The 72089-nt window shown below is 43.1% G+C and overlaps 2 long non-coding RNA genes across 2 annotated transcripts; one reads left to right on the forward strand and one right to left on the reverse strand.

Moving 5' to 3' along the window:
• Positions 1–22143: 22143 nt before the first annotated feature.
• On the reverse strand, positions 22144–32123 carry LOC120993504. Its single transcript, XR_005777283.1, has 3 exons — positions 31996–32123; positions 24683–24690; positions 22144–22155 (listed from the first exon to the last, which is right to left on the reverse strand). It is a non-coding gene; the product is annotated as an uncharacterized LOC120993504 (long non-coding RNA).
• On the forward strand, positions 32064–41799 carry LOC120993505. The gene is made up of 3 exons (XR_005777284.1): positions 32064–32184; positions 36835–36840; positions 41789–41799. It is a non-coding gene; the product is annotated as an uncharacterized LOC120993505 (long non-coding RNA).
• Positions 41800–72089: the final 30290 nt, after the last annotated feature.

Below are 72089 nucleotides of genomic sequence, written 5' to 3' on the forward strand. Positions count from 1 at the left end.
GTTCTACACTGTGTGCAGGCATCAAAATAAATCATATATATGGTATTTTTACATGCCAAACATTCTTTCATTACATCTTTTTTTATTTCTCACGATATATAATAATGACATAGTATAGACCATATAAATATGCATCTTTTTAAATGAATATAGGCTGAGTAGTGCTGAAGTTTTTTTTTTTTTGCCGATTACTATGGTAATATTAATGAGTTGGATTATATTATACCTGAATTAGGTATAAAGGGTTGTCAATTCTTTTTTCTTAGCACAGTTTCCTGGCCATAAGCTGGGATGCCACCAATCACCTATAGTCTGTTGTGGAAAACTAATAGTTCAGTTCCCCACAGCGCCAACACTAAGGAAATTAAGTATTACTGCATTCCAATTGAAAAAAAAGAGGGAGAGAGACCATTGTAGCTTTTCTCCACCCTGTCTAGTTTATGGGGGTCCTGAATGAGGATTTCCCCTTTGTTAACTCGGTATGCAAGATAATTTAAATGGGATTTCAACACCAAACAAATCCTATAACTGGACGAAAAGCTCTCAGGAATCCCTTTGCACATGTTACTGTTTAGCTTTGTATATTTAACTAATATATGTAATAAAATAAAGTTTAGTTTGCGTCAAATGAAACAAATGAAACAAAAACCTGCTGCAGTCACCTTCTTGATCCTGTGCTGTTCAAATAGTCTTGTTCTTTATTGCTTAAAAAATGACATATTGAAATACCATCACGTTAAATAACCACAGTGAATTCTGAAAGCTGTATACTGTGAAGTCAATATGGGATAGACCTCTGTGATGTGGAGGTCAGGTCGTTTCACACACTTTGTAAACTAGAGAGTTTTTTTTCTTAGATTTTTGGCATTACAAATTCAGTGCAAATTCTCTGGTTACTGACTGGTAAAAACAACGGACCAGATTTATCATGACTCTGACAGCTCACTCCACTTTCACATATGGCTAAAGTCAGTTTTAGCCAAGTCAGATGTATGATCGGCCCTTTAAGACTGTAATAAATGTGGTTTGACGGTAGCAGTTTATCCGTCAGTAAGCAGCTTTACAAAAGTCGCACATCTTTAAGAAAAAGTCGCACGTTTTTATAAAAAAGTCGCAGGTTCTATTAAAAAGTCTCATAAGATAAGCATGGTCCTCACTGGAGTGAAATTGCGACTTTTTTGCGACTTTTTAAATAGTCCCAATAGTAAATCTGTCTAGAGATTAATTTACATAAGAAAACACGCCCACTTTCAGAAAACTGGCGAGCATAGTGCAGAGCAGAAAAAAGTCGCAAATTTGTGCGCAGTTTTAGCGTTTGGGACTTTTTTTGGGACTTTTTCACTCCATTATTCTGACCTGAGCTAATGATAAATCTGGCCCATAACCTATAGATCTAGCCAGTGGAGAAAATGTGGACCTTTTTATCACTTATGTGTTGAAAATATTGGGCTTATCCTTAGAGAAATATTGACCTTACCCTTTAGGTAACACACAGAAAATGGTATACATAAATTAACTAGTACTTTTCTAAATGTGTATATGACATCTATATAGCAATACACAAACACAGAAATATAGTGGCAATTCTGGGGGTGCTGCTCAATCCCTAACACTGTAGCGTGTTTTTCATTGGGGGAGCAGCCCCACCGCAGGTGGACCGCAGCAAACGACCATCCCCAGCAAAAAAAAATGCATACAATGGAGGATGTCGGCGCGGTCCACATGCACCACAAAGGCATCCTACACAAAACGGAGCATTGTGAGGATGAAAATATAATCATATAAATCACAGAAAAAATGCACCAAACGGATATGCCACTGACTATACTGGGAAGTCATAAATGCAGATATTAAAAGCTGAGACTTTTGCCAATATATTCCTGTCAGGAAAATATCGGAGCCCATCATGCACCACGTCACGGTCACTCAGCATGGCAAAGGGTCCTACCACTACGCTAACTATGGTGTGAACAAGGTCTGAAGGTGATGAAATCCAGCTCACAGCCAAGCTTCCACACAACCGCCTAGCAGGACAACTAGTGCAATGTGAACAAAGCCAGACTGTAAGCCACACCCATATCAGACCATGTGATGGAGGTTGCCTATATAGCAATGACATTAAATGCATATATAGATTTTCTCAAATATTTATTTAACATATGAAAAGCACAACTAACATCTGAAAGATACAGTGCTTAGGATGAACACAAAACCTATCTTATAATGTAAATCATAAGTGGAAAGATTAGATGGTTTTATTATTACTTTTTGTTGTTGTTGCTAATACTTTATGGGGTAGATATACTAATCCTGTCAAATAATTAGATGTACTAAACAACTAAACAGCCTGAAACCATGCTTAAACGGACACTAAAGCCTGAAAAAAAGCATAACCTGCTCAGGCAAGTTTTTCCTTAGTTCTTTCTGCCTGGACAGCTACAAACTGCTACAAAAAGCAGGTTTAGGAGATTTCCTGCAGTTAGACAAGTACCTTATTGCTTCCTGCCTTTCTAGCTGCGGCTGGGAACATGCTGTTATCAGTTTATGTGCACTAACGTCAAGCTTGGACTGTCCCACAGGGGAACAGGTGAATCCCCCAGTGGGCCCTGAACCAAGGTGGGCCCCTAGTCCCCCACTCCCTGCACAACTGACACATGTTTCAACTAGCCCATGTCCATATGTAAAACAGTTTTTTTAGTTTATTTTTATAGATACATCAGGTGGCTGAGATGACTTCAAGTAGTTCAAGACAGAAGCCAATCAGTAGGAAGCTGACTGGCTTTCCAGGAAATGAACAGTCTGAGGCACCAGCAGGCTACTATACTGAAAATATGTTGATACAGTTTATGAGGGGAAGGGGGTCAGGTAATACTTGTATGTAGTTGTACAGTCGGCCCTCAGAATGAATTTTACTGGTAGGCCCTAGGCACCCCAGTCCGACACTGACTAACGTGACCTTACAGTCACAGAGGAAGTGCAGGGAAGGGACAGGGCTTAATTCCAGTCCAATTCAAAAAACAGAGCACTGTGAAAGCAATGGAAACTTAGCAGCTACTTACAAAGCGTTCTCCTGTGTGTTTGCAGGGATACTACACAGTACCAGTGCACTGATACTACAGAAAATGCTACATAGCTTTCCCATATGCCTAAATGTTGTTTCCCTATATATGCAGGAAGGATATTCTCACTGTCTGTCTAGTCAAATGTGACATCCATTAGTGTGGGAAAGTTGGATTACAAGTCTTGTGGATCTGTATACACTATTGACATAATGTACATGCAAATAATCCAGCTTTTCCGGGACCCTGAAAGGCAAATCTACCTAGCAATGGCACTGTTTAGGAGTGAGGACGGTGGTTTGTCTTGGCAGATTTAATATTCTGCAGTCTATTATAGTTCCACATCGGGGTAACCCAGCTTGGTAATGTAGTATTTAGCAGTCCCTATTACAGCTCCACATAATGTATCTGTTTAGTTATGCTACAGTATACAGGATTTGTCACTTACTAAGCTTTCTAGGCCCCTGGCTAGCAAATCCTGCTAGGTATTCTATAATACTGGGGATTTATCAATTCACATCTAAGCTGATCTGGGATTCTGCAGTCTTGGAAATTTGGCTAACAATGTATATGAGGAGAAAGAAGGGGACAACTTGGTTTTATAAAATACATACAATGCTGCCCTGATACATTACATGAATCTGTCATATAGTACCAAGAAAGCATAACCTGTTGTCACCAATGCCGCTTTACAGTAATGTTACCCATTTCTTCCAGAGCCTGAACTGCAAATTTGTCTTGCTATACTGTATGAATAAATGTATCACTATTTAAGTAGGTAAATTTGGAAATCAGCAATCTCATAAAGCTGGGTATCAACCCCTGCAGATATGTAATGAAGGCTAGGCTGGCTTGGTACATACATTCCGTATACACTGACTATATCCATAAATATATCAGAACAACTGTGAGTATATGTTATATATGTAGTTTGGTCTCCACATACCTCCACATAGTACCCATCTTTTCAAAACTCCTGAAATGCAAATCTGATCAATTATGCAGTGAAGTGTAGAAATATCATGTGTACTGGGCAGATTAGGTATTTAACTGTCTGAATTATGGGTGGTACTATGTATTATACAGTTGGTACTATGGCTGATTCTGTTGCTAAATCTATTTTGTACTATTAGTAACTAGGAAATTCCTTCCAACAAAATGGCTATGCTCACTGTGTAGACAAAAATCATCTAAACTAAACCTAGTCCCTTTCTTCTAAACTTTCTGGCTCATATGCATTAGCATCAGAGGGGGAAGTAAGAGGGACAGAAGAAGTGGCTTCAGCCTGAGAAAAATGCATTGCTTTTTTACAAACCGGATTCCAAAAAAGTTGGGACACTAAACAAATTGTGAATAAAAACTGAATGCAATGATGTGGAGATGGCAAATGTCAATATTTTATTTGTAATAGAACGTAGATGACAGATCAAACGTTTAATCCGAGTAAATGTATCATTTTAAAGGAAAAATATGTTGATTCCAATTTTCACGGTGTCAGCAAATCCCCAAAAAGTTGGGACAAGTAGCAATAAGAGGCTGGAAAAAGTAAATTTGAGCATAACGAAGAGCTGGAAGACCAATTAACACTAATTAGGTCAATTGGCAACATGATTGGGTATAAAAAGAGCTTCTCAGAGTGGCAGTGTCTCTCAGAAGCCAAGATGGGTAGAGGATCACCAATTCCCACAATGTTGCACAGAAAGATAGTGGAGCAATATCAGAAAGGTGTTACCCAGCGAAAAATTGCAAAGACTTTGCATCTATCATCATCAACTGTGCATAACATCATCCGAAGATTCAGAGAATCTGGAACAATCTCTGTGCGTAAGGGTCAAGGCCGTAAAACTATACTGGATGCCCGTGATCTCCGGGCCCTTAAACGACACTGCACCACAAACAGGAATGCTACTGTAAAGGAAATCACAGAATGGGCTCAGGAATACTTCCAGAAACCATTGTCAGTGAACACAATCCACCGTGCCATCCGCCGTTGACAGCTGAAACTCTACAGTGCAAAGAAGAAGCCATTTCTAAGCAAGATCCACAAGCTCAGGCGTTTTCACTGGGCCAGGGATCATTTAAAATGGAGTGTGGCAAAATGGAAGACTGTTCTGTGGTCAGACGAGTCACGATTCGAAGTTCTTTTTGGAAATCTGGGACGCCATGTCATCCGGACCAAAGAGGACAAGGACAACCCAAGTTGTTATCAACACTCAGTTCAGAAGCCTGCATCTCTGATGGTATGGGGTTGCATGAGTGCGTGTGGCATGGGCAGCTTGCATGTCTGGAAAGGCACCATCAATGCAGAAAAATATATTCAGGTTCTAGAACAACATATGCTCCCATCCAGACGTCATCTCTTTCAGGGAAGACCCTGCATTTTTCAACAAGATAATGCCAGACCACATTCTGCATCAATCACAACATCATGGCTGCGTAGGAGAAGGATCCAGGTACTGAAATGGCCAGTCTGCAGTCCAGAACTTTCACCTATAGAGAACATTTGGCGCATCATAAAGAGGAAGGTGCAACAAAGAAGGCCTAAGACGATTGAACAGTTAGAGGCCTGTATTAGACAAGAATGGGAGAGCATTCCTATTTCTAAACTTGAGAAACTGGTCTCCTCGGTCCCCAGACGTCTGTTGAGTGTTGTAAGAAGAAGGGGAGATGTCACACAGTGGTGAAAATGGCCTTGTCCCAACTTTTTGGGGATTTGTTGACACCATGAAATTCTGATTCAACATATTTTTCCCTTAAAATGGTACATTTTCTCAGTTTAAACTTTTGTTCCGTGATTTATGTTCTATTCTGAATAAAATATTAGAAGTTGGCACCTCCACATCATTGCATTCAGTTTTTATTCACGATTTGTATAGTGTCCCAACTTTTTTGGAATCCGGTTTGTAGTTTATTTTTTATTGTCTCCAATGATATCTGATAAAAGAAGGGCAAATAGACACAAAATAAAATTTTGCTACTTTTAATGGTTGTTTTTTTTTCTTTTATAGAATCTGGCATAAGTAATTTTATACTGTACCTCCTATTGGCCTAAATGTTGGCGACATTTTGGTCATATTGTCACATTTAAAAGTACCCTCCTTTTACTGCTAAACCATGACATGTTGGACAAAAAGTGTCTAAAACACATAATAAATGTGGCACACAGCATGTACTCATACTGCCCCTGTGTTTCTAAATTCAGATAAATGCTAATATATTTTGTGATCCCTTACTTGCACAGTAACTCTAAATATGGTCTCTGCATATACCGTATTTTTCGCTTTATAAGACGCACCTGATGATAAGACGCACCTAGATTTTTGAGGAGGAAAATAAGAAAAAATAAATTTGAACGAAAAGGTGTGCTTTTGGTGGGTTTTGAACTAATGGTGGTCTGTGGATGACGCACTGTTATGGGGGGACCTGTGGATGACGCACTATTATGGGGGGACCTGTGGATGATGCACTGTTATGGGGGACCTGTGGATGACGCACTGTTTTGGGGGGACCTGGGGATGATACTGTTATGGGGGGACCTGTGGATGACACACTGTTATGGGGGATCTGTGGATGACGCACTGTTATGGGGGATCTGTGGATGACGCACTGTTGTGAGGGGGATCTGTGGATGATACACTACTATGGGGGATGTAGCATCAAATATAGCATCTTATGTAATGGGGGTCACTATTCACCTAGGGACAATATACTGTGACACATATGATACTGTGACCAGCATAAGATGATCTTATGCTGGTCACAGTATCATATGTGTCACAGTATATTGTCCCTGTGCGAATAGTGACCCCCATTACACCACAGGGCACACAGTAGACTTTATATGTAAAATCTTTTAATGGCTCTGCTTTCTTCTATACCAGTACTCACTATAAAAGCAGCAGTCTGGCCAGCACGTGACGTCACTCACTCAGTCAGTCACGCTCCTGCCAGCTTCATTAATGAAGTGGGAGGAGCATGACCGAGTGAGTGACGTCACGCGCCGGCTGGACCGCTGCTTTCATAGTGAGTACTGTCATAGAAGAAAGCAGATTGTAATGAAACAGTTTTCATATGTAAAGTCTATCTCTTCAAGCAGTATCTCTGATTTAAACTAGGGCAATTCTCTGTAGTAGTACAACTCACTATGAAAGCGGCAGGCAGGGCGGCAGCGTAACCTCGCGATGCTCACTCATTCACGCTCCTGCTCCTCCTTCATGAATAAAGTTGGAGGAGCGTGAATGAGTGAGAATCGCGAGGTTACGCTGCCGCCCTGCCTGCCGCTTTCATAGTGAGTTGTACTACTACAGAGAATTTCCCTAGTTTAAAGCAGAGACACTGCTTGAAGATTATAGACTGTACTTGTGAAAATTGCCGTGAGAGGGGCCCGATGTATTACAGTACAGTGACTGCATCGGGCCCCGCCGCGAGTGTTTCCAGCCTCCATCCCCTCCTCCCACCCCTTTGATACATTGCGGCTTGCGATGTATCAGCGTCACCAAAGTAAACATGGCAGTGTTCGCTTTATAAGGCTACTTTCACACTAGCGTTCGGGTGTCCGCTCGTGCGCACCGTTTGAAGGGGCTCACGAGCGGCCCCGAACGCATCCGTCTGGCCCCAATGCATTCTCAGTGGAGGCGGATCCACTGAGAATGCATCCGCCTGCCAGCGTTCAGCCTCCGCTCCGCTCAGTGAGCGGACACCTGAACGCTGCTTGCAGCGTTCGGGTGTCCGCCTGGCCGTGCGGAGGCGAGCGGATCCGTCCAGACTTACAATGTAAGTCAATGGGGACGGATCCGCTTGAAGATGACACAATATGGCTCAGACAACTTTCACACTTAGAAAATTTTCTAAGTTTTAATGCAGACGCATCCGTTCTGAACGGATGCGAACGTCTGCATTATCGGAGTGGATCCGTCTGATGAAACATCAGACGGATCCGCTCCGAACGCTAGTGTGAAAGTAGCCTTAGACGCACTGCCATTTTCCCCCCACTTTTGGGGGGGGGGGAGTGCGTTGTATAAAGTGAAAAATACGGTACTTTTGTTTTTTACAAAGCAATTCAAAGAATTCTATAGTTAAAAAAATGAACCAAAATGTATTATTGCCCAGTTTTATAAAAAGCTGAAAATGTTTTGATACAAAATTGAGGCAGTTTTAAAAGATAATATAGAAAAACAGGTCGACTGATGATAGGGCTTTGCAAAGAAAATGTCTCTTTTTTAGTAAACTAGAAGATGGACAATGGACAAAAAACTCAACAGGAATTACAGTTGCAAGAAAAAGTATGTAAACCCTTTGGAATGATATGGAATTCTGCATAAATTGGCCATAAAATGTGATCTGATCTTCATCTAAGTCACAACAATAGACAATCACAGTCTGCTTAAACTAATAACACACAAATAATTAAATGTCACCATGTTTTTATTGAACACACCATATAAACATTCACAGTGCAGCTGGAAAAAGTATGTGAACCCCTAGACTAATGACATCTCCAAGAGCTAATTGGAGTGAGGTGTTAGCCAACTGGAGTCCAATCAATGAGATGAGATTGGAGGTGTTGGTTACAGCTGCCCTGCCCTATAAAAAAAAACACACACCAGTTCTGGGTTTGCTTTTCACAAGAAGCATTGCCTGGTGTGACTATCATTCCAAAGGGTTCACATACTTTTTCTTGCAACTGTAATTCCTGTTGAGATTTTGAATATGCAGTACGCCAGTCCTGCAGGGTGAGCGAACGTGAGGTCACGGGGGTCAGTTAGCAGACCGAGGGTTACTCTTGGTACTCTCAATTTGTAGAAGATCCTGGGCAGGCGTACAGCAGTGATGGAGAGGCTGGCACATGGATCCTCTGGGGCACTCTCTGTATATAGGGACCAGGCCGGGTGATAGGTGAGGTGCCCTGGGTGTTGGAAGTTTAGTGTGCCGTGGCAAGATCCCTTATAGTTCGTGACGCCAGTGCCAATAACGGTGGCACACCGATTTGTTGTAGGAATTATTGAGGTACACACAGTTGTAGTGAACCAGAACTCCTTTTTACTGAACAGTTCAACTATTTACAAGCTTCAGATAAAGTTCCATATGCAGGATAATGGTATCAGGCAGGCTTGACATAAATGGCAGGTAAAATCCTAGCAAGATAACTCAGAGGGAATAGACTCACAGATCAGGCTGTACTTTCTGCAGAATCCTGTCTGACTTTCTCCAAGGCCCGGATGCCTAATAGCTGGCTTTATCCTTGGGAGGGAACCTTCCTCTGGTGTGAATCCACTTGCGGCAAATAACCTTCTGCCTTTCAGCTTTCTACTTTGCTGGTTAAAATTAGCACTGCTCTGTACTTTGTAAGATGCAGGATAACTTCAGGAGGGAACCTCTTCTCCTGGGGGCAAGCTAGGAGCCTGGGCTATCTAGCTGCATGTTAGAAGCTAAAGTCAATCCTGGCTTCTGACCACACTCCTCTCTTCTCCTAAACTTGACCTGACTATATATACTAGGGGGTTCCCTAGCTCCCTCTACAGCTTAGGAGGAGAAACTACACCTCTAGCAGGCCTGGTACACAGGAAATAACATGAAATTATACATTACAATGCAATATAAAATACCATAACCATATTCCACAGGAGGTGGAGAACAACGTGACCCAATTGACCCTTGAGTAGTGCACACCCTTACGTAGTGAGACACTACATACCCCGCTACTTTAGGCTTTATGCGACGGACCCGACTCCTGGTATAACAAAGTTTCTCGGGCACAGTGATGGTGGTCGCCGAGCTGGTGGTGACGGGGTCTTTCACTGCAGGCCCCGGGACATCAGAGTTCTTGGACGAATCGCTATTGTCCGGTGGTATTGGTGCCACTCTGGATGCAGCAATTTGACGCAGGCCATTAAGATGGATTTCTAGCCTGGCGATCTGGTCCTCCAGATTCTCATGTGATGCTCTGCTGCAGGGATTCGGTACTGTCGCAGCAGGTTCAGGTGCTGAGTCACAACTCTTCCCTCGTTGCAGGACATCAAGGGTCTCATGGAATTTCTGCATGTTTTCTATCTCCACTTGTGTCTTCTCCCTGCGGGGCAATTCAGGTGAGGGATAAGGACTCACCCGTTTCTCTAGCACTGTAGGTTGCCAGAAGATGTTGGGGCCGGTGAAGGAACCCCTCTCCTGGTAAGTATTGCGAGCAGGTTCCGCCGGACTCTCTGGCTCGCATTCTGGACTGGTGGGCTCCTCAGGCTCTTACAAATGACCCGGTTCCAGCTTGGGACGGGTCACTGCCGTCACATAAGGACCCCTCAGGCCCTCAGCGGGGGTAAATTCGACTTCTTCTTCTCAGAGGTTATGCAGGTATTCTGGCAAGTAGCTGCGCTTCACGGACCTCCGATTTACATAAAGGTCTCGGCCGGTAGAGAAGTTCTTTATAAACCCGAAACCTCTGCCTTTATCAAAAGTCACAACCACTCCTATCCTTCTCTCCAGACAGGGCTGGGTATTTGCACGGTGCTCGAATACAGTCTTTGCGAGCTCCTCAAAGTATATCTTTTTGGCAGTAGTCTTGCGTATCGCGGCGGCGCGTATCTCGGCCATCAGCAGGGGCCATTGCGCCGAAGGCTTAAAAAATCCTCCGCACGAGCCAGGGTACGGCTCGGGCTGTGACCGCGGTGGGGAGCAAGGTGGCCTCGCCGGTCCCGGAGTATAGGCGGGTGGTGCTTCTCCCTCTCCAATCATTTCAGGCTCTGGGGTCTTGTTCGCAGGTGAGGCCATTCCGGCAGGAGGCTCTCCTCTCTGCGACATGCCCGATCCTTCTATTGCACACAGCAGGGCAGCACGCAGGACTTCGCACATGACCTCCCACTGCTTCGGGAGGCCGCCCCCTAGATACTCCAACATGGGGGGAGGCGGAGTCCATATTGGTATATATGCAGATCAAATTCAGAGGCGGTGGCGTGAAGATACAGTCCTTCCCGCTCTCAGTAGAAGGCGCCAAATTCTTCCCGCCAACAAAACACAATGATGGCGCATCAATAATTCAGTCAGCTTAGGCGGCCATCTTGCAGCATAAGGCTGTCAATTCACTGACAGCAAGCGGTGACTCAAAAAGCAGCAAACAGTCCACAATATACAGTTTTTCACACCGCGATTGTCCACAGTTCTTTGGCCCAACAATTTTCAAATAAACAGATAGGGCATATATCACTTAATAGGCGATTATGGCACACAGTTCAGATTCCACTATGGCGTAGGAATATTCGTATCCTGTTCGTGATGCCAAAATATGCAGTACGCCAGTCCTGCAGGGTGAGCGAACGTGAGGTCACGGGGGTCAGTTAGCAGACCGAGGGTTACTCTTGGTACTCTCAATTTGTAGAACATCCTGAGCAGGCGTACAGCAGTGATGGAGAGGCTGGCACATGGATCCTCTGGGGCACTCTCTGTATATAGGGACCAGGCCGGGTGGTAGGTGAGGTGCCCTGGGTGTTGGAAGTTTAGTGTGCCGGTGGCAAGATCCCTTATAGTTCGTGATGCCAGTGCCGATAACAGTGGCACAGCGATTTGTTGTAGGAATAATTGAGGTACACACAGTTGTAGTGAACCAGAACTTCTTTTTTATTGAACAGTTCAACTATTTACAAGCTTCAGATAAAGTTCCATATGCAGGATAATGGTATCAGGCAGGCTTGACATAAATGGCAGGTAAAATCCTAGCAAGATAACTCAGAGGGAATAAACTCAGAGATCAGGCTGTACTTTCTGCAGAATCCTGTATGACTTTCTCCAAGGCCCGGATGCCTAATAGCTGGCTTTATCCTTGGGAGGCAACCTTCCTCTGGTGTGAATCCACTTGCTGCAATTAACCTTCTGCCTTTCAGCTTTCTACTTTGCTGGTTAAAATTAGCACTGCTCTGTACTTTGCAAGATGCAGGATAACTTCAGGAGGGAACCTCTTCTCCTGGGGGCAAGCTAGGAGCCTGGGCTATCTAGCTGCATGTTAGAAGCTGCACTTCAGCTAACATTTGGCTAAAGTCAATCCTGGCTTCTGACCACACTCCTCTCTTCTCCTGAACTGGACCTGACTATATATACTAGGGGCTGACTATATATACTAGGGGTTCCCTAGCTCCCTCTACAGCTTAGGAGGAGAAACTGCACCCCTAGCAGGCCTGGTACACAGGAAATAACATGAAATTATACATTACAATGCAATATAAAATACCATAACCATATTCCACAGGAGGTGGAGAACAACGTGACCCAATTGACCCTTGAGTAGTGCCCACCCTTACGTAGTGGGACACTACATATGTATGAATAATGCTATGATATTATGAAGACACATCTATTATGGTTTTGTTCTGAGACAGACAAACTTCAAATGAAAGACATTTCTGAAATCTGTCACAAAGAATGTGATCGCCGTACAGTGTGCTGTCTTCCTGGCGCTAGAGTTCGACACATCGTGAATCGGGTTGACAGATTACTGGGAGTCATTGGAGAAGATACAGCGGTCATGGTCCATATCAGAACCAATGACAAAGTTAGAGGTAGGTGGAGAGTCCTTTAAAATGATTTCAGGGATTTAGGTCAAAAGCTTAGGGCAAGGACCTCAAAGGTAGTATTTTCCGAAATACTGAATGTACCATGGGCCACACAAGAAAGGCAGCGGGAGATTAGGGAGATTAACAAGTGGCTCACGAACTGGTGTAGGAAGGAGGGGTTTGGGTTCCTGGAGAACTGGGACGACTTTTCTATCGGCTACAGGCTCTATCGTAGGGACGGGCTGCACCTCAATGGGGAAGGGGCAGATGTGCTGGGAAGAAAGATGGCTAGAAGGTTGGAGGAGTGTTTAAACCAGGGACTGGGGGAAGGTAAATTACATTATAGGAGGGGATGATAGGGCAGATAGAGACCGGGGGCAAGGTAGTGGGACTGGGGGAGTAATGGAAGGAGGGATTAGAACAGTTCAGAAGGAAAGGTGTAGGGTAAAAAATATACATAAACCTCTCAAATGTATGTATACTAATGCCAGAAGCCTGACTAATAAAACTGGGGAGCTGGAATTAGTGATGTGTGAGGAGAACTATGACATAGTGGGAATAACTGAGACATGGCTGAATGATAGCTATGACTGGGCAGTTAATGAAGATATAAGGGAGGGACATGAACATGTGGAGTCACTGTGGGTAGAGATACATGGAGCTAAAAACAACAATAAATTACTAATAGGAGTTTACTATAAACCACCTAATATACCAGAGTCCACAGAAAATCTATTACTAAACGAGATAGACGAGGCGGCAAATCATAATGAGGTGGTTATTATGGGGGACTTCAACTACCCAGATATAGACTGGGAAACTAAAACTTGTATATCTCATAAAGGAAACAGGTTCTTGGCAATAACCAAAGACAATTACCTCTCCCAACTGGTTCAGGACCCGACTAGAGAGACGGCCATACTGGACTTAGTATTAACCAATAGGCCTGACAGAACAACAGAGGTGCAGGTTGGGGACACCTGGGAAATAGTGACGATAAAGTAATAACCTTCCAATTATCATTCAAAAGAGCGTTCCTACATGGAGGAACAAAAATACCAAACTTCAAAAAAGCTAAATTTAGCCAACTAAGAGAGGCCTAACTAACTGGGACAAAGTCCTTAAAAATAAAAATACAGACACAAAATGGGATATCTTTAAAAGCATCCTAAAATCTCATTGTGAGAGGTACATACCATATGGGAATAAAAGGTTAAGGAACAAAAAGAAACCAATGTGGATAAATAGAACTGTAAAGAAAGCAATAAATGACAAAAAGAAAGCATACAAATCACTAAAACAGGAGGGTAGCATGGAAGCACTGAAAAACTACAAGGAAAAAAATAGAACATGTAAAAAACAAATAAAAGCAGAGAGATTAATTGCCAAAGAGAGTAAAACAAACCCTAAAATGTTCTTCAATTATATAATGTTAAAAAGTATAAATCTGAAGGTGTCGGTCCTTTAAAGAGTAATGAGGGGGGAGTCACAGAGAGCGACGATGAGAAAGCAAAGCTGTTAAATATTTTTTTTCTCCAATGTATTCACTGAGGAAAATAAACTGTCAGATGAAATGCTGAATGTAAAAATAAATTACCCATTAAAAGTGTCCTGTCTGACCCAGGAAGAAGTACATCAGCGACTTAAAAAGATTAAAATAGACAAATCGCCAGGACCGGATGGCATACACCCCCGTATCCTAAGGGAATTAAGTAATGTCATAGCCAGACCCGTATTTCTGATATTTGTGGACTCTATACTGACAGGAAATGTCCCACAGGATTGGCGCATGGCAAATGTGGTGCCAATATTTAAAAAGGGTCCAAAAACAGAGCCTGGAAACTATAGGCCGGTAAGTTTAACATCTGTTGTGGGTAAATTGTTGTCACGGCCTATGGTCGTGACTCTTTGTGTCACATGCAGTTGTCAGCGGTCTGCTTGTTGTCTACCGCAGGTTAGGACAGTTTGTATGTTTGTCTCACGTGTGGTTGCCGCCGGCAACATAATTATATTTGGCAGTGTAGCAGCCTGAGTTGGTTGCTAGGCGGATCGCTGTCAAGGCATGCAGATGCTTCTAGCAACATTTGTATGTATGTGTTCACTGTCTATGTTTGGTGAGCACGGGATTCATTTATGTGTACATTTCCCCTTTAAGTGACACTTACCTTGTCTGGTGTTGGAAGGGTTAACTCCTTTCTTAGTTTGTGTGTGTGGGTGTGGCTACTTGGGCTATTTAGCCTCTGCTGGATCCCTGTAGCTGAGGGGTACTCCAGCCATGCCTTATGCTGGAGTCATCCTCCTGGTCTTATACCATCTGTCCAGTGAGGGTCACCCTTGTGGTCATAAAACATGTACTGTTGTTAAGCTTATGTTTGTGTGGTGTTTTTCCTTATTGAAGCTATGGATATGGTTCCTGTGTGTTTAATGTTTGTGTGCTGTCTCCCTTTGTGTTTGGTGTGGAATTCAGCATTTGAGCACGGGTTCCAGTCTGTGTGTCTGTGGCAGGTAGGTGGGGAAGTGGTTTCACTCACCTGCCATATCCATATGTTGTATATGTTTCCCTTTCCTTGCAGCTTGCCAGTTTAGACTCCTGTTCGTCCGAGTCTAGGAGGAACAGGTCGTCTTACCCTGCTCCTAGTCCAGGGATTTCCTGAGGGCTAGTAGGGACCCGAGGTTCCTGAGTATGAGCCCTCCTACCATCTGGGTTGGCTCATACGGTTAGGAGTCAGGGTCAGAGTTAGGGATGCTTTAGGAGGTGACCTGCTCCCTGATTCTGTTGTCCTGGCTTAGCAGCTTCCTTATTCATATAACATCGCACAGTTGAGGGTTTCCCCCACTCCTCAGCCGTGACAATTGTTTGAAGGTTTTCTGAGAGATGCTATCTTAGAGCATCTCAACGGAAATAAGCAAATAATGCCATATCAGCATGGCTTCATGAGGGATCGGTCATGCCAAACTAATTTAATCAGTTTCTATGAGGAGGTAAATTCTAGACTTGACAGCGGCGAATCAATAGATGTTGTATATCTGGACTTCTCCAAAGCATTTGACACTGTACCACATAGTTAGTTAGTATATAAAATGAGAATGCTCGGACTGGGAGAAAACGTCTGTATGTGGGTAAGTAACTGGCTCAATGATAGAAAACAGAGGGTGGTTATTAACGGTGCACACTCAGATTGGGTCACTGTCACTAGTGGGGTACATCAGGGGTCAGTATTGGGCCCTATTCTCTTCAATATATTTATTAATGATCTTGTAGAAGGCTTGCATAGTAAAGTATCAATTTTTGCAGATGACACTAAACTGTGTAAAGTAATTAACACGGAAGAGGACAGTATACTACTACAGAGGGATCTGAATAGATTGGAGGCTTGGGCAGATAAGTGGCAGATGAGGTTTAACACTGACAAATGTAAAGTTATGCACATGGGAAGGAATAATGCAAGTCACCCGTACATACTAAATGGTAAAACACTCGGTAACACTGACATGGAAAAGGATCTAGGAATTTTAATAAACAGCTAACTAAGCTGCAAAAACCAGTGTCATGCAGCTGCTGCGAAGGCCAATAAGATAATGGGTTGCATCAAAAGGGGCATAGATGCCCGTGATAAGAACATAGTCCTACAACTTTACAAATCGCTAGTCAGGCCACACATGGAGTACTGTGTACAGTTCTGGGCTCCTGTAAACAAGGCAGACATAGCAGAGTTGGAGAGGGTCCAGAGGAGGGCAAATAAAGTACCCTGAAAAAAGACGACTGAGGGGAGATCTAATTAATATGTATAAATATATCAGGGGTCAGTACAGAGATCTATCCCATCATCTATTTATCCTCAGGACTGTGACTGTGACGAGGGGACATCCTCTGCGTCTGGAGGAAAGAAAGTTTGTACACAAACATAGAAAAGGATTCTTTACGGTAAGAGCAGTGAGACTATGGAACTCTCTGCCTGAGGAGGTGGTGATGGTGAGTACAATAAAGGAATTCAAGAGGGGCCTGGATGTACAGGGAGTGCAGAATTATTAGGCAAGTTGTATTTTTGAGGATTAATTTTATTATTGAACAACAACCATGTTCTTAATGAACCCAAAAAACTCATTAATATCAAAGCTGAATATTTTTAGAAGTAGTTTTTAGTTTGTTTTTAGTTTTAGCTATTTTAGGGGGATATCTGTGTGTGCAGGTGACTATTACTGTGCATAATTATTAGGCAACTTAACAAAAAACAAATATATACCCATTTCAATTATTTATTTTTACCAGTGAAACCAATATAACATCTCAACATTCACAAATATACATTTCTGACATTCAAAAACAAAACAAAAGCAAATCAGTGACCAATATAGCCACCTTTCTTTGCAAGGACACTCGAAAGCCTGCCATCCATGGATTCTGTCAGTGTTTTGATCTGTTCACCATCAACATTGCGTGCAGCAGCAACCACAGCCTCCCAGACACTGTTCAGAGAGGTGTACTGTTTTCCCTCCTTGTAAATCTCACATTTGATGATGGACCACAGGTTCTCAATGGGGTTCAGATCAGGTGAACAAGGAGGCGATGTCATTAGATTTTCTTCTTTTATACCCTTTCTTGCCAGCCACGCTGTGGAGTACTTGGACGCGTGTGATGGAGCATTGTCCTGCATGAAAATCATGTTTTTCTTGAAGGATGCAGACTTCTTCCTGTACCACTGCTTGAAGAAGGTGTCTTCCAGAAACTGGCAGTAGGACTGGGAGTTGAGCTTGACTCCATCCTCAACCCGAAAAGGCCCCACAAGCTCATCTTTGATGATACCAGCCCAAACCAGTACTCCACCTCCACCTTGCTGGCGTCTGAGTCGGACTGGAGCTCTCTGCCCTTTACCAATCCAGCCACGGGCCCATCCATCTGGCCCATCAAGACTCACTCTCATTTCATCAGTCCATAAAACCTTAGAAAAATCAGTCTTGAGATATTTCTTGGCCCAGTCTTGACGTTTCAGCTTGTGTGTCTTGTTCAGTGGTGGTCGTCTTTCAGCCTTTCTTACCTTGGCCATGTCTCTGAGTATTGCACACCTTGTGCTTTTGGGCACTCCAGTGATGTTGCAGCTCTGAAATATGGCCAAACTGGTGGCAAGTGGCATCTTGGCAGCTGCACGCTTGACTTTTCTCAGTTCATGGGCAGTTATTTTGCGCCTTGGTTTTTCTACACGCTTCTTGCGACCCTGTTGACTATTTTGAATGAAACGCTTGATTGTTCGATGATCACGCTTCAGAAGCTTTGCAATTTTAAGAGTGCTGCATCCCTCTGCAAGATATCTCACTATTTTTGACTTTTCTGAGCCTGTCAAGTCCTTCTTTTGACCCATTTTGCCAAAGGAAAGGAAGTTGCCTAATAATTATGCACACCTAATATAGGGTGTTGATGTCATTAGACCACACCCCTTCTCATTACAGAGATGCACATCACCTAATATGCTTAATTGGTAGTAGGCTTTCGAGCCTATACAGCTTGGAGTAAGACAACATGCATAAAGAGGATGATGTGGTCAAAATACTCATTTGCCTAATAATTCTGCACGCAGTGTATTTCTAGAATGTAATATTATTACAGGCTGTAGCTACTAGAGAGGGGTCGTTGATCCAGAGGGTTATTCTGATTGGAGTCGGGAAGGAATTTTTTATTCCCCTAAAGTGGGGAAAATTGGCTTCTACCTCACAGTTTTTTTTGCCTTCCTCTGGATCAACTTGCAGGATAACAGGCCGAACTGGATGGACAAATGTCTTTTTTTTGGCCTTATGTACTATGTTACTAAGATGTAAATAAATTCCATCTTGGAACACCATGTTAATTTGAAGTCTATAAACAAAGCTTCATCCATATATCTGTACAATGGTTCATACCCTGTTTATCTGTTGCAGAGATCCAAATGTAACTATTAATCAACTAATAGAGGGATCTTACAACTAATTGCATGCTGTTACTGAAAGCCACATGCATTAGATTTCTAAGACTAATTAAACATCTGTGTTCCCAATTCTGGTACTCTGTTCTGGCATATGAACAGAATGCAGTCATGGTTGTATCTGGCGAATGACGAATAGCACTGGTGACAGAGAGATCCCATTCACCATAATAAAGCATATAGTGGCAATTTGTCAGGCATAATTCCAACATATATTTCAGAAAACCTGTAGACCGGGTTATAGTGAATGGGGTCTGTCTGGCGCCGGTGGTTTTGTTTAATCTGCTGGAACAGAAAACCTGAATTAGGAATGCTGAAATTGATCTAGCCTAAGATATACCTAAAGCAGACTGTCAGTTGGTCAAGCTACAGTTTTTGTGAAGAAAGGTAGGGGATTTTGAATCCTAAAACAAGAGTACTAAAATATATGAAATTAACTTAACAGGATAGAATTTTGACAATATAAAAATATATAAAGTATAGACTTTTTAAATGGTGACATTCACTTTGAATTGACATTCACATATAGAACTTTGCTGAGCTTTTAAAAAGCTTTTAAAATCACATAACATAAAAAGAAAAGCATACACATTAACAAGCTGTTGTATCCTTAGTCAGTGTAAATCTTTGGGTATTTGGCATATCTGAATAGAATCTGTTGTCAGATTTGTGACTATTAAGCAAAACATCCTTATTATTTCCCTTTAATTTCAAATGAATTATAGTTTCAAGATATCACAAAATATTGTACATGGACTTTTGATGTTTTAACAATGTTCTTTTTGAAGGTAGTTACTCACATGAGGTATAGCATCGTCAGCAGATAATTTTCTTGACTTATAGGTATAACGTAAGGCTATCCTAGTAACCAATATGCTCAACTAAGTCAAACAAGCCTGTTAATTCAGTGTTGTGAGAACCAAACAACAGATATACACCAATTGTCGTTGCTTTTCTCTGGCATGACCCGTAAAAAAAAAAAAAAAGAAAGAAAGATATCATTGGAGACAATAAAAAATAAACTACAAACCGGATTCCAAAAAAGTTGGGACACTAAACAAATTGTGAATAAAAACTGAATGCAATGATGTGGAGATGGCAAATGTCAATATTTTATTTGTAATAGAACGTAGATGACAGATCAAACGTTTAATCCGAGTAAATGTATCATTTTAAAGGAAAAATACGTTGATTCAAAATTTCACGGTGTCAACAAATCCCCAAAAAGTTGGGACAAGTAGCAATAAGAGGTGGGAAAAAGTAAATTTGAGCATAACGAAGAGCTGGAAGACCAATTAACACTAATTAGGTCAATTGGCAACATGATTGGGTATAAAAAGAGCTTCTCAGAGTGGCAGTGTCTCTCAGAAGCCAAGATGGGTAGAGGATCACCAATTCCCACAATGTTGCGCAGAAAGATAGTGGAGCAATATCAGAAAGGTGTTACCCAGCGAAAAATTGCAAAGACTTTGCATCTATCATCATCAACTGTGCATAACATCATCCGAAGATTCAGAGAATCTGGAACAATCTCTGTGTGTAAGGGTCAAGGCCGTAAAACCATACTGGATGCCCGTGATCTCCGGGCCCTTAAACGACACTGCACCACAAACAGGAATGCTACTGTAAAGGAAATCACAGAATGGGCTCAGGAATACTTCCAGAAACCATTGTCAGTGAACACAATCCACCGTGCCATCCGCCGTTGCCAGCTGAAACTCTACAGTGCAAAGAAGAAGCCATTTCTAAGCAAGATCCACAAGCTCAGGCATTTTCACTGGGCCAGGGATCATTTAAAATGGAGTGTGGCAAAATGGAAGACTGTTCTGTGGTCAGACGAGTCCCGATTCAAAGTTCTTTTTGGAAATCTGGGACGCCATGTCATCCGGACCAAAGAGGACAAGGACAACCCAAGTTGTTATCAACACTCAGTTCAGAAGCCTGCATCTCTGATGGTATGGGGTTGCATGAGTGCGTGTGGCATGGGCAGCTTGCATGTCTGGAAAGGCACCATCAATGCAGAAAAATATATTCAGGTTCTAGAACAACATATGCTCCCATCCAGACGTCATCTCTTTCAGGGAAGACCCTGCATTTTTCAACAAGATAATGCCAGACCACATTCTGCATCAATCACAACATCATGGCTGCGTAGGAGAAGGATCCGGGTACTGAAATGGCCAGTCTGCAGTCCAGATCTTTCACCTATAGAGAACATTTGGTGCATCATAAAGAGGAAGGTGCAACAAAGAAGGCCCAAGACGATTGAACAGTTAGAGGCCTGTATTAGACAAGAATGGGAGAGCATTCCTATTTCTAAACTTGAGAAACTGGTCTCCTCGGTCCCCAGACGTCTGTTGAGTGTTGTAAGAAGAAGGGGAGATGCCACACAGTGGTGAAAATGGCCTTGTCCCAACTTTTTGGGGATTTGTTGACACCATGAAATTCTGATTCAACATATTTTTCCCTTAAAATGGTACATTTTCTCAGTTTAAACTTTTGTTCCGTGATTTATGTTCTATTCTGAATAAAATATTAGAAGTTGGCACCTCCACATCATTGCATTCAGTTTTTATTCACGATTTGTATAGTGTCGCAACTTTTTTGGAATCCGGTTTGTAGAATAAAAATACTAAATGTCTGATCATAGTTCCTCCTAACTGCAGACATTGTAGGAAATTGTAGACACCCCTCATAGACGTTACATTGTCTAAGACACAATGACATTGAAACAATCACAGTATTACAGAATGAAATTGCATGGAATGCAATTTTCAGGAAACCTACCTTTCAGTACTTCAAAGGGGTTGTGCGGGATCCTAAAAATGTAATTTAATTGTGTAAACCTCATCTAGTCTCTAGTCTCCTGCAGAACATAATAGCATACATATCAACTTTTCCTGAGTCTCTACTTCAATCTCCATGCTCACGCTGCACTCCATTGTTTACAACCCGAACTTTCAGGTTATGGGCGTAAATGAGCGACGACCATAACACTTTCCCATAGTGCTGTGTGCTGTAAAATTAGGCAAAAATGTAAACACCTACTACACCTTTCCCTGAGCTGAAAACGAAACCCACTACACCCTACATCATCCACTTGCCATAGCTCTCTGTGTCCTCTCACATAGTTTTGATATGACAAGCAGTGGACCCTGTCTACTCTGCTTGTGGATCAAGATCACATGGATCTGACATCACAGCCATTCGGCTTCTAATTCTGACAGAGGGCATCACGGGTGGCTTGATCATGACATCAGAGAAAATCCAGTCTCCCAGGAGGGCACAGTCATGTGACCACTCTCCCTATCTCTGGAGCAAGACGGAAAAAGTAACACGAGTACAGTCGTGGCCAAAAGTTTTGAGAATTACATAAATATTGGAAATTGGAAAAGTTGCTGCTTAAGTTTTTATAATAGCAATTTGCATATACTCCAGAATGTTATGAAGAGTGATCAGATGAATTGCATAGTCCTTCTTTGCCATAAAAATTTACTTAATCCCAAAAAAACCTTTCCACTGCATTTCATTGCTGTCATTAAAGGACCTGCTGAGATCATTTCAGTAATCCTCTTGTTAACTCAGGTGAGAATGTTGACGAGCACAAGACTGGAGATCATTATGTCAGGCTGATTGTGTTAAAATGGCAGACTTGACATCTTAAAAGGATGGTGATGCTTGAAATCATTGTTCCTCCATTGTTAACCATGCTGATCTGCAAAGAAACGCGTGCAGCCATCATTGCGTTGCATAAAAATGGCTTCACAGGCAAGGATATTGTGGCTACTAAGATTGCACCTCAATCAACAATTTATAGGATCATCAAGAACTTCAAGGAAAGAGGTTCAATTTTTGTTAAGAAGGCTTCAGGGCGTCCAAGAAAGTCCAGGATCATCTCCTAAAGAGGATTCAGCTGCGGGATCGGAGTGCCACCAGTGCAGAGCTTGCTCAGGAATGGCAGCAGGCAGGTGTGAGCGCATCTGCACACACAGTGAGGCGAAGACTTTTGGAAGATGGCCTGGTGTCAAGAAGGGCAGCAAAGAAGCCACTTCTCTCGAAAACAAACATCAGGGACAGATTGATCTTCTGCAGAAAGTATGGTGAATGGACTGCTGAGGACTGGGGCAAAGTCATATTCTCAGATGAAGCCTCTTTCCGATTGTTTGGGGCATCTGGAAAAAGGCTTGTCCGGAGAAGAAAAGGTGAGCGCTACCATCAATCCTGTGTCATGCCAACAGTAAAGCATCCTGAGACCATTCATGTGTGGGGTTGCTTCTCATCCAAGGGAGTGGGCTCACTCACAATTTTGCCCAAAAACACAGCCATGAATAAAGAATGGTACCAAAACACCCACCAACAGCAACTTCTTCCAACAATCCAACAACAGTTTGGTGAAGAACAATGCATTTTCCAGCACGATGGAGCACCGTGCCATAAGGCAAAAGTGATAACTAAGTGGCTCGGGGACCAAAACGTTGACATTTTGGGTCCATGGCCTGGAAACTCCCCAGATCTTAATCCCATTGAGAACTTGTGGTCAATCCTCAAGAGGCGGGTGGACAAACAAAAACCCACTAATTCTGACAAACTCCAAGAAGTGATAATGAAAGAATGGGTTGCTATCAGTCAGGAATTGGCCCAGAAGTTGATTGAGAGCATGCCCAGTCGAATTGCAGAGGTCCTGAAAAAGAAGGGCCAACACTGCAAATACTGACTCTTTGCATAAATGTCATGTAATTGTCGATAAAAGCTTTTGAAACGTATGAAGTGCGTGTAATTATATTTCACTACATCACAGAAACAACTGAAACAAAGATCTAAAAGCAGTTTAGCAGCAAACTTTGTGAAAACTAATATTTGTGTCATTTTCAAAACTTTTGGCCACGACTGTACATTAGTAAGTTGCAAGGCCTGGCATGTGAAGAACAGGGAAAGGGAAAATATATACCCAGATATCCCCTTTAACTCTTCAATATCTTGAAGAAAACCAACTGCATGTATGCTGCAAATCAGTTCACGTTATTAACGTAACACATGTATCCAGGTTAAATCTAAGTCAGTAGGAATAAGAATAATTTTTTTGGAGCCACCAATAATGAAACCAGATGTTTCAATCCAATTTCAATGGTTAATCTATAATATAGAGTATATATATTGATATCAGACAATATAACATAGGCACATGAAAAATACTCTAGAGTCTAGACAATATTCATTCAGAAAAAAATAGGCTTTAAACACTAGAGAAAAGAGTAAGCAAAGTTTCCTACAGTTGCTGATAATTAGAATTCCGTCTACATATTGATGTGGCTGAATATTTTATATATGTAGTGTGTAGCAAAAATTGCATAGTACCATGTTAGCCAGAAAAAAAAAAAAAAAAACTATCTGATGTTGAATATTTAGTGTTAATGAATACAAAAGTATTATGAGAGTGTAATAAACTTACCTGTCCGAATCCAGTGGCACGATCTTCAGCCTTGGCACGGCCATGCTGGGAGAGATGTGCTGCTAAGCCATGCCCCCTGGTGACACAACTGCATTCTTAATACAGGATGCAATGCTCTGCTCTGCTCTTCCTGGATGTGTGCTGGGGGAGATTAACAGTGGGCTAATTAGCTCAGCTGCTCTATTACTGTGTACTAGTGATTCTGAATAATGAAGCACCGAGTCAATGAACCTATCATGTTCTGATCCAGGGACTCGATTTAAATCCCTTTCTGGCTATACACCATTGCCAGTGATAGTCTTGTTTGGCTCACTAGCTAGGTTCCTAGTTCCCTGTTCCTGCATTTGCGTACTGATTCCCCTGTGCTTCTGACCTCGGCTTGTCTACTGACCACACTCTGTCACCAATGATGTACTGCAAAGCCCATATTGTTCTGACCCATTTTCATAAAACGCTGCTTTGGTATTTGTTTGTCTGTTGGTGTTTGTCCATACGTGCGCTTATTTAGAGTAGGACTGTTGTCCAGTTGTGGATCTGCCAAGTAGGGCTTATACTGCAAGTAGGTAGGGAAAGGGGTTATGGGTTATGGGTTATGGGTCCTTCTTTGTCCAGACTTACAGGCATTACAAAGAGTGATAACTTTATCTGCTAACTAGGAAAAATTATACAGCCAATATTTCAGAACACAGAGGAACCTTCTTCAGGCAGTTTGGGTCCAAGTCCCTAATATGCATACTCATGGTCTCCAATGACCTTGTCTACTTACAGTATAACAAAACCACTGTTAATTGTTCTGTCTTAATTATGCATCTCCCCATATATGTCTTGCAACTTCCTCTTAATGTTGTGCCTGTTTCTCAGACTTCCATTTGCAATTTTGCCTTGCAATATGATTTTTGCTGCTTATCTAATAAAGGTATCACTCCTATAATACTTCCGTATTTATTAACACAAAAGTATTCAAAATAGCATAGTCATGAAATGATTGGACCTAAGTGTTTAGGCAAGATCTAAGTAAAAGTTATATAATAACATTTTGATATAATATACATTTTGATATGGAAAATATCATATACTTTAGGAGTCAAAAGAGGACATAGATCTGTGCAGCGAGAAATAAGCATAGGCAATAATTTTGGTAATTATATAATGGGGAATGACTATATCAGGGAACATAGAAAATCATATACCATTCTGTATGATAACACAATACATAGGGAACCAAAGTACCATGGATAAAAATGAAAAAATGAATAATACATGGTAATGGTAAATGAAAATAGGAGTACAAAGATTAATGATAAGAAAGAGCCTGGAACAAAAAATAAAAATATAGGAATAAAGGGATATTAAATTGAACCACAATATGGGATAGTAACATAGTAACATAGTACATAAGGCCGAAAAAAGACATTTGTCCATCCAGTTCGGCCTGTCATCCTACAAGTTGGGATAGGGATATTATATATTATAACTAGAATATTATACCAAGATAAAATGATCAGTATGTACTGTAAATGAAGGAAGGAATTGTGACCCAACAATATGGGGTGTAATGTGGCCCTGCCATTTGCAAATGTGGTTATTATTGCTTTCGAAGAGGATTTAGTGTATTCCCATCATCTTTTTAACAATATTTGGTGCTAGAGCCCTGCTTCATTGACAACAATTAGGCTCTAAACCCACAGTTATGTAAATTTACGCATTCCTTAATAACATCTACCTAGAGGTAAAGTTAGCATATACAGTATGTCAACGGACACCAAATACTTTTTTTGGATACCAGAATCAAAATAGATGACATTGGAAATCTCTCATATACTTGTATGTTTACAGTAAACGAACAGATAGGAACAATTCAATACATCACAACAGCTGACATTGCAGCTCTATAAAAAATTCCCTTCCTCGATCCCAATTCACAAGGGTGAAGAGGATTATATCAGACCCGGTTATACTTAATGAAAGATTGTTCAATAAATTTGAACATTGTGAATATCCAGAGTCCCACTGAATACAGATTTGTCCAGGAAAGCCCTAAGGGATTAGAAACTCAGCAGAAAAGCATGTGTGACCACTTACCCCCTAAGATCCACCAAGTCTAGAGAAAACATTGGCCCCTACCTAGTTTAGCAGGCTTATCCAACCATTGAGGAGCTTAAATCTCAATATTTAACTGTGACAAGAACCCCTTCCCCCCATATTTCTGACAAATTAGAACCAGCAGAGCAGATACTAGTAGTGTGATATTAGTTCTTACAAAGTCAGAGACAGGGCACATTTCCCTATTTGGGGTGTACTCATGACTTCAGTGTAATAAAGGGTAAGTACATAACTTTAGTTAGAGGTAGTGTACCCAACATATACAGCAGAGATGAGCAAATTTCTCAAAAATTTGATCCGGCCAGTTCGCCAAATTTTCCAAAATAATTTGATTTGATCCAGCACATCCCAATGCGTAGGTCCACGTTGCTATGGCTGAAAACACAACATACAACAAGTGATAAATGAACTGGGCACTCTCAGGATACAGGGATCACACAGATATTTATTAATATATAAGGCAAAAAACGACAATAAAAGAGAGAATATGGCCCTCCTGTAGGAAAGCTATGTATAAAACAACACTTGCTCACTATAACCGGCACTCTGACTCTAGATGGATATTATAAACTACACATGGCATATTCTAACATTAAAACGACAATAAAAAGGTACATCATAGATTATTCACACAATAAAAGAATCGCACAATTAAAACGCATATATATCGCAAATGCTGAATTTTTACTGGGAAAACTACAATTGCGAGTTGTTCCCCAACTCACTGGCGAAGGCACATGGCACATTGCGAGTTGTTCCCCAACTCACTGGCAAAGGCACATCGATGATGTATTTTTTATATGGAAGTCTGGAAGGGAGAAGTTGGACATTTTTTTAGCAGCAATTAATTTTAATGAATATAATCTTAAATTTTCTGGAACCATTAGTACTGAAAAAGTGGAATTTTTAGATCTAAGCATTTATGTGGAAGAAAGTAGGGTGAAATGTTGTACCTATACGAAACCTTCCTCCAGGAACAGCTATATTTTATATAGCAGTTGCCACCTCCCGAGTTGGCTAACAAATATACCTCAGGGCCAATTCCGGAGGTTAAAGCGCAACTGCACTGTAAAGGAGCGTTTCGAAACCGAAGCAAAAGAAATGAAGGATGCATTCCTGGAGAAAAATTACCCTGTGGGTCTCGTGGAAGGAGCCCTTAACAAGGTTAGGGATATGGAGAGGGAAGATTTTTTTAAGGAAAGAGAAGATAGAGAAAAAGATAAAAAACGGAAGGAAGGAGAAATACGGATGGTTTTACCTTTTAGTAGTGATTATAAAAGGGTACAAAAAATAATACGGAGACACTGGCACCTAATACAAAAGGATAAAACCGTAGGCCCTGCCATTCCTGTGAATCCCTTAATTACATTTACGAAAGCCCCCAGCTTAAGTAATAAAGTAGCCCCAACGATTAAATGGCAAAGCAAGCAGGGGTGCTCAGTCCAAGGGTGGGCAAACATTAATGGTTTTTTTAAATGTGGGCAGTGCAGTAACTGCAAAAATACAGATTTTCCACGGAAAACCAGTGAAATTATCTCCACTACCAACAAGTATAAACACCCAATTAAAGAATTTCTATCATGTAATTCCACTGATGTAATTTACATCATAGAATGTCCTTGTAGAAAACAATATGTGGGGAGGACGAAAAGGACATTGAAAAAACGAATTTCTGAACATATGGCCAACATCAGAAAAGGATTGGAGACACATTCCTTATCCAATCATTTTAAAATAGTACATAATAAAAATCCAAAGGGTCTGAAATTTGCGGCCATAGATAAGGTGAATAGAGATTGGAGGGGGGGTAACCATATCAACAAAATGTCAAGGTTGGAGACACAGCGTATTTTCGAACTCAACACTCTACTCCCAGGAGGGCTAAATGCAGAATTTGAGTTGTTTGGTTTTCTCTAAAGTAGGGGTGGGTGCCCCCTGCTGAAGGCCAACCCAACCTTCTTTGTCTATTAGGTGGGATGGTCCTTGGCAGTGGGCTCCCACTCCCTTCCTCACATATCCCCCCACTCCTACAACTTTACGGAATATTGAAAATATTGGAAGTATCGAATGGCAAGACCCAAATAGTTATATTGAAACGTCTTATTAGGGGTATTGATTGATGAATTTTTGTATTTTTTAGAAGTATGTTCTTAAGCGACTGTTTTTTATCACTTTGAAGTTATAGACTTAATTGTTATGTATTGTCCACTACCCAACAGACAGTAGGGAGCATGAACAGATGTTTTGTTATATTTTATTTTATAAAAGGGAAAAAAAAAAAAAAAAAAAACGCATGAAAAACGCACCAGAACCGCATGGGTGTAGATGCGTTTTTTGGTGCAATACAACCAGCAGAGAGAGATAAGTTACTGGTATGAATATTTTTTAAAACTGATATTGCTTTGATGTGTTTTTAATAGTTTTTGTATAAATATGATGTAGGTTATTGAACACTATTATTTATAAACTCAATATGCTGGAAGCATAAAAGAAACAAAGCTCCATGTGTTCTAGGAGCAAACATCAGCTCCAGTAAACTGTGGGTCCAGATTCCGGTCAGGATCCATGCCGGGTTTTGAAGAAGTAGTCTAGGACTATAAAAGGAAGCATTTTCAGGGGGACTGGTAGCTACTGAGGAAGGGGCAATCTTAAGCCCCGAAACGCGTCTAGCTCTAACAGGACCCCGAATTTTTAAGGAGTGAGGACCAATAGATAGTGCCGGAACCTCGCACCATACTGCTAAACACCACGATAAGGTTCAAGTATAAAGAATCCGTGACAGCCTACAGCAGAGACCGGGCTGCACATGCCAAACTTTTACCTACGTGGGATTTTAACAACCTGACCGCTCAAAAAAGCCTGGAGGTAATTAAAAACACGACCCAGCAGAGCGACGGTGTGCAGCGAAGTGGTGAGGAGAACCTTTCCGGTAAGACTATCTTTTTCATCAAATATTTGCTGACAAGAGATCTAACAAGACTCAAATGCTATTAGCCCAGTGGGACGCTACTGGTTGAATATAGAGCGGGACGCCGCTATACCTGTTTTGTTGTGGGACTATCACGTCACGGTGCCTCTAACTGTTACCTTGGAGCTTCAGAACTTCGCCAGTGAGTTGGGGAACAACTCGCAATTGTAGTTTTCCCAGTAAAAATTCAGCATTTGCGATATATATGCGTTTTAATTGTGCGATTCTTTTATTGTGTGAATAATCTATGATGTACCTTTTTATTGTCGTTTTAATGTTAGAATATGCCATGTGTAGTTTATAATATCCATCTAGAGTCAGAGTGCCGGTTATAGTGAGCAAGTGTTGTTTTATACATAGCTTTCCTACAGGAGGGCCATATTCTCTCTTTTATTGTCGTTTTTTGCCTTATATATTAATAAATATCTGTGTGATCCCTGTATCCTGAGAGTGCCCAGTTCATTTATCACAAGTTGCACGTTATTTTTAGTGGACTGGGTGAGTCCACTTTACTGAGTGCACCTCTGCTTGGTCTTTGTGTGTTCCTGTGCGCCTCATTTACTACTTTTTTTACAACATACAACAAAACATACAATGCAACAGCACTCTGCAAAACAAATAAAGTAAAAAAATAAATTATATTGCTTATGGTATGCTTATAAATTAGAGATGATTGGCAAATAATTTTGTACAAAGCATTTGATCAGTAATCCATCAGTATTGCTAAAGCCAAAAAAAAAAAAAAAAGAAGAAGAAAACAACAGGAGTGGCTCTAAAACAGAGATGACAAGTGAATGGAATCATTGCATGTCTTCTGTGTTTTGTACCCACTCCAGTTTTTGGCTACCAAATCATAAGCCAATTCTGATGAAAAATAGGGACCATGTCATACAGGCCTTACAGCTGCTACATAAACAGGATCTGTTGTGTGTCTCATTTTTACTTCTTTCTGACAGATTAGAAGAAGGGTCAAAAAAATGATGATGTCAACCAGGCCAAAAAGGCAAAATAGTGGCCCAGTCATGGAGTAGGGAGGGTGGAAACAGCATGAGAAATCCACAGAGTGGCCCAGTGGCATAGTGGTGATGTGGCAGCAGCATGAGGAGACAACAGAGTGGCAAGGTGACATAGTGTGGAGGTAGCAGCAGCATGAGGAGACCACAGAGTGGTGATGTGGCAACAGAATAAGGAGACCACAGAGTGGCAAATTGGCAGCAGCATGAGGAGACCGCAGAGTGGCACAGTGACAGTGGTGAGGTGGCAGCAACATGAGGAGACCCCCGAGTGGTGATGTGGCAGCAGCATGAGGAGATAAGAGTGGCAAGGTGACATAGTGTTGAGGTAGCAGCATGAGGAGACTACAGAGTGGGTATTTGGCAGCAGCATGAGGAGACCACAGAGTGGCACAATGACAGAGTGTGGAGGTGACATCAGCAGCATGAGGAGGCTGCAGACAGGCAAGGTGACATGGTGTGCAGGTGGCAGCAGCATGAGGAGGCCTCAGACTGGCAAGGTGACATGGTGTGCAGGTGGCAGCAGCATGAGGAGGCCACAGAATGGCACAATGACAGAGTGTGGATGTGGCAACAGCAGCATGAGGAGACCTGAGTGGTGACGTGGCAGCAGCATCAGGATACCACAGAGTGACCCGGTGACAGAGTGGGGAGGTGGGTGTCAATAACACTACCCGCTGATGATGGTGGGTGTAAGAAGAAGCACTTGGAATCAGATGTGTGGCATCAGGTGGGTGGCAGCATCAGAATAGTAGCTGAGGCAGGTAGCCAGAAGAAACCAATCTCTTTTGTCAAGGTTTGGGTGAGGCAGCATGGATGATCGAATCTGATGAATCAGGCATTGGTGGATGGAAATCTTGGCTGATCCACGCCTGATTCATCTTGGATGGACAGGCGAGTTCCTCTTGGGGTAACTATGGCCCCTGCTGCACTAAACACCCACTCTGATACCACACTACTGGCCGGGCAGGACAGCTTTTCCAGGGCAAACTCAGCCAGTTGTGGCCACAAATCCAGGTTGGCTGCCCAGTAGTCCAGCGGATCCTCAATGTGGAGTGGCAGGGTGCTCTCCAAGTATGCCACCACCTGCTGGTTCAGGTTCTGCTCCAGATCTAGCTGCTGCTGCTGGTGAGTAGTTTCTTCACTAGGTGGGTAAGGAAAGCTGCTCATAATCCACTCTAGTCTCAAGCTGCTGCTGATGGAGCTTGTACTGCTTCTACCCCCCACCCGGCCACAACAGCCATGGCAGTGGAACAAGGGCGCAGAGGGCCCCCCGGTCAGACTTGCGAGAGGATGGACGATGGCGAAAATAGGCAGCGGCCAACTGACTACATAGGATGTCTATTTAGTAGTTCAGTTTGTCCTCCCTCTCAGCGGGTGTAAAAAAGGCCCCCATTTTGGACCAGTAATGAAGGTCCAACAAGGTGGAGAGCCAGAAGTCATCCGTCTGCCGAATGGAGACAATTCAGCTGTCACTACTCAAGCAAGTGAGCATGCATCGGGCCATTTGCACAAGTGACTCGGAGGGACTTCCTGCCTCCATCTCTACTGTATACCGTCACGGAGTGCCTGGGTCATCTGCCTCATCTTCTTCATCTCCCTCTTGCTACTCCGGCTGCTCCTGCTCCTCATCTTCACTACACATTGCTTGTGCTCCAATGTCCTCCTCTTCCATCAGCTTAGCCCCCACAGGGCTCATGTGGCTGTGAGATGTAGGTGCCACGTCTTCAGTCACCAGACAAGCCAGATTTACCACGCGTGTTCAGGCGTGAACCAGCATACTACTCCCTTTGGACAAGAAAGAGGCCTCTACACGAATATCTGCAGAAATCTGAAAAAAAACATTTTGGTCAATTTCCGAAAGATTGGAGCGCTCCGAATTTCATAACAGTTTCCTTCATCCGAAATCTCGGCACCAACTCTCGCGATACTTCCTGCTGTGAATCATACGCTACAGCCTTGGAAGAGACCACGTGACATACTGGCGTCTGTACGAACAAGTTGGAGTCAGCTAATACAATAGCGCTTATTCAACAGAGCATTTTCTTCAATATCCAGGTCTGGAAGGCCGCAACTCCGGACATATTGCCTCGACCAAGGAGAAGGTAAGACCCTATACAGGGTTCAACACAGTGCAAACTAGCATTTTATATCGCTTTAAAAACTGAGTCTGGACATTGATAAATCATTTAAAATCAAATAGGACTCTTGTTTCCCACAGAGGATTTTGTGTTTGGAAATAGACAATACATGATTTGACTTATAAACATTTGTCCACTCACAATCAGCAGATTTCATACTTTCCAAGTGATACAGTAATATTTGTCTGCGTTGACCCATACCACAGACCCCCAGCCACTTTGCTATCACCTTTGTATAATTTTCAGGCACATATTGTAATTTTTATTGGGATTTTACTCTGTCTTTTATTTTATTGTTTTTTCATATTAAATGTATGTGATCACTTTATATTGTATTAAGTTGATTTTATCCACACATACAGAGTGCCAGTCCATAATTTTCTTTCTATTTCCAATATTCTTATCTGTACGGGTGATACAGTTTTATTGGACTAGAGCACCTGGTCCCTATCACACAGGAGTGAGCTATTCCTAGTATTTAAAGCTCACAACTGGGACTAATAGTTTGCATATTCTAGTGTTTCATTTAGTCCAAAGGGGGATAAAGTATTGAGTCGATATATCCAGTACATCTCTTTTTCTGGAAAGTTGTTGGTAGGAATGTGGAACCCATTTTAGGGGAGTTACTGTGCGGAGAGAGGGGTTGCTTTCATGATATTCTAGAAAATGTCTATGTATTAATGTTTTGTGGTTGATATTTGAACAATGTTTATTCATCCTCTCTCAGAGGGTTTGGGTGTTCCTACCTACATACTGTAACTTACATGGGCACGGTAGAAAATAGATTACATTTCTGGTTCCATAGTTCATGGTGTGCTTGAGGACAAATTTTTCGTCAGATGCAGGGATGTTTATGTCTTTTGTGTTATGGGTAATCATATCGCAGCATTTGCACCTTTTTATTCTGCATCTAAAAGCCCCTTTTTTGTCTTGGTTGTCGGCTTTTATGCAGGAGAGTTTGTTGTCTGTTTGGACATAATGGCAAGAGGGTGCGATAATGTTTTTCAGGGTTTGTGCCCTTCTAAAGGTTATGGATCGGGGAAAGGGGTAGTATATTTTTCAGGATCGGATCTTTCAAAAGTATCCCTCAGTGTTTTGTTAGTATCTGCCTGATCATTGCATGTTTAACATTATATTTGGTAATGAGGTTAAACTGAGGGTCTTTTTGGTTGTCAATTTCAGCTGATTTTAGTTTCAGTGCCTCTTTTTGTTCTAATTTTATGGTTATTTTTATGGACTCACTGACAAGTGTTTTGGGGTAGCCTTTTTCCCTAAAGAGGTCTCGAAGAGTGTGAAGTTGTTGCTTTATAATATAATTGTTGGAGCAATTTCTTCTTATTTTTTTCATTTGGCTGAACGGAATGTTTTTCTTCCACTTTGAATGAAGGCAGCTGTTGTAATCCAAATAACTGTTTGCGTCCGCTTTTTTTAAAATGTCTTTCCTCTATGTGAGATTGGTTATTAGATGGCTCCACCGGGTACCACAGTGGTTTGAGGTGCAACTTCTGTGACTCACCCAGTCAATAATAAAAATAGTACTATTTTGTACACTATTTCTTCTGCAGATCATTGGACACCTGGAGCTAATATTTCTTCCTTTTCTTTCCTCTATGTCTTCCCTTTTCTCCCCACATAGGCAAAGCAGGTCGCCTCCCACTTTACAATATTATTTATATTATCTTTATTTGTTGAAACATTTATTGAAATACATTAAAGAACAAGTGCATTCTTCGGTGGAACGCATTACTTCCTGTACGACCGGAACCGGAAATGACACCATCTGTCACCCTTTAGGCATTATTTGTCTACCTCTATATATACACCATGTGTTGGTCGTCATGTATATATTATTGCTGTATGACTGCTCCTGATGAAGGGGGACCAATAAGACCCCGAAACGCGTTGAGCCAGACCTGTTTTTACCATTAAAGGAATTAACAAGAAGCACCTATTGTGGAACTGCCGTTTCTTCCTAAGATTCTACTAGCGATTCAGGCGAGGGAGGTCAGTTTTGTGCTTGTCTTGAGCTTTATCCCACAAAACACCTCCATGGTGAAGTGAGTCTTTTTTGGGTCTTTTTTTTTCCATTATTGCTTTCAATACTCCTCTTTATGGATGCTGAGATGATTTTATGATATATTGCTCTATACTATTAAAAACATACCATTTACAGATTATATAGGTTGGTTAAAAATAAGTAGCTGGTGTCCATCAGCTAGGCATCACATTATTTCCATCACTACCCCTAACTGCTAAAAATTACTGCTAGGGGATTGGCGCCACCTCTGTGGTTATACACCCTTTTTTATTCTCCTCCTACACGCGCAAGCTGCCACCCTCTTCTCCCAATGATGATGAAGCCTCTTCGTCACCCGGCTCCCAATTGCAATCAGCTACATCATCATCAAGTACTGTCTGCACGTCACTGATGTCCTTGTCAACGGTCTCTGAGCCAGGAGCCTGACCTTTTTCAACATCAGCTCCCACGCCACTCTCCTCATCACAACTTGCCATGCCAACTAACGGTTGTGTCTGACGAACCCACCGACTCTTGGCTGGGGGGTGTCTGATGTCGCTGGGTTGCTGATCAAGACACGACCGCTAGATGTGACCCCTGCTGCCACGCCCCCTTACTCTGCTGTGACCTGCGCCAGAAACATTTAGAATTCTGCCCCTCCCCTGTGCAGGGCCTGTTACTTCTCTGTCGGGCATACTGTTAGATCAAATAAATAAAACATGTATACCCCCAAAAAAGGCTGTAATTTTGTCACTTCACCGCACAACGGCTAGCAAGCCTTTTTTCCACTAATACACCACAAAAAAGGTTTCAGAACATATAACTGCACCGCTGAACGGCTAATAACACTTTTTTTCTACTTATACACCACAAAAAAGGCTTTAAAACATAACTACACCGCTAAACGGCTAATACTTTTTTTTGCACTAATACACCCCAAAAAAGGCTGTAATTTTGTCACTTCACCACATAATGCATAACAAGCTTTTTTTTTTCACTAATACATCCCAAAAAAGGCTTTAGAACATATAACTGTACCGCTGAACGGCTAATAAGACGTACAAATATTTCCTAGTAATACACCCTGTTAATGGCTGTATCACACAGCACCCCAATAACAAGTAAGGTTTGCTGGAATTACAGAGGTATCATCTATTGCAAACCTGAATGCAGCAGTATAATGGCAATTTGGATCCCCAGTCAGTGCAGCAAGGTGTAATAGGATTGTTCCTATTACCCAGGCTGTACACTTTACTATTGGACCGTGTTCTTATTTTATAGTGTGGAATAATTCCTCCCTGTCCTTTTCCTACATTTCCAATGATCTTTCCCTGAACTTCTATTCAGCAAAAAAAAAAAAAAAGTTTTACCACTTTCCCTAGCACCTGCTAGCATCTCTCCCTGTACTAAGTACACTGGAAAATGGCTGAAAATCCAAAATGGCTGAGAATATTTATAGGGCTGTGACATCACAGGGCTGGCTGGCTGCTGATTGGCTGCATGCATGGCATTGTGGGTGATCCAGAGTTCTTTGCGCCATGTCCTAACATGTGCAGCAGCCATTTTAGGAAGACATTTGATTTGTTACAACAAAGTGTGAGGAAATTCGGATTCGGTGCAAACTTCGATTCGCTCATCTCTACTATACAGGACTTCATCTCAAAACATAAATCTACACTGTGACCTTGTCATAACTTATTCCAGCCCATTTTATCAAAAGCAAATATATATCTCAGTTAAGCCTCGTTCACACGTCAGTGTTTTGGTCAGTGATTTTCAGCCAAAACCAGGTGCAGCTCTAAAACACAGAACAGGTGCAGACACCTTATGCCTGTGGAATCTCCAATCCTGGTTTTGGCTCACAATCGCTGATGGAAATCACTGATCAAAACACTAACATGTGAATGAGGCTTTATAGATATCTCAGTACAGTCATGTTGTGGTGGAAATAGAATGTTACTAAATTACTGAGGTTGTATGAGACTTTTTGGATCCATAGACTCAATATCATGACTCCCAAATAGATTTTTTTTAATTAACCAGGAACAAGGCCTCAGATGCTTTAATGCCTATCTCAAGATTTCACCCTTTGGTATGGAAAATATTTTAGTTTTATACCATACTTTAGCTTACTTTTTTTCTGTATTTGCAGCACACATGCGGTTTTAATATGGTACCAAAACAAACTAGTATGTTTTATTTTTTCTAATTTTTATCTAGGAAAAAATGACCAAATATACAAAGGAATGCAAAATCTGTTTTTCCATTAAAAATTCTATATAATGTCTACCTTTTCTATACACACTATTATGTGTATTAGTAATAACATATGTGTACTTTGATCAACATACACAATTGCTAAACCACCTGAGATCAAGGGAAGCTTTCTGCATTCAAGTCCCAGTAGTATTTCCACACTTACCTTGAACCCTGCATTTAGCACTTTTTATGACATGGAGCAGGTCATTTCAGCTTGCTGTCATCTCAGGAGAGCTAGGATGACATTGTGTGTAAGCCTGACCTCTTTAATAGCAGAGCACTGTTTATTACAATTTGCCATTACAGTTAAGACTTAGATATACACTCTGGCTGCACAGAGCATAGTCAATTAGGACATAAATTAATGGATTGGATGTGGGAAGGGGTTAAACATTAGATTCTTATTTATGTTATTTGTTCTCTTTTTATTTTATTTTTTCATCTCTGAATACTTTCACATCTAACAAGAGAAGGTTCACATCATGCGTATCCCCATACCTTGATGGCTATAATAAATTCCGACTGACCTGGATTTAACCTGGATACATGTGTTACAATAATGAAATTGTGAACCTTTCCAGCACAAACAGGAGATACAGCCTATGCAATAAAGTATTTTCCATAATATTTTGTCAGAAACATTTCCTTTGGCATATTGTTTTGTTCTTTAGAACAAAATTATTACTATGTTAAAGAGAATGTGTCACCAATTTTTTTTTCCGCCAGTTAAAGGGGTTGTCCGGGTTCAGAGCTGAACCCAAACATACCCATATTTTCACCCAGGCAGCCCCCCTGTTAGCATCGGAGCATCTCAGGCTCTGATGCGCTCCCTTGCCCTGCGCTAGATCGCACAGGGCACGGGCTCTTTTGTTTACAATAACACACTGCCGAGCGGAGGCTTCCGTGTTCGGTGACATCACTGGCTCTGATGGGTGTGCTTTAGTGCATTTTACTGGCTAGGGCAGCACTAAAGCCTGCCCATCAGTGCCGGTGACGTCACCGGGCTTCCTGGCAGCCTCACGGAGAGCCCGGCTCATCACCGGAACGCCTGAAAATGCCTTTGCCCTGCACGACTTAGTGCAGGGCAAAGGAGAGCATCGGAGCATAAAGTGCTCCGATGCTCAAGTCAGGGGGGCTGCCGGGGTGGAAATGGAGGCAAGTCTGGATTCAGCTCTGAACCCGGACAACCCCTTTAAAACCAGATGACCCATATCCTTTTTTTCCTAATTTGTTTTTATTTTCTGATTGTAGATTTTTATATTCTATTTCTTCAACATGTTTATGGGACAGCCATCTTGTCTGATCTGTTCTTAAGAGAAGAGCATTGCTAGGGTCTCAAAAGATCCGGGACCCAAGCCCCAATACATATGTGCCATATTCTCAAAGTATCCACCCTGCCTTCCCCCACCCCACACAGCACTAAACATATATTTTACTTGCTGCATAGACACTATAAAACATACAGGAGAATACAGCACCACATACCCATTACATCCAGTGCCTCACAGGCGACGTCTCCTCTGATGCAGCATTTTTCTTTCCTCATCTTCTCCCTTTGATAACTTCTTTCAGCAGCATCTTGTCTCTCCAAAGTTTACTAAACCGACATCTTAGGTCCTCACTTTTTTATTATTATCATAATCCTCCTACCCCAACAATATTATCCTGCCGATGCCCCCAATACTGTACCTGCTTTGCTCCCCAAATACTATACCACAGAAGTTATATTGCCATACAGAATAGTGCCCCCATAGTCCAAGAGTGCCCTTATTAATAATTGTGCCCCCTAAGATGCCCCCAATAATAATACTGCTCTCCAAGGGATGCCTCTGTTATTGATAGTGCCCTCCATATTGTTCCCAATAATAATGGCCACCACAGTGCACCAAGGAGTAATAAGGCTTTCTATAGTATTAAGAAGGACTGCTGTAGTACCTCTATATTCCCCATTAATAATAATGCCCATATAGTGTCCCCAGTAATATTAATGACCTCATAGTACACAGTATTAAAAAATGCACCCTTAGTGACCCTGATAATAAAAATAACCTCTGTGGTGCACTAGTAATAATAATGCTCCCACAGTGCCCTGAATAATCATATCTCTTATTGTGCCCCAGTAATATTGAAGGGGTTGTCAAAGTTATTTTAATTGATTATCTACTGTATTTTCAATAGAAGGCATGTGCCATGCAAACACAAATTTTCCCTTCATTGTTTACCTGCTCGCCATCGCAACAGCAGCAATGAGTTGTTAATTACTGTACACCTAAGCCGTCCCATTCACGTCTATGGGACAGCTTGTTCCTATTCAAGTGTATAATAATGAGCCATCCTATAGAAGTTAATGGGACTGCTTAGGTGCAATTACACCTGTTCACATCTGCGATGTTGACGGTGAGCAGGTAAACAATAAAGGGAAGGCAGGGCTGGCATAGCGCACGTCTTCGCTTCAGCCAGCTAATCAGCAGGGGTGCCAGGTGTTGGACCCCTGTCAATCTGATATTGATGACCTATCCTGAGGATAGGTCATCAATAAAAATAACTTGGACAACCCCTTTAATGCCCTCTATTGTGCATCTGATAGTAATAATGTCCCCACAGTGCTCCCCAGTAATATCCCTCCACTGACCTCAGTTATCTCCCTATAGTCCCCACAGTAATATCCACCATATCTCCAGCAATTTCTCCCACTGCCCACAGTAATGTCCCTTGCACTCACTGGCAACAGGGTCCGTCACTGTCACTGAACTTCATGCAAGGCCCCTGTCAGAGCGCTCATCACAGCAGTATCACATCCGGTCTGGCATCCATTAGGCCCAAGTGCTGCTCTACTAGTAGTATTCACTAATGATGTAGATGGGCGCATCCTGACCGATGTTCATCAGGGTCTGTCCACTGGCATCAATAGTGAATACTACTAGTAGGGCAGTGCTGGAGCCCAATAGATGAGGGACCGACAGGACGTGATGTTGCTGTGATCAGCGCTCTGATGGGGGCCCAGTATGAAGTACAGTGACAGTGCCGTGCCCTGAGTGCAGACATAGCCCCCAGCCTAGCCAGTCACCCCCTGATGGCAGTATCATCAATACTGCCCTGATTGCAGCCCTGGCCAGCAGCCATAACATTCAGGGCTCAAGCCCCGAATATTTTGACCTGGCAACACCCCCGATTTAGATATATGCTTGACAGCAGCCACTATGGGCCATAGACAGAAGCTGACTCATTATCTTCCATGGCAGAGTGTTCTAGACATGCTCTGTGACCTGTGCAGAGGTTAAGAGGGAGTAATTTGACAATCACCTATTGTGAATGCTATCTATCTAGAGGTTTTACCTGTCATTCTATTCCTCCCTGTACTGATAAGTAGATAACTGCAGTAAAGGAGATATACAGAGAATGAAGTGGTGCCTATTATTAGGCTTAAAGGCCAATGCAAAATCTTCAGGATTTTATTCAAATATAGATATTGACATGGACATTTAAAATTACATCACCAAAAATTCCTTATAAATATGTTATATGTTTAACATAAAGACATGATTTAAACAATTGAAAAATTTCTGATGACATCTTCTCTTTAAACAACAAGTACACTGTATAGTAAAAAAGAAAACATATTGGTGGTAGTGGGGATAGTTTTGGGGGACAGATCACATCAATAAATAGGATACAAAACAAAAGAGTAAATTGAGAAGCAGACAATGTGGAAAATTGGAATATTGGCATGTTTAAGAGGAAGATATTTGTATAGTAAAATAAAAAAATAATTTAAAGTATGAAGAGAAAAAAATCATTTACATATAATGAGATATTCAAAGATCATGGATAGGTTTAATTAAATCAAAAATTATTTATGTCCACAAAAATATGACCCTTAAAACTATAATATTTAATATAACTATCTTAAAACCTAATTCCCAAACTATGATTGGATTAGGATACCAATCTCACAAATACCACACTTGCTAACACAAATATCATAGGATATATATATTTGGTGAGGGACGGGTGGGGGTCTCAGGGGAGGGGGATAAAGTTATCCTAATTATCACCCTGTAGTACCCCTCAGCCCAGAGAAGAATCCTAATGGTGGAGACTCTGTCCACGTTCCTCAACTATAATTCCCTAATTAACCCTAAAGGTGTTCAGGGGGAATGATCCCCCCGGAGACCCCGATGCGTTTCCCCCACAAAAATTGGTTCATCAGGGGGTAGGGTATAATTATAACTTCATGCCAATAAGGCTGAAAATAAATAAATACAAAAAAACAATATGATAAGTGGGTGGCAAAAAAAAGACAGATAAAAGATGTCAATATAAATGTCTCACAGTTTGGAAGTTCACCGAAAGGATATTGGCTGCCTGATACTTTGACTTCCAAACTCATGAGGTCCGCCACCCCTTAATGATGTCTGATGCTGTGGGCATTTAGGGTTAATTAGGGAATTATAGTTGAGGAATGAGGACAGAGTCTCCACCATTAGGATTCTTCTCTGGGCTGAGGGGTACTACAGGGTGATAATTAAGGTACAGTAACTGTATCCCCCTCCCCTGAGACCCCCACCAAATATATATATTCTATGATATTTGTATTAGGCCTCATGCACACGACGTATGGCTTTTTCAATGTTTTGCAGTCTGTTTTTCACGGATCTGTTGTTCAGTTTTTTGTTTCCGTTGTGTTTCCGTTTCTGTTCCATTTTTCCGTTCCGTTTTTCCGTATGGCATATACAGTATACAGTAATTACATAGATAAAATTGGGCTGGGCATAACATTTTCAATAGATGGTTCCGCAAAAAACGGAACGGAAACGGAAGACATACGGATGCATTTCCGTATGTGTTCCGTTTATTTTGCGGACCCATTGACTTGAATGGAGCCAAGCACCGCGATTTGCGGACAAGAATAGGACATATTCTATCTTTTCACGGTACGGAAATACGGAAATACTGAAACGGAATGCACACGGAGACACTTCAGTATTTTTTGCTGAACCATTGAAATGAATGGTTCAGTATATGTTCCGCATACTGTGAGAGATGGATTTATTATTCTATGCATATATAATGCGAACATTCTGTATTACACATTTCTGTCCACTAGATGGCTGCAAACCATATGTATGAGAAGGTCAATAAGGGAGGGGGAAGAGGGGATTACATTACAGTTTTCAAATCTATCTAAACCACTCCTATCAGGTTAAGGAGCGAATAGTCTCTTCTTAAGTCTTATGTCTGCTATTTAAGTCAATGTACTGTGAATAAAGGGGCTCTTCTACCATGGCTCAGGGAAGATGAGAAGATGCTTTCATGAAACCACCTAGTGTGTCTGGTCTCATTATAAAGCTGTATGGCATGCACATACTTATACTTCTAATTGATTTGGCACCACACAAAGAAGAAGGAGAAGCGCATGAATTGCGCTAACAAATGGCGCCCATGAGTGGGGCAGACAGCTTGCGTAACTTCTGATTCAAACGCCACGAGAGCGACTTAAACGGAACCATCAGACGAGATCACATGCCGGCAAGGTAAGAAAGCTTTATTTCTTACGAATCTCCTCTGAAACTTCCGCTTTTGTGGGTTCTCAAGAGTTGAATTGGTGTTATCGCGATAAAAGGGTTCAAATTATAGCTGATCTGTCCGTTAGAAAGAACCTGTTGAAATATTCCTTCTTTGTGTGGTAGAACATGCTGGAACTAAACGGAAGTTGTTAGACAGCTGAGTCGGATATCCTGTGACATAGAATTGGATCCCAGCCAAGTTTCTGATGAGAATCTTGAGGAAAGGGTTAACACCAATTGTCATAGGCAATTGGAAGTTATTAAGATTTTGTATCCCGGTGAATTGACTAGGGGTCTTCACCAAGAGAGATTGTGGGCTCAATACTATTATATCGTTTGATCTTTGTGCAACTGCGCTTAAGTTTGTGGGTTCGATAGCGATTACTTATAGTAATCGGATACAGTTTGATCTTTGTGCAACTACGCTTAAGTTAGCGGGCTCGATAATAATTAGAGATTGTTTGATCTTTGTGTAACTACAATAACGGGAAATTCTAATGTTGCAGGACAGAGTGAAGAGATGTTAACAGCAGCTCAGTTGATGAGAGAAAGAGAAGGAAAAGTTTCAGTTAGGAATAAAAGTTGAAAGCATTCTGTCATACTAAGTAGCAGCGATTTCCGGTATTATCCGGAAATATGCAGTTTTGTGTAAAAGTTCCCCCTAGAGGTTTCAAATGTAGTAGGAGATAGATTAAATTAAAGTTTGTGGAAAAGTGTATATGGAAAGTTGAAAGAAATTGAGAAGAATGGACAATATTGGTATAGTAAAATGGAGGATTTGGGTGTGGTAGGGAACAAAGAACAGGAGAGTTTGCCATGTGGCATCCCTTCCCCCACCACATCTTCCCCCAAAGTTTCTGGTAGATAATTTCAGGTTCTTGGAAGATGGATCATTTCGAACAGGATATGCTGTTCCTACTTAATCTGATGTTGTCAAGAAAGAACCACTCCGTCCAGCAATGTTAGTGCAGGAGACAGAGCTGAAGACACTCGCTGAGGTTGGTAAGATAGCTGAGGGTAAGACTACTAACATCCAGGTATGCCTTCGGTATCACTCATTATTATGGTCTAATCTAGTGAAGCAGAGATTTTGTTTGATCCATGGGTAAGCCCATCAATAATAAATGCTGAATGTATGAAAGATGTTTGATGCCCTGATGCTGCCTGAGAAGGTAGAGGCTACATTATTACCTGAAGTCTACGCTAAGTGGAAGTCTGTGTGATACAGGATGGCTTAGGGCCAGTGGACTTCCAAAAAGTTTGCCTTTTTCAGATACAGGCTACAGAGGCTGAAAGGAAACATCAAAGGATAAAGGTAGAAGTGATAATAGGACTCTGGAGAGTTGTTAAGAAACTCTTCCTTCAGAGGGCACTCTACCTAAAGAGGATGGATTTAGAACATGGGCAAATCGAGAGAGAGAAGGTGTGATTGGGTTCTGTGGTGGATGGCTCCTGGGTTCAACAATGCTGCCACGTGGTTAGTTGAAGGTGAATGCTGTAATAATGATGGGAGAACTATGGGAGTTCCAGGAAGGCATATGCCAAGGTCATCTTACCCATTTCAGAGACTGCGGATTGACTACATTCAGAACAAAGGTGGAACAGTGTGAATATGTCTGTGTCTATATTGATCTCTTTCCAGGATATTCGGAGATTTGGCCTGTAGCAAAGGCTACAGCTAAAAGATACTGACTGAGGTGAGAGTACCTATCCCTGGGGCTTTTCTCCATCCGGTACACATCTAACCGAAAGATAGGCCTAAGTCCTTATGAAGTACGCTTTGGGAATGCTCCTGGATTAGGTGTCTATTTCCCCAATAGTTCCAGATGCAGCATAGTAGTTTTCCAAATTATGTTGTCTGTTGCACAAGTTATTGTCTAATGTGTATTTCCAAGTTTTAGTTGTTTCCTAGAATCCAGACTGTATAGAAGCGATTCATTCTTTACAATCAGGAGATTGGATAGTGGTGAAACGAGAGACGTGCGGAAAGTCCTAGAGCTACGGTTTGAAGATCTACATCAAGTCCTGATAACCGCCGCCACTGCTGTTGAATTGCAAGGAAAAACTGATCGTATTGCAATCAAGTGCCCGGACTATGAGAGCCATAATGTTGTTTCATGCCTTATTGTTTGTTCCATATTGTACAAAGGGAAATCACAGTCAAATCAAATTCCAACGGTGTTATATTATCAAGATGAGTCAGGAACAACTAAGTTGACTTTTGCAGTATAGTGGACTGTAAGACAGATGACAGATAGGACACTTGGTTTTGGACTGATAAGTACATCTGTGTGACTGGAACTGACCCAGTCTATGGTAATTGTGTTTAAATATGACCATACCAACTGTGGATATTGGAAATTAACAGAATGGAGTACTAGTCTGAAGTGTTGGGAATATAAACCAGTGGAAACTACCTCTAGAGTCAGTAAAGCTGAAGGTTTGTCGCAAAGGATGACTATACTGAAGGGAACACCACCAAACAGTTGTAAACATAATGAGTGTACTCCTCTGTTCCTGTCCATTAGAAATCCTATCCAACAGGATTCGGGGATATATGTGTTAGGAGCATGTGTAAGTGACAAAGATCCCCTAGGCAAATTTAGAATGTTGGTAAGAGAGAAACCTCAAAGTTCAGTAGCATCTGTGGCTCCTACATCCTTACCTATAATTGACATTACATATTTGGCCAAATGTAAAATATAATGACAAACTGACCTTAGAGACAGGATTTAGACAGGAAAGCCCTTTGGTGTTTTCCCTCCAGGATATTGTTCTTACATAATTCAGCTGAAGAAGACAAGTAGTGACTCTAACGTTTACTCTGACAGTTGGTTTATCAACCAAAATGATCAAAACACAGATATCTGGTGATTGTGTGGAGATTTGAAACTCCGCCCCGGGATGCAGGTGGAATGAAGTGGTCAATGTGCCCTGATTAAGTCCTGATCGGGTACTGATGCCATTTGTTCTATTCTTACCTCCTGAGTGAGATCATATCAGAAAACATTGTCCGGTCACGACTAAGGAGGTCACTCCCTACATCCTTTGACTCACATGTATACATTGATGCCAGAGGAGTCTGTAGAAGAGTTTCTGATTAATTTAAAGCTAAAAGTCAGATAGTTGCAGGATTCGAGTCATTAATTCCCATGATTAGTAGTATAAAAAAATAAAATAAAAAATATATAATTTTGATTGGATTAACATCTCTATTGTCATCAACAGAGATTTGTGAATTATATCTGTGATGCTATGCAGGGAATGGTGGAACAACTGAGCTCTTTTCCTGTGATGACTCTACAGAACCGACTGGTCCTTGACAGCAGAAAAAGGAGGGGTCTACAGGAACTGCTGCATCTACATTCCGGACAACACTGCCCCTGATGGAAGGATCACCAAGGATCTGAAGAAACTGATGGACTTTTATCAAATGAACTGATGGGAAAAATTCTGAAATTAATATCATGGCCAGAATAATGTTTTGGGAACTGGTTCAGCGACTACAATGTTATTAGAATTTGGTTTTAACAGGCTGTCATATAGTTCTACATTTTAGGAAAATTGTTTTGGAAAATGTATAATACATCCATGCCAACATTATGTATATGTGCTGTGCCCCTGTCAAAGACAAAGATTATTGCATCCTTAAGTAAATAAAACCTTGTTGATGGTTGCGGGGTAAATAGGACAAGGTGAAGGCAAACCCGAAAGGGAGTTGAGGGGACCTGGTGAAGCAATAAGGAAAGTCCAGCTCTTCGCTGTTTAGGGTGTTGGGAGAGTACCTCACTTTGCCTGTTCACCTCTGGTCTATTTCCCGCAAAAGGAGGGATTTGTGAGAGATGGATTGATTATTCTATGCATATATAATGCGAACATTCTGTAGTACACATTTCTGTCCACTAGATGGCTGCAAACCATATGTATGAGAAGGTCAATAAGGGAGGGGGAAGAGGGGATTACATTAGAGTTTTCAAATCTACCTAAACCACTCCTATCAGGTTAATGAGCGAATAGTCTCTTCTTAAGAAACACCCCTTTTGTGATGTCATGTCTGCTATTTAAGTCAATGTACTGTGAATAAAGGGGCTCTTCTACCATGGCTCAGGGAAGATGAGAAGATGCTTTCATGAAACCACCTAGTGTGTCTGGTCTCATTATAAAGCTGTATGGCATGCACATACTTATACTTCTAATTGATTTGGCACCACACAAAGAAGAAGGAGAAGCGCATGAATTGCGCTAACATACTGAACTCAAAAAACGGCCAGTATACTGAACGCAAAATACTGTCGTGTGCATGAGCCCTTATCAAGTGTGGTATTTGTGAGATTGGTATCATAGTCCAATCATAGTTTGGGCATTAGGTTTTAAAATAGTCATATTAAACATTATAGTTTTAAGGGTTGTATTTTTGTGGACATAAATAATTTATGAAGAGAAAAGGTTGGGAATCTGACAAGGTAACCCTATTGTAGCTGGCTGAGTGATGATTTGCTATAGCCAAGGCCATAATGAATATATCAAATATTATGTTTTTGTGGTAATATATAGAGTTGAGCGAACACCTGGATGTTCGGGTTCGAGAAGTTCGGCCGAACTTCACGGAAATGTTCGGGTTCGGGATCCGAACCCGACCCGAACTTCGTCCCGAACCCGAACCCCATTGAAGTCAATAGGGACCCGAACTTTTGGGCACTAAAAAGGCTGTAAAACAGCCCAGGAAAGAGCTAGAGGGCTGCAAAAGGCAGCAACATGTAGGTAAATCCCCTGCAAACAAATGTGGATAGGGAAATGAATTAAAATAAAAATAAAAAAAATAAAAATGACCCAATATCAATTGGACAGAGGTCCCATAGCAGAGAATCTGGCTTCACGTCAGCAGAGAATCAGTCTCTTCATGCCATAGCAAAGAATCTGGCCTTATGTCAGCACAGAATCAGTCTCTTCATGCCATAGCAGAGAATCTGGCTTCATGTCAGCACAGAATCAGTCTTCATGTCATAGCAGAGAATCAGGCTTCACGTCACCCACCACTGGAACAGGCCACTGTCACACATTTAGGCCCCGGCACCCAGAAAAGAGGAGAGCGGTCCCGTAACAGAGAATCTGGCCTTATGTCAGCGCAGAATCTGTCTTCATGTCATAGCAGAGAATCAGGCTTCACGTCACCCACCACTGAAACAGGCCACTGTCACACATTTAGGCCCCGGCACCCAGACAGAGGAGAGAGGTCCTGTAACAGAGAATCTGGCCTTATGTCAGCACAGAATCAGTCTTCATGTCATAGCAGAGAATCAGGCTTCACATCACCCACCACTGGAACAGGCCACTGTCACACATTTAGGCCCAGGCACCCAGGCAGAGGAGAGAGGTCCCGTAACAGAGAATCTGGCTTCATGTCAGCACAGAATAAGTCTTTATGTCATAGCAGAGAATCAGGCATCACGTCACCCACCACTGGAACAGACAGAGGAGAGGTTCATTCAACTTTGGGTTGCCCCGCAATATAATGGTAAAAGGAAATTAAAAATAGTATTGAATGAGGAAGTGCCCTGGAGTAGAATAATATATTGTTAAGGGGAGGTAGTTAATATCTAATCTGCACAAGGGATGGACAGGTCCTGTGGGATCCATGCCTGGTTCATTTTTATGAACGTCAGCTTGTCCACATTGGCTGTAGACAGGCGGCTGCGTTTGTCTGTAATGACGCCCCCTGCCGTGCTGAAAACACGTTCAGACAAAACTCTGGCCGCCGGGCAGGCCAGCACCTCCAAGGCATAAAAGGCTAGCTCTGGCCACGTGGACAATTTGGAGACCCAGAAGTTGAATGGGGCCGAACCATCAGTCAGTACGTGGAGGGGTGTGCACAGGTACTGTTCCACCATGTTAGTGAAATGTTGCCTCCTGCTAACACGTTCCGTATCAGGTGGTGGTGCACTTAGCTGTAGCGTGTTGACAAAACTTTTCCACATCTCTGCCATGCTAACCCTGCCCTCAGAGGAGCTGGCCGTGACACAGCTGCGTTGGCGACCTCTTGCTCCTCCTCTGCCTTCGCCTTGGGCTTCCACTAGTTCCTCTGTGACATTTGGGAATGCTCTCAGTAGCGCGTCTACCAACGTGCGCTTGTACTCGCGCATCTTCCTATCACGCTCCAGTGTAGGAAGTAAGGTGGGCACATTGTCTTTGTACCGGGGATCCAGCAGGGTGGCAACCCAGTAGTCCGCACACGTTAAAATGTGGGCAACTCTGCTGTCGTTGCGCAGGCACTGCAGCATGTAGTCGCTCATGTGTGCCAGGCTGCCCAGAGTTAAGGACAAGCTGTCCTCTGTGGGAGGCGTATTGTCATCGTCCTGTGTTTCCCCCCAGCCACGCACCAGTGATGGGCCCGAGCTGCTTTGGGTGCCACCCCGCTGTGAACATGCTTCATCCTCATCCTCCTCCACCTCCTCCTCATCCTCGTCCTCCTCGTCCTCCAGTAGTGGGCCCTGTCTGGCCACATTTGTACCTGGCCTCTGGTGTTGCAAAAAACCGACCTCTGAGTCACTTCGAAGAGACTGGCCTGAAAGTGCTAAAAATTACCCCTCTTCCTCCTCTTCCTCCTGGGCCACCTCCTCTTCCATCATCGCCCTAAGTGTTTTCTCAAGGAGACATAGAAGTGGTATTGTAACGCTGATAACGGCGTCATCGCCACTGGCCATGTTGGTGGAGTACTCGAAACAGCGCAACAGGGCACACAGGTCTCGCATGGAGGCCCAGTCATTGGTGGTGAAGTGTGTCTGATCCACAGTGCGACTGACCCGTGCGTGCTGCAGCTGAAACTCCACTATGGCCTGCTGCTGCTCGCACAGTCTGTCCAGCATATGCAAGGTGGAGTTCCACCTGGTGGGTACGTCGCATATGAGGCGGTGAGCGGGAAGGCCGAAGTTATGCTGTAGCACAGACAGGCGAGCAGCGGCAGGGTGTGAACGCCGGAAGCGCGAAAAGACGGCCCGCACTTTATGCAGCAGCTCTGACATGTCGGGGTAGTTGCGAATGAACTTCTGCACCACCAAATTCAGCACATGCGTCAGGCAAGGGATGTGCGTCAAACCGGCTAGTCCCAGAGCTGCAACGAGATTTCGCCCATTATCGCACACCACCAGGCCGGGCTTGAGGCTCACCGGCAGCAACCACTCGTCGGTCTGTTGTTCTATACCCCGACACAACTCCTGTGCGGTGTGGGGCCTGTCCCCCAAACATATGAGTTTCAGAATGGCCTGCTGACGTTTACCCCGTGCTGTGCTGAAGTTGGTGGTGAAGGTGTGTGGCTGACTGGATGAGCAGGTGGAAGAAGAGGAGGAGGAAGCTGAGTAGGAGGAGGAGGAGACAGGAGGCAAAGAATGTTGCCCTGCGATCCTTGGCGGCGGAAGGACGTGCGCCAAACAGCTCTCCGCCTGGGGCCCAGCCGCCACTACATTTACCCAGTGTGCAGTTAGGGAGATATAGCGTCCCTGGCCGTGCTTACTAGTCCACGTATCTGTGGTTAGGTGGACCTTGCCACAGATGGCGTTGCGCAGTGCACACTTGATTTTATCGGACACTTGTTTGTGCAGGGAAGGCACGGCTCTCTTGGAGAAGTAGTGGCGGCTGGGAACAACATACTGTGCGACAGCAAGTGACATGAGCTGTTTGAAGCTGTGTGTGTCCACCAGCCTAAATGACAGCATTTCATAGGCCAGTAGTTTAGAAATGCTGGCATTGAGGGCCAGGGATCGAGGGTGGCTAGGTGGGAATTTACGCTTTCTCTCAAATGTTTGTGAGATGGAGAGCTGAACGCTGCCGTGTGACATGGTTGAGATGCTTGGTGACGCAGGTGGTGGTGTTGGTGGTACATCCCATGTTTGCTGGGCGGCAGGTGCCAACGTTCCTCCAGAGGCAGAGGAAGAGGCCGAGGCGGCGGCAGCAGCAGAAGAGGCCGAGGCGGCAGCAGCAGAAGAGGCAGCAGGGGGAGCCTGAGTGACTTCCTTGTTTTTAAGGTGTTTACTCCACTGCAGTTCATGCTTTGCATGCAGGTGCCTGGTCATGCAGGTTGTGCTAAGGTTCAGAACGTTAATGCCTCGCTTCAGGCTCTGATGGCACAGGTGCAAACCACTCGGGTCTTGTCGTCAGCACATTGTTTGAAGAAGTGCCATGCCAGGGAACTCCTTGAAGCTGCCTTTGAGGTGCTCGGTCCCAGATGGCGGCGGTCAGTAGCAGGCGGAGTCTCTTGGCGGCGGGTGTTCTGATTTTGCCCACTGCTCCCTCTTTTGCTACGCTGTTGGCTCGGTCTCACCACTGCCTCTTCCTCCGAACTCTGAAAGTCAGTGGCACGACCTTCATTCCATGTGGGGTCTAGGACCTCATCGTCCCCTGCATCGTCTTCCACCCAGTCTTGATCCCTGACCTCCTGTTCAGTCTGCACACTGCAGAAAGACGCAGCAGTTGGCACCTGTGTTTCACTCATCATCAGAGACGTGCTGAGGTGGTATTCCCATGTCCTCATTATCAGGAAACATAAGTGGTTGTGCGTTAGTGCATTCTATCTCTTCCACCCCTGGTGAAGAGCTAGGTGGATGCCCTTGGGAAACCCTGGCAGCAGAGTCTTCAAACAGCATAAGAGACTGCTGCATAACTTGAGGCTCAGACAATTTCCCTGATATGCATGGGGGTGATGTGACAGACTGATGGGCTTGGTTTTCATGCGCCATCTGTGCGCTTTCTGCAGAAGACTGAGTGGGAGATAATGTGAACGTGCTGGATGCACTGTCGGCCACCCAATTGACTAATGCCTGTACCTGCTCAGGCCTTACCATCCTTAGAACGGCATTGGGCCCCACCAAATATCCCTGTAAATTCTGGCGGCTACTGGGACCTGAGGTAGTTGGTACACTAGGACGTGTGGCTGTGGCAGAAAGGCCACGTCCTCTCCCAGCACCAGAGGGTCCACTAAAACCACCACGACCATGTCCACGTCCGCGTCCCTTATTAGATGTTTTCCTCATTGTTCCCGTTCACCACAATTTTGAGAATGGCAAATTTGGGAATAGTTTTTCAACACAGAAAAAAAAGTGTGCTTTTACGGTCGCTACAAATAACTTGACCAGCTAAAACAGTACAGATTTGCTTGAATAGAAATGTGAGACCTGTTTTTTTTTGCACTGTGTGACAGGTTAAGGTTTAATCTCAGAATCAGACTTCTATCTGCACGGTAGCGTGTGTCTTAGGTTTTTCTGAATGACACTATCAGTACCTTCAATGTAAGATATCCTTTTTGGGATAGATTTCAAGTAGGCCTCAAATACCAGAAACTAGTTATTTTGAGAATGGCAAATTTGGGAATAGTCTTTCAACGCAGAAAAAAAAGGGCTTTTACGGTCGCTACAAATAACTTGACCAACTAAAACAGTACAGATTTGCTTAAATAGAAATGTGAGACCTGTTTTTTTTTGCACTGTGTGACAGGTTAAGGTTTAATCTCAGAATCAGACTTCTATCTGCACGGTAGCGTGTGTCTTAGGTTTTTCTGAATGACACTATCAGTACCTTCAATGTAAGATATCCTTTTTGGGATAGATTTCAAGTAGGCCTCAAATACCAGAAACTAGTTATTTTGAGAATGGCAAATTTGGGAATAGCTTTTCAACCCAGAAAAAAAAGTGTGCTTTTACGGTCACTACAAATAACTTGACCAGCTAAAACAGTACAGATTTGCTTGAATAGAAATGTGAGACCTGTTTTTTTTTGCACTGTGTGACAGGTTAAGGTTTAATCACAGAATCAGACTTCTATCTGCACGGTAGCGTGTGTCTTAGGTTTTTCTGAATGACACTATTAGTACCTTCAATGTAAGATATCCTTTTTGGGATAGATTTCAAGTAGGCCTCAAATACCAGAAACTAGTTATTTTGAGAATGGCAAATTTGGGAATAGTTTTTCAACCCAGAAAAAAAAGTGTGCTTTTACGGTCACTACAAATAACTTGACCAGCTAAAACAGTACAGATTTGCTTTAATAGAAATGTGAGACCTGTTTTTTTTTTGCACTGTGTGACAGGTTAAGGTTTAATCACAGAATCAGACTTCTATCTGCACGGTAGCGTGTGTCTTAGGTTTTTCTGAATGACACTATTAGTACCTTCAATGTAAGATATCCTTTTTGGGATAGATTTCAAGTAGGCCTCAAATACCAGAAACTAGTTATTTTGAGAATGGCAAATTTAGGAATAGTTTTTCAACCCAGAAAAGAAAGTGTGCTTTTACGGTCACTGCAAATAACTTGACCAGCTAAAACAGTACAGATTTGCTTGAATAGAAATGTGAGACCTGTTTTTTTTTGCACTGTGTGACAGGTTAAGGTTTAATCTCAGAATCAGACTTCTATCTGCACGGTAGCGTGTGTCTTAGGTTTTTCTGAATGACACTATCAGTACCTTCAATGTAAGATATCCTTTTTGGGATAGATTTCAAGTAGGCCTCAAATACCAGAAACTAGTTATTTTGAGAATGGCAAATTTGGGAATAGTTTTTCAAACCAGAAAAAAAAATTTGCTTTTACGGTCACTACAAATAACTTGACCAGCTAAAACAGTACAGATTTGCTTGAATAGAAATGTGAGACCTGTTTTTTTTTGCACTGTGTGACAGGTTAAGGTTTAATCTTAGAATCAGACTTCTATCTGCACGGTAGCGTGTGTCTTATGTTTTTCTGAATGACACTATCAGTACCTTCAATGTAAGGTATCCTTTTTGGGATAGATTTCAAGTAGGCCTCATATACCAGAAACTAGTTATTTTGAGAATGGCAAATTTGGGAATAGTTTTTCAACCCAGAACAAAAATTGTGCTTTTACGGTCACTACAAATAACTTGACGAGCTAAAACAGTACAGATTTGGTTGAATAGAAATGTCAGGTCTATTTTTTAGGCGCTGGGTGACAGGCTCAACTTGCTCAACAGGCTCAACTTGCCCCTGTCACACATTTAGGCCCAGGCACCCAGGCAGAGGAGAGAGGTCCCGTAACAGAGAATCTGGCGTTATGTCAGCACAGAATAAGTCTTCATGTCATAGCAGAGAATCAGGCTTCACGTCACCCACCACTGGAACAGGCCACTGTCACACATTTAGGCCCCGGCACCCAGACAGAGGAGAGGTTCATTCAACTTTGGGTTGCCCCGCAATATAATGGTAAAAGGAAATTAAAAATAGTATTGAATGAGGAAGTGCCCTGGAGTAGAATAATATATTGTTAAGGGGAGGTAGTTAATATCTAATCTGCACAAGGGATGGACAGGTCCTGTGGGATCCATGCCTGGTTCATTTTTATGAACGTCAGCTTGTCCACATTGGCTGTAGACAGGCGGCTGCGTTTGTCTGTAATGACGCCCCCTGCCGTGCTGAAAACACGTTCAGACAAAACGCTGGCCGCCGGGCAGGCCAGCACCTCCAAGGCATAAAAGGCTAGCTCTGGCCACGTGGACAATTTGGAGACCCAGAAGTTGAATGGGGCCGAACCATCAGTCAGTACGTGGAGGGGTGTGCACAGGTACTGTTCCACCATGTTAGTGAAATGTTGCCTCCTGCTAACACGTTCCGTATCAGGTGGTGGTGCACTTAGCTGTAGCGTGTTGACAAAACTTTTCCACATCTCTGCCATGCTAACCCTGCCCTCAGAGGAGCTGGCCGTGACACAGCTGCGTTGGCGACCTCTTGCTCCTCCTCTGCCTTCGCCTTGGGCTTCCACTGGTTCCTCTGTGACATTTGGGAATGCTCTCAGTAGCGCGTCTACCAACGTGCGCTTGTACTCGCGCATCTTCCTATCACGCTCCAGTGTAGGAAGTAAGGTGGGCACATTGTCTTTGTACCGGGGATCCAGCAGGGTGGCAACCCAGTAGTCCGCACACGTTAAAATGTGGGCAACTCTGCTGTCGTTGCGCAGGCACTGCAGCATGTAGTCGCTCATGTGTGCCAGGCTGCCCAGAGTTAAGGACAAGCTGTCCTCTGTGGGAGGCGTATCGTCATCGTCCTGTGTTTCCCCCCAGCCACGCACCAGTGATGGGCCCGAGCTGCTTTGGGTGCCACCCCGCTGTGAACATGCTTCATCCTCATCCTCCTCCACCTCCTCCTCATCCTCGTCCTCCTCGTCCTCCAGTAGTGGGCCCTGTCTGGCCACATTTGTACCTGGCCTCTGGTGTTGCAAAAAACCGACCTCTGAGTCACTTCGAAGAGACTGGCCTGAAAGTGCTAAAAATGACCCCTCTTCCTCCTCTTCCTCCTGGGCCACCTCCTCTTCCATCATCGCCCTAAGTGTTTTCTCAAGGAGACATAGAAGTGGTATTGTAACGCTGATAACGGCGTCATCGCCACTGGCCATGTTGGTGGAGTACTCGAAACAGCGCAACAGGGCACACAGGTCTCGCATGGAGGCCCAGTCATTGGTGGTGAAGTGTGTCTGATCCACAGTGCGACTGACCCGTGCGTGCTGCAGCTGAAACTCCACTATGGCCTGCTGCTGCTCGCACAGTCTGTCCAGCATATGCAAGGTGGAGTTCCACCTGGTGGGTACGTCGCATATGAGGCGGTGAGCGGGAAGGCGGAAGTTATGCTGTAGCACAGACAGGCGAGCAGCGGCAGGGTGTGAACGCCGGAAGCGCGAAAAGACGGCCCGCACTTTATGCAGCAGCTCTGACATGTCGGGGTAGTTGCGAATGAACTTCTGCACCACCAAATTCAGCACATGCGTCAGGCAAGGGATGTGCGTCAAACCGGCTAGTCCCAGAGCTGCAACGAGATTTCGCCCATTATCGCACACCACCAGGCCGGGCTTGAGGCTCACCGGCAGCAACCACTCGTCGGTCTGTTGTTCTATACCCCGACACAACTCCTGTGCGGTGTGGGGCCTGTCCCCCAAACATATGAGTTTCAGAATGGCCTGCTGACGTTTACCCCGTGCTGTGCTGAAGTTGGTGGTGAAGGTGTGTGGCTGACTGGATGAGCAGGTGGAAGAAGAGGAGGAGGAAGCTGAGTAGGAGGAGGAGGAGACAGGAGGCAAAGAATGTTGCCCTGCGATCCTTGGCGGCGGAAGGACGTGCGCCAAACAGCTCTCCGCCTGGGGCCCAGCCGCCACTACATTTACCCAGTGTGCAGTTAGGGAGATATAGCGTCCCTGGCCGTGCTTACTAGTCCACGTATCTGTGGTTAGGTGGACCTTGCCACAGATGGCGTTGCGCAGTGCACACTTGATTTTATCGGACACTTGTTTGTGCAGGGAAGGCACGGCTCTCTTGGAGAAGTAGTGGCGGCTGGGAACAACATACTGTGGGACAGCAAGTGACATGAGCTGTTTGAAGCTGTGTGTGTCCACCAGCCTAAATGACAGCATTTCATAGGCCAGTAGTTTAGAAATGCTGGCATTGAGGGCCAGGGATCGAGGGTGGCTAGGTGGGAATTTACGCTTTCTCTCAAATGTTTGTGAGATGGAGAGCTGAACGCTGCCGTGTGACATGGTTGAGATGCTTGGTGACGCAGGTGGTGGTGTTGGTGGTACATCCCATGTTTGCTGGGCGGCAGGTGCCAACGTTCTTCCAGAGGCAGAGGAAGAGGCCGAGGCGGCGGCAGCAGCAGAAGAGGCCGAGGCGGCAGCAGCAGAAGAGGCAGCAGGGGGAGCCTGAGTGACTTCCTTGTTTTTAAGGTGTTTACTCCACTGCAGTTCATGCTTTGCATGCAGGTGCCTAGTCATGCAGGTTGTGCTAAGGTTCAGAACGTTAATGCCTCGCTTCAGGCTCTGATGGCACAGGTGCAAACCACTCGGGTCTTGTCGTCAGCACATTGTTTGAAGAAGTGCCATGCCAGGGAACTCCTTGAAGCTGCCTTTGGGGTGCTCGGTCCCAGATGGCGGCGGTCAGTAGCAGGCGGAATCTCTTGGCGGCGGGTGTTCTGATTTTGCCCACTGCTCCCTCTTTTGCTACGCTGTTGGCTCGGTCTCACCACTGCCTCTTCCTCCGAACTCTGAAAGTCAGTGGCACGACCTTCATTCCATGTGGGGTCTAGGACCTCATCGTCCCCTGCATCGTCTTCCACCCAGTCTTGATCCCTGACCTCCTGTTCAGTCTGCACACTGCAGAAAGACGCAGCAGTTGGCACCTGTGTTTCGCTCATCATCAGAGACGTGCTGAGGTGGTATTCCCATGTCCTCATCATCAGGAAACATAAGTGGTTGTGCGTTAGTGCATTCTATCTCTTCCACCCCTGGTGAAGAGCTAGGTGGATGCCCTTGGGAAACCCTGGCAGCAGAGTCTTCAAACAGCATAAGAGACTGCTGCATAACTTGAGGCTCAGACAATTTCCCTGATATGCATGGGGGTGATGTGACAGACTGATGGGCTTGGTTTTCATGCGCCATCTGTGCGCTTTCTGCAGAAGACTGGGTGGGAGATAATGTGAACGTGCTGGATGCACTGTCGGCCACCCAATTGACTAATGCCTGTACCTGCTCAGGCCTTACCATCCTTAGAACGGCATTGGGCCCCACCAAATATCCCTGTAAATTCTGGCGGCTACTGGGACCTGAGGTAGTTGGTACACTAGGACGTGTGGCTGTGGCAGAACGGCCACGTCCTCTCCCAGCACCAGAGGGTCCACTAACACCACCACGACCATGTCCACGTCCGCGTCCCTTATTAGATGTTTTCCTCATTGTTCCCGTTCACCACAATTTTGAGAATGGCAAATTTGGGAATAGTTTTTCAACACAGAAAACAGAAAAAAAAGTGTGCTTTTACGGTCGCTACAAATAACTTGACCAGCTAAAACAGTACAGATTTGCTTGAATAGAAATGTGAGACCTGTTTTTTTTTGCACTGTGTGACAGGTTAAGGTTTAATCTCAGAATCAGACTTCTATCTGCACGGTAGCGTGTGTCTTAGGTTTTTCTGAATGACACTATCAGTACCTTCAATGTAAGATATCATTTTAGGGATAGATTTCAAGTAGGCCTCAAATACCAGAAACTAGTTATTTTGAGAATGGCAAATTTGGGAATAGTTTTTCAACCCAGAAAAAAAAAAGGGCTTTTACTGTCGCTACAAATAACTTGACCAGCTAAAACAGTACAGATTTGCTTGAATAGAAATGTGAGACCTGTTTTTTTTTGCACTGTGTGACAGGTTAAGGTTTAATCTCAGAATCAGACTTCTATCTGCACGGTAGCGTGTGTCTTAGGTTTTTCTGAATGACACTATCAGTACCTTCAATGTAAGATATCCTTTTTGGGATAGATTTCAAGTAGGCCTCAAATACCAGAAACTAGTTATTTTGAGAATGGCAAATTTCGGAATAGTTTTTCAACCTAGAAAAAAAAAAGTGCTTTTACGGTCGCTACAAATAACTTGACCAACTAAAACAGTACAGATTTGCTTGAATAGAAATGTGAGACCTGTTTTTTTTTTGCACTGTGTGACAGGTTAAGGTTTAATCTCAGAATCAGACTTCTATCCGCACGGTAGCGTGTGTCTTAGGTTTTTCTGAATGACACTATCAGTACCTTCAACGTAAGATATCCTTTTTGGGATAGATTTCAAGTAGGCCTCAAATACCAGAAACTAGTTATTTTGAGAATGGCAAATTTGGGAATAGTCTTTCAACCCAGAAAAAAAAGGGCTTTTACGTTCGCTACAAATAACTTGACCAACTAAAACAGTACAGATTTGCTTGAATAGAAATGTGAGACCTGTTTTTTTTTTGCACTGTGTGACAGGTTAAGGTTTAATCACAGAATCAGACTTCTATCTGCACGGTAGCGTGTGTCTTAGGTTTTTCTGAATGACACTATCAGTACCTTCAATGTAAGATATCCTTTTTGGGATAGATTTCAAGTAGGCCTCAAATACCAGAAACTAGTTATTTTGAGAATGGCAAATTTGGGAATAGTTTTTCAACCCAGAAAAAAAAAAGGGCTTTTACGGTCGCTACAAATAACTTGACCAACTAAAACAGTACAGATTTGCTTGAATAGAAATGTGAGACCTGTTTTTTTTTTGCACTGTGTGACAGGTTAAGGTTTAATCACAGAATCAGACTTCTATCTGCACGGTAGCGTGTGTCTTAGGTTTTTCTGAATGACACTATTAGTACCTTCAATGTAAGATATCCTTTTTGGGATAGATTTCAAGTAGGCCTCAAATACCAGAAACTAGTTATTTTGAGAATGGCAAATTTGGGAATAGTTTTTCAACCCAGAAAAAAAAGTGTGCTTTTACGGTCACTACAAATAACTTGACCAGCTAAAACAGTACAGATTTGCTTGAATAGAAATGTGAGACCTGTTTTTTTTTGCACTGTGTGACAGGTTAAGGTTTAATCTCAGAATCAGACTTCTATCTGCATGGTAGCGTGTGTCTTAGGTTTTTCTGAATGACACTATCAGTACCTTCAATGTAAGATATCCTTTTTGGGATATATTTCAAGTAGGCCTCAAATACCAGAAACTAGTTATTTTGAGAATGGCAAATTTGGGAATAGTTTTTCAAACCATAAAAAAAAATTTGCTTTTACGGTCACTACAAATAACTTGACCAGCTAAAACAGTACAGATTTTCTTGAATAGAAATGTGAGACCTATTTTTTTTGCACTGTGTGACAGGTTAAGGTTTAATCTCAGAATCAGACTTCTATCTGCACGGTAGCGTGTGTCTTAGGTTTTTCTGAATGACACTATCAGTACCTTCAATGTAAGATATTCTTTTTGGGATAGATTTCAGGTAGGCCTCAAATACCAGAAACTAGTTATTTTGAGAATGGCAAATTTGGGAATAGTTTTTCAACCCAGAAAAAAAAAGGGCTTTTACGGTCGCTACAAATAACTAGACCAACTAAAACAGTACAGATTTGCTTGAATAGAAATGTGAGACCTGTTTTTTTTTTGCACTGTGTGACAGGTTAAGGTTTAATCACAGAATCAGACTTCTATCTGCACGGTAGCGTGTGTCTTAGGTTTTTCTGAATGACACTATTAGTACCTTCAATGTAAGATATCCTTTTTGGGATAGATTTCAAGTAGGCCTCAAATACCAGAAACTAGTTATTTTGAGAATGGCAAATTTGGGAATAGTTTTTCAACCCAGAAAAAAAAGTGTGCTTTTACGGTCACTACAAATAACTTGACCAGCTAAAACAGTACAGATTTGCTTGAATAGAAATGTGAGACCTGTTTTTTTTTGCACTGTGTGACAGGTTAAGGTTTAATCTCAGAATCAGACTTCTATCTGCACGGTAGCGTGTGTCTTAGGTTTTTCTGAATGACACTATCAGTACCTTCAATGTAAGATATCCTTTTTGGGATAGATTTCAAGTAGGCCTCAAATACCAGAAACTAGTTATTTTGAGAATGGCAAATTTGGGAATAGTTTTTCAAACCAGAAAAAAAAATTTGTTTTTACGGTCACTACAAATAACTTGACCAGCTAAAACAGTACAGATTTGCTTGAATAGAAATGTGAGACCTGTTTTTTTTTTGCACTGTGTGACAGGTTAAGGTTTAATCTCAGAATCAGACTTCTATCTGCACGGTAGCGTGTGTCTTAGGTTTTTCTGAATGACACTATCAGTACCTTCAATGTAAGATATCCTTTTTGGGATAGATTTCAAGTAGGCCTCATATACCAGAAACTAGTTATTTTGAGAATGGCAAATTTGGGAATAGTTTTTCAACCCAGAACAAAAAGTGTGCTTTTACGGTCACTACAAATAACTTGATAGCTAAAACAGTACAGATTTGGTTGAATAGAAATGTCAGGTCTATTTTTTAGGCGCTGGGTGACAGGCTCAACTTGCTCAACAGGCTCAACTTGCCCCTGTCACACATTTAGGCCCAGGCACCCAGGCAGAGGAGAGAGGTCCCGTAACAGAGAATCTGGCGTTATGTCAGCACAGAATAAGTCTTCATGTCATAGCAGAGAATCAGGCTTCACGTCACCCACCACTGGAACAGGCCACTGTCACACATTTAGGCCCCGGCACCCAGACAGAGGAGAGGTTCATTCAACTTTGGGTTGCCCCGCAATATAATGGTAAAAGGAAATTAAAAATAGTATTGAATGAGGAAGTGCCCTGGAGTACAATAATATATGGTTAAGGGGAGGTAGTTAATGTCTAATCTGCACAAGGGATGGACAGGTCCTGTGGGATCCATGCCTGGTTCATTTTTATGAACGTCAGCTTGTCCACATTGGCTGTAGACAGGCGGCTGCGTTTGTCTGTAATGACGCCCCCTGCTGTGCTGAAAACACGTTCAGACAAAACGCTGGCCGCCGGGCAGGCCAGCACCTCCAAGGCATAAAAGGCTAGCTCTGGCCACGTGGACAATTTGGAGACCCAGAAGTTGAATGGGGCCGAACCATCAGTCAGTACGTGGAGGGGTGTGCACAGGTACTGTTCCACCATGTTAGTGAAATGTTGCCTCCTGCTAACACGTTCCGTATCAGGTGGTGGTGCACTTAGCTGTAGCGTGTTGACAAAACTTTTCCACATCTCTGCCATGCTAACCCTGCCCTCAGAGGAGCTGGCCGTAACACAGCTGCGTTGGCGACCTCTTGATCCTCCTCTGCCTTCGCCTTGGGCTTCCACTGGTTCCTCTGTGACATTTGGGAATGCTCTCAGTAGCGCGTCTACCAACGTGCGCTTGTACTCGCGCATCTTCCTATCACGCTCCAGTGTAGGAAGTAAGGTGGGCACATTGTCTTTGTACCGGGGATCCAGCAGGGTGGCAACCCAGTAGTCCGCACACGTTAAAATGTGGGCAACTCTGCTGTCGTTGCGCAGGCACTGCAGCATGTAGTCGCTCATGTGTGCCAGGCTGCCCAGAGTTAAGGACAAGCTGTCCTCTGTTGGAGGCGTATCGTCATCGTCCTGTGTTTCCCCCCAGCCACGCACCAGTGATGGGCCCGAGCTGCTTTGGGTGCCACCCCGCTGTGAACATGCTTCATCCTCATCCTCCTCCACCTCCTCCTCATCCTCGTCCTCCTCGTCCTCCAGTAGTGGGCCCTGTCTGGCCACATTTGTACCTGGCCTCTGGTGTTGCAAAAAACCGACCTCTGAGTCACTTCGAAGAGACTGGCCTGAAAGTGCTAAAAATTACCCCTCTTCCTCCTCTTCCTCCTGGGCCACCTCCTCTTCCATCATCGCCCTAAGTGTTTTCTCAAGGAGACATAGAAGTGGTATTGTAACGCTGATAACGGCGTCATCGCCACTGGCCATGTTGGTGGAGTACTCGAAACAGCGCAACAGGGCACACAGGTCTTGCATGGAGGCCCAGTCATTGGTGGTGAAGTGTGTCTGATCCACAGTGCGACTGACCCGTGCGTGCTGCAGCTGAAATTCCACTATGGCCAGCTGCTGCTCGCACAGTCTGTCCAGCATATGCAAGGTGGAGTTCCACCTGGTGGGTACGTCGCATATGAGGCGGTGAGCGGGAAGGCGGAAGTTATGCTGTAGCACAGACAGGCGAGCAGCGGCAGGGTGTGAACGCCGGAAGCGCGAAAAGACGGCCCGCACTTTATGCAGCAGCTCTGACATGTCGGGGTAGTTGCGAATGAACTTCTGCACCACCAAATTCAGCACATGCGTCAGGCAAGGGATGTGCGTCAAACCGGCTAGTCCCAGAGCTGCAACGAGATTTCGCCCATTATCGCACACCACCAGGCCGGGCTTGAGGCTCACCGGCAGCAACCACTCGTCGGTCTGTTGTTCTATACCCCGCCACAACTCCTGTGCGGTGTGGGGCCTGTCCCCCAAACATATGAGTTTCAGAATGGCCTGCTGACGTTTACCCCGTGCTGTGCTGAAGTTGGTGGTGAAGGTGTGTGGCTGACTGGATGAGCAGGTGGAAGAAGAGGAGGAGGAAGCTGAGTAGGAGGAGGAGGAGACAGGAGGCAAAGAATGTTGCCCTGCGATCCTTGGCGGCGGAAGGACGTGCGCCAAACAGCTCTCCGCCTGGGGCCCAGCCGCCACTACATTTACCCAGTGTGCAGTTAGGGAGATATAGCGTCCCTGGCCGTGCTTACTAGTCCACGTATCTGTGGTTAGGTGGACCTTGCCACAGATGGCGTTGCGCAGTGCACACTTGATTTTATCGGACACTTGTTTGTGCAGGGAAGGCACGGCTCTCTTGGAGAAGTAGTAGCGGCTGGGAACAACATACTGTGGGACAGCAAGTGACATGAGCTGTTTGAAGCTGTGTGTGTCCACCAGCCTAAATGACAGCATTTCATAGGCCAGTAGTTTAAAAAATGCTGGCATTGAGGGCCAGGGATCGAGGGTGGCTAGGTGTGAATTTACGCTTTCTCTCAAATGTTTGTGAGATGGAGAGCTGAACGCTGCCGTGTGACATGGTTGAGATGCTTGGTGACGCAGGTGGTGGTGTTGGTGGTACATCCCATGTTTGCTGGGCGGCAGTGCCAACGTTCCTCCAGAGGCAGAGGAAGAGGCCGAGGCGGCGGCAGCAGCAGAAGAGGCCGAGGCGGCAGCAGCAGAAGAGGCAGCAGGGGGAGCCTGAGTGACTTCCTTGTTTTTAAGGTGTTTACTCCACTGCAGTTCATGCTTTGCATGCAGGTGCCTGGTCATGCAGGTTGTGCTAAGGTTCAGAACGTTAATGCCTCGCTTCAGGCTCTGATGGCACAGGTGCAAACCACTCGGGTCTTGTCGTCAGCACATTGTTTGAAGAAGTGCCATGCCAGGGAACTCCTTGAAGCTGCCTTTGGGGTGCTCGGTCCCAGATGGCGGCGGTCAGTAGCAGGCGGAGTCTCTTGGTGGCGGGTGTTCTGATTTTGCCCACTGCTCCCTCTTTTGCTACGCTGTTGGCTCGGTCTCACCACTGCCTCTTCCTCCGAACTCTGAAAGTCAGTGGCACGACCTTCATTCCATGTGGGGTCTAGGACCTCATCGTCCCCTGCATCGTCTTCCACCCAGTCTTGATCCCTGACCTCCTGTTCAGTCTGCACACTGCAGAAAGACGCAGCAGTTGGCACCTGTGTTTCGCTCATCATCAGAGACGTGCTGAGGTGGTATTCCCTTGTCCTCATCATCAGGAAACATAAGTGGTTGTGCGTTAGTGCATTCTATCTCTTCCACCCCTGGTGAAGAGCTAGGTGGATGCCCTTGGGAAACCCTGGCAGCAGAGTCTTCAAACAGCATAAGAGACTGCTGCATAACTTGAGGCTCAGACAATTTCCCTGATATGCATGGGGGTGATGTGACAGACTGATGGGCTTGGTTTTCATGCGCCATCTGTGCGCTTTCTGCAGAAGACTGGGTGGGAGATAATGTGAACGTGCTGGATGCACTGTCGGCCACCCAATTGACTAATGCCTGTACCTGCTCAGGCCTTACCATGCTTAGAACGGCATTGGGCCCCACCAAATATCCCTGTAAATTCTGGCGGCTTCTGGGACCTGAGGTAGTTGGTACACTAGGACGTGTGGCTGTGGCAGAACGGCCACGTCCTCTCCCAGCACCAGAGGGTCCACTAACACCACCACGACCATGTCCACGTCCGCGTCCCTTATTAGATGTTTTCCTCTTTGTTCCCGTTCACCACAATTTTGAGAATGGCAAATTTGGGAATAGTTTTTCAACACAGAAAAAAAAGTGTGCTTTTACGGTCGCTACAAATAACTTGACCAGCTAAAACAGTACAGATTTGCTTGAATAGAAATGTGAGACCTGTTTTTTTTTGCACTGTGTGACAGGTTAAGGTTTAATCTCAGAATCAGACTTCTATCTGCACGGTAGCGTGTGTCTTAGGTTTTTCTGAATGACACTATCAGTACCTTCAATGTAAGATATCCTTTTAGGGATAGATTTCAAGTAGGCCTCAAATACCAGAAACTAGTTATTTTGAGAATGGCAAATTTGGGAATAGTTTTTCAACCCAGAAAAAAAAAAAGGGCTTTTACGGTCGCTACAAATAACTTGACCAGCTAAAACAGTACAGATTTGCTTGAATAGAAATGTGAGACCTGTTTTTTTTGCACTGTGTGACAGGTTAAGGTTTAATCTCAGAATCAGACTTCTATCTGCACGGTAGCGTGTGTCTTAGGTTTTTCTGAATGACACTATCAGTACCTTCAATGTAAGATATCCTTTTTGGGATAGATTTCAAGTAGGCCTCAAATACCAGAAACTAGTTATTTTGAGAATGGCAAATTTGGGAATAGTTTTTCAACCCAGAAAAAAAAAAGTGCTTTTACGGTCGCTACAAATAACTTGACCAACTAAAACAGTACAGATTTGCTTGAATAGAAATGTGAGACCTGTTTTTTTTTTGCACTGTGTGACAGGTTAAGGTTTAATCACAGAATCAGACTTCTATCTGCACGGTAGCGTGTGTCTTAGGTTTTTCTGAATGACACTATCAGTACCTTCAATGTAAGATATCCTTTTTGGGATAGATTTCAAGTAGGCCTCAAATACCAGAAACTAGTTATTTTGAGAATGGCAAATTTGGGAATAGTTTTTCAACCCAGAAAAAAAAGTGTGCTTTTACGGTCACTACAAATAACTTGACCAGCTAAAACAGTACAGATTTGCTTGAATAGAAATGTGAGACCTGTTTTTTTTTGCACTGTGTGACAGGTTAAGGTTTAATCTCAGAATCAGACTTCTATCTGCACGGTGCGTGTGTCTTAGGTTTTTCTGAATGACACTATCAGTAACTTCAATGTAAGATATCCTTTTTGGGATAGATTTCAAGTAGGCCTCAAATACCAGAAACTAGTTATTTTGAGAATGGCAAATTTGGGAATAGTCTTTCAACCCAGAAAAAAAAGGGCTTTTACGGTCGCTACAAATAACTTGACCAACTAAAACAGTACAGATTTGCTTGAATAGAAATGTGAGACCTGTTTTTTTTTTGCACTGTGTGACAGGTTAAGGTTTAATCACAGAATTAGACTTTTATCTGCACGGTAGCGTGTGTCTTAGGTTTTTCTGAATGACACTATCAGTACCTTCAATGTAAGATATCCTTTTTGGGATAGATTTCAAGTAGGCCTCAAATACCAGAAACTAGTTATTTTGAGAATGTCAAATTTGGGAATAGTTTTTCAACCCAGAAAAAAAAAAGGGCTTTTACGGTCACTACAAATAACTTGACCAACTAAAACAGTACAGATTTGCTTGAATAGAAATGTGAGACCTGTTTTTTTTTTTGCACTGTGTGACAGGTTAAGGTTTAATCACAGAATCAGACTTCTATCTGCACGGTAGCGTGTGTCTTAGGTTTTTCTGAATGACACTATCAGTACCTTCAATGTAAGATATCCTTTTTGGGATAGATTTCAAGTAGGCCTCAAATACCAGAAACTAGTTATTTTGAGAATGGCAAATTTGGGAATAGTTTTTCAACCCAGAAAAAAAAGTGTGCTTTTACGGTCACTACAAATAACTTGACCAGCTAAAACAGTACAGATTTTCTTGAATAGAAATGTGAGACCTATTTTTTTGCACTGTGTGACAGGTTAAGGTTTAATCTCAGAATCAGACTTCTATCTGCACGGTAGCGTGTGTCTTAGGTTTTTCTGAATGACACTATCAGTACCTTCAATGTAAGATATCCTTTTTGGGATAGATTTCAGGTAGGCCTCAAATACCAGAAACTAGTTATTTTGAGAATGGCAAATTTGGGAATAGTTTTTCAACCCAGAAAAAAAAATGGGCTTTTACGGTCGCTACAAATAACTTGACCAGCTAAAACAGTACAGATTTGCTTGAATAGAAATGTGAGACCTGTTTTTTTTTGCACTGTGTGACAGGTTAAGGTTTAATCTCAGAATCAGACTTCTATCTGTACGGTAGCGTGTGTCTTAGGTTTTTCTGAATGACACTATCAGTACCTTCAATGTAAGATATCCTTTTTGGGATAGATTTCAAGTAGGCCTCAAATACCAGAAACTAGTTATTTTGAGAATGGCAAATTTGGGAATAGTTTTTCAACCCAGAAAAAAAAAAGGGCTTTTACGGTCGCTACAAATAACTAGACCAACTAAAACAGTACAGATTTGCTTGAATAGAAATGTGAGACCTGTTTTTTTTTTGCACTGTGTGACAGGTTAAGGTTTAATCACAGAATCAGACTTCTATCTGCACGGTAGCGTGTGTCTTAGGTTTTTCTGAATGACACTATTAGTACCTTCGATGTAAGATATCCTTTTTGGGATAGATTTCAAGTAGGCCTCAAATACCAGAAACTAGTTATTTTGAGAATGGCAAATTTGGGAATAGTTTTTCAACCCAGAAAAAAAAGTGTGCTTTTACGGTCACTACAAATAACTTGACCAGCTAAAACAGTACAGATTTGCTTGAATAGAAATGTGAGACCTGTTTTTTTTTGCACTGTGTGACAGGTTAAGGTTTAATCTCAGAATCAGACTTCTATCTGCACGGTAGCGTGTGTCTTAGGTTTTTCTGAATGACACTATCAGTACCTTCAATGTAATATATCCTTTTTGGGATAGATTTCAAGTAGGCCTCATATACCAGAAACTAGTTATTTTGAGAATGGCAAATTTGGGAATAGTTTTTCAACCCAGAACAAAAAGTGTGCTTTTACGGTCACTACAAATAACTTGACCAGCTAAAACAGTACAGATTTGGTTGAATAGAAATGTCAGGTCTATTTTTTAGGCGCTGGGTGACAGGCTCAACTTGCCCCTGATGTAGTATATGGCCAAAAAATAACCACACTGTTGATGGTTAAATGCACTTGGGTGACACAGGCTCAGCCTGCACCAGATGTAGTATATGGCCAAAAAATAATCAGACTGTTGATGGTTAAATGCACTTCGGTGACACAGGCTCAGCCTGCAGCTGATGTAGTATATGGCCAAAAAATAACCAGACTGTTGATGGTTAAATGCACTTCGGTGACACAGGCTCAGCCTTCAGCTTATGTAGGATATAGCACAAAATAACCACACTATTGATGGTTAAATACACTTGGTGATAGCTTGTGCTGGCGCACCACAAGTCACAAAATGGCCGCCGATCACCCCAGAAGAAAAGTGATCTAAAAACGCTCTGGGCAGCCTCAAAAAAGTGAGCAAGTCAATACTAGCACTTCAATGATCCACAGCTGCAGATCGATCACAGAATGAAGTCTTTTGGAGGAGTTAATCACTGCCTAATCTCGCCCTAACGTCGCAGCTGCAACCTCTCCCTATGCTTCAATCAGCAGAGTGACGTGCAGCGCAACGTGACCAAAGCTTATATAGAGGCTGGGTCACATGCTGCACTGGCCAATCACAGCCATGCCAATAGTAGGCAAGGCTGTGATGGCCTCTTGGGGCAAGTAGTATGACGCTTGTTGATTGGCTGCTTTGCAGCCTTTCAAAAAGCACCAAGAAAGCGCGGAACACCGAACCCGAACACGGACTTTTACGAAAATGTTCAGGTTCGGGTCCGTGTCATGGACACCCCAAAATTCGGTACGAACCCGAACTATACAGTTCGGGTTCGCTCATCCCTAGTAATATACCCTTTTTCAGACAATTGCCTTTATGGAATGGCCGGTAGGTAGACTAGGCCTCTGAGGACCATCCACAGGTTTGTCCATAGGTTGCTAATCATTCTGTCAGCAAATGTGGAATCAATAGTGGAAATTATACATCCTCACTTCCAAAGTCAAAGTCTATACATTTGGATCTCCTTTCAGTGAGATGCTGTTTATTCAGATTCTAATTTATAAGAAGTACTGTAGTAGTACACATAAGTAATAGTAATTATACTACTCAGGAGGGTCTTTTTACGTTGTAGATCCCATCTAATTATTTGGAATGCATTATGAAGGTATCAAACTCTTCCTGAAGGCTTCAGTATAAAGGTATTCACTTTTAACATCACTGTACCTACAATTTTTATGTACAGAAAAAAATAGCAAAATAACACTAACACAAAATAAATCAAAATTTATTGGATTTAAAGGACATCTGTTTTGGTCCCATGATCATATGTGCCCACATTGCCCTCTTCATTTTGATTGCTAGAGCCAGACAGTTAAACAACATCACAGCTGGCCCTGTCAAAGTGCAGTGGACGTAGCAATTGCAGAGACAGCAGAGCCTCTAGGTGTAAGGCTACTTTCACACTAGCGTTTCTATTTTCCGGTATTGAGATCTGTCATCAAAACACTTCCGTTTTGTCCCCATTCATTGTGTGACTCAGTGAGAGGTTTTGTCTGAGAAAACAGGTATTTTCCTCCCAGCATGTGCTGCTGGGCTGATTTACAGCCAGGTGAGGTCAAATAACGGACTTTAAGTGCCGGTCCGGGTTTTGACAGCACCTGGCTGTCCTTAAACAGGCAGCTGGGCTCAGAAGCGAGGTCTCTGTGTTGGGATCTGGGAGCCTTGTGTCTGGGTGAAGGGTTGCTACCCGTTTGGCGTGAAAAGAGGTTGGTGCTGCTATGGTCAAGGACTCTTTGAGGCAGAATTGCTGCATGGTGTGAATTAACACCAACACCGCAAGGTGACTTTTTGTTTGACTAGGACTGCTTGTTTTGTCACTTGCCTAAAGTGTGAATAAAACACTGAATGGTTTGATCCAGAGAACTTGTTGTTGCCTCTATACTGCGTCCGCTAATCCTGTCTCCCAGAGTGAAACCCCACAATTGTCAAAATGCTCCAAAATATATTCAGTTCTGTTGCATTCTCATACTGGAGAGCAAACCGCAGCAAGCTGTGGTTTTATTTCCGTCACGGGATGCAGAGCAAGATGGGTCCGTCATGACCCACAATGCAAGTCAATGGGGATGGATCCATTTAACTCTGACACAATAGAAAACAGATCCATCCCCCATTGACTTTCAATGGAGTTCATGATGGATCCGTCTCTGGTATGTTAAAGATAATACAACCGGATCATCTGTTCATAACCCTGCCGGATCCAGCAAAAACGCTAGTGTGAAAGTAGTCTAACAACAATGCCCATGTTGCTCCTAGAGGCTCATTTGCATATATTAAAACATCATGTTTCTTAGCAATGCAGCACATATGAACATGGCACCAGCACAGATGTCTTCAGCTGCTAAGCACACATGCAACAGGTCAGCAGTTTACATAGATACAAGTCTGCTGACAGATGCCTTTAAGGCTATAGATTCCTTGAAGGTTTCAGAAAAAGCAACATGGCATCACAAGTATATTTGACTTACATTATAGGCCTCATGCACACTACCGTTGTTTTATTCCGTGTCCGTTGCGCCGTTTTTCGTGATTTTCTGCGGACCCATTGATTTTCAACTCGGCTAATGCACTGTTTGCCATCCGCGTCCGTGATCCGTGGTTCCAGTCCGTCAAAAAAATATAACCTGTCCTATTATTTTCGCGGAAAATGGTTCACGGACCCATTCAAGTCAATGGGACCGCTAAAAAATGCAGAGGCACACAAGATTGTCATCCGCGTCCGTTTTTTTCCTATCATTTGCATGGCAAACCTGTCTTAGACTTTTTTTTACATTCCTTCATGTCTGGTGATCCTCCAAAAATAAAGGAAGACACATGGAAACAAAAACGGAAACGGATCACGGAACAACGGAACCCCATTTTGCGGACCGATAAAAACATCTGTCGTGTGCATGAGGCCTTAGACAGACCAATACAATTGGATATACCATACATCAATAACATGCAATAAAATTATGCCTAGGAGACAAACTGTCCTGGAGGGAGTGTTGTTTCAGACCTCTTTAAGTGTCTGCCAGTTACAAAAAGGCTGAGTTTGGTGAAACATGAAAAAAACAACAACAAAAAAAACATGAAAAACAATCATAGATCCAATGAAAACTCTACATTGGCTTTGCAATATTTTACATGATATAACAGCACATCTCAGAACAGACCCCATCTTTAAATAGAACCAACACCAGGCCCTCATTTAAAAACACCAGACGCTTCTCTATTTACAGTAAATCTCTGACTAAACCCTGTATTTATACATGTCCCAGATTACCCGATCAGAGCCCAACTTATACAGATCCCAGGTAAAACACTTCATTTATACAGACCCCACACCATATCACCTATTTATAGAGAGCCCAGACCATACTCCAATTTATTCTGACCTCACACCATGTCTTCTTTTATACAGATCACTGACCGCAATCCCATTTATAAGAACCCCAGACCATAAGCCCATTCATACACACTCCCGATCATTCCCCTCTTTTATGTGGACCCCACACCAAGCTAGGAGTTGGAGGAGGATGAGGACTGGAGACACTGAAGACATTTGTGGGCTCTTCCTGAATCATAACCCTTTCATTAGTGTAACAATACAGGAGGATGTAACAAATGGCAGTCTGGAACCTCCAGGCTGATAAAAGACACTCAGTGTCTCTAAAGCCTGTATTGAGCCAGCGATTCCCGGCAATCACTTGATATCTAGCAGAGGAGACCGCTGCTATTACATGCAGAGATTTCCTCTGGAGCATGGGGAGGGGTGATAGCTATGCCATCACTCTCATCCCCATGCTGTCTAGATCACCATTCGACAGCATGATCTGCCATCCGCAGATTTTTAAATTCACTCGGCCGCTTCATCCTCAATGCGCCTGCGCCGATGACGTCACATCTACACCCGGCGCAGGCGCATTGAGGAGCGAGCGGCCGCCTCTCAGTGCGCCTGCGCAGATTGAAGATAGGTACGGCCGCGGCGCAAGCGCCAGATATTGAATGAAAACAGGCAGGGCCAGCAGAGAACGATTCCGTTCCCTGGCCCTGTCAATCAACAAGCGGAGGGGGCGTCATTACGGTCGGAGGATGCGGCTGCTACCAGCAAGTAGCCGCCCTACTTGCTGGTAGCAAGGTAATTTACATATTATAAAAATCTATTTTTAGCAAATTCTAGGGAACGAAAATCATTAATTAGCTTATGTATGCTGAGATCGCAGTGTAGGGATTATTAGTAAAGAAAAAAAAAACGGTTTAATGGGGTGACAGAAGCCTTTTAACACATCAAGGGTTAACAGCGGAACAAAACTCAATATTTATTACCCCGATTCAGCGGTTTACAGAAACACCCCACATGTGGTCATAAACTGATGTAAGGGCACAGTACGGTGCAGAAGGAAAGGAACGCCATATGGTTTTTGGAAGGAAAATTTTTCTGGACAGTTTTTAGACACCATGTACCATTTGAAGCCCCCTGATGCACCCCTACAATAGAAACTCCCAATAGTGACTCCATTTTGGAAACTATGGGATAAGGTGACAGTTTTATGGGTACTAGGTAAGGTAACCAAAAAAATGTCTGTTCTAGCACTGTTTCTATTTTCTACAACATTCATCTGATAGGGTAGATCAAGTGCCATTTTTATAGAGCAGGTTGTTACGGACACCTTATTTTTTTAATTTTATCTTGTGCATGGACTTGTTTTTTGAAGGAAGAGTTGATGTTTTTATTGGTACCATTTTTGGGTGCATATGATTTTTTGATCATTCATTATAACACTTTATGGGACAAGGTGACCAAAAAAAAAAAAAAAAGGTAATTTTGGCAGTTTATTAAATTTTACAGCATTCACCTGAGGGGTTAGGTCATGTGATATTTTTATAGAGCAGATTGTTATGGACACAGCGATACTTAATATGTATACTTTTTTATTTATTTCACTTTAACACAATAATAGCATATTTGATGTTTTAGTGTCTCCATGTTCTGAGAGCTATATATTTTTTATTTTTTTTGCGATTTTCTTATGTAGGGCTCATTTTTTATGGGATGAAGTGACAGTTTTATTGGTATCATTTTGTGGGACATATGCCTTTTTGATCGCTTGGTGTTGCACTTCTTGTGATGTAAGGTGACAAAAATGGCTTTTTTGACACCGTTTTTATTTTATTTGTATTATAGTGTTTATCGGACGATGTGGATCATGTGATATATTTATAGAGACGGTCTTTATGGACACGGCAATACCTAATGTGTGTTTTTTCTTTTTTTTATTCTAAAATCAGGGCAAAGGG

Source organism: Bufo bufo, chromosome 3, assembly GCF_905171765.1.
Source record: "Bufo bufo chromosome 3, aBufBuf1.1, whole genome shotgun sequence".
In the NCBI taxonomy this organism is placed as follows: domain Eukaryota; kingdom Metazoa; phylum Chordata; class Amphibia; order Anura; family Bufonidae; genus Bufo; species Bufo bufo.